Source organism: Vigna radiata, unplaced genomic scaffold (genome assembly GCF_000741045.1).
Source record: "Vigna radiata var. radiata cultivar VC1973A unplaced genomic scaffold, Vradiata_ver6 scaffold_335, whole genome shotgun sequence".
NCBI classification, from domain to species: domain Eukaryota; kingdom Viridiplantae; phylum Streptophyta; class Magnoliopsida; order Fabales; family Fabaceae; genus Vigna; species Vigna radiata.
In genome coordinates, this window is record NW_014541821.1 from 164143 (window position 1) to 236231 (window position 72089).

Below are 72089 nucleotides of genomic sequence, written 5' to 3' on the forward strand. Positions count from 1 at the left end.
CTTTTGATGAGAGTGATAGGAAGTGGATTCAATTTTTAAGGCTTGAGGAAAGGAGACATGATGCCCTTTCTGTAAGGCTTGAGGGAAGCATAAATAGTGGTTGATCTAATGGTGAGCTACTATTACTAAGTTGTGTGCAAAAGTTACAAATCAGTTACTAGCATTGAGTTCATTGGTGGTTGTATAAATTGTGATGATGACATATTTTGTGTGATTTGTGAAATAATCGGTGTAATTATATGACTTTGTGAGGCATTGTGACTGTGTAAGGTTTGGGTGATTTGTTATATTATGATGGATGTGTATGTTCTTATAATATTTGAATGAATATATATTAACTTACCTTAATGTTTTTCACCTATAATTATTGTTTTATACAGAAGGCTTAAAGTATGAGAAATATGTACAACACTAAGAATAATGGTTAATATTGAAAGACATTTAAAAAATTTCTAATCTTAGATTTTTTTTTTCTTTTTAATAAATTTCATAGTTGTAAAACAATATTTTTTTGTTGAGATTTCCAATAAAATATAAATTAGATTTTATTTTAAATTATATAATTTGTGTTAATTATAAATTTTATTAAAGGAAAAATTAGGATATCCATAAAATATATATTTACCTCCAATTTGAAAAAATAAATAAGTATTGAAAAATTATTACTTATTTTTCCTGTAATGATAAATTTAATTTTTTTTAGACACTTACTAAAAAAAATAAACTTACCGATCTCAACTCATTTATTTTATTTTATAAGAAATCATCATCTGAATCAAAATGCATGTGGGTTTTAAAGAGAGGTTGGAGTAAAAGATTAAAATAAGATTTAAAATTTTAGGAAAAGCAAAAAATTATTTAAAACTTTAAAAATATGAAGAAAACTAATGCATGTGGGTTTGAATAAGAAAAGCTATTTTCTTTCTTGAGGTGAGAGAAAGAATCCCTTAGATCCTGCGTTTTGTCCAAACATGTCTGTATCCTCTGAACCGGTTCATACACTGAACCGGATCGGGATTCAAATGGTGACGTGTCCCTTGTTAGTGGGTGAATGGATGCGGTGTGGTAGGGTCCATGCTGAGCTTTGGTCAATGGTCAACATGCTTTTATTAAGATTGCATGGTTTTGTGTGCACTTGACCGAAAGGTGAGTGAAATGACACTTAGATCCTTCGTTCGTACTTAGTCGAAAGTATGTATTCTATTTAGTTTACATTTTAAATAAGATATTTATTTTGAAATATATCATATTTATCTCCTTAAACCATTATAAAATCATTTTTATTTTCAAACAATTTTGGATTATTGTTATGAGTGATTTGTTGAACATATGATAACACTTTGTCATCCTCTCTTTGTCCCTATGAAATAACTATTACCATTCAATGCAAAGACCCTTAACATTTGTTACAATAAATAAATAACTAATTCTTGCTTCATTAATTCCTTTGCAAATGTAAAATAAACAAAACAAAAATTATAATATTTAAAAAAAAGCAGGGAAAATAGTATATTATTCCGTATGCTTTTTTAAAACAATTGAATTTCTGTGAAGGATTTTACTTTTATTTGAATATTTTTTGGAATTTTTCAATTTAACTTTGATTACATTTTATTATTTGGTACCTTTACTCTTTATTTAACATCGTATTACTTTATACATAAACGTTTGGAAAATAAAAGGAAAATGTTATTTTCTAATCAAATTAAGAGTTTACTTTAATAATAAGAAAAATTTATTAATGATTACGAAAATAACTAATCTTGTTATTTGGCAAATAAGTTATCAAGAGTAATTCTTTTAAAGTTTTTGTGTTGTATAATTATAATATTATTCAATTATATTATTATAAAAAAAATTAGATACATATAATATTTAGATGAAATTAAATATTATTTGAAATGTAATACCTATATCTATTTAGAATATTGCATATATTTCTTTCTCTTTTTCAAATATCTTTTATTAATCATTACTTAAAGTTTGTTTATAAAAAAATATAAAAAATAATTACTAGTTGTGACACTGATAATAACTTTTTTAGCTAAGTTTGGTCAAAACTAGAAGAGAAGTTATGGTGATGATGAGAAGGAACAATAGGTGCGAAATTTGGTGAGTTAGGAGGAGAAGGCTCATGGCCTTGGTGATTGGATGATGATGATAGGATGATGTTTGATAGTGCTCTAAGAGAGGTCATGTCATTTTATAAGAAGGTGGTTGGAGGAGACCACATGCGATTCTCTGACCTTTGTTGATCTAAGATGAGTAGTATGGTATAAAAGTGATAGCATAACATTACTCAAATTCAAAGGTAATGACAAGAGTGGGTGATGTCTCTATTTATAAGCTAAGGGTGTCTTCAATTTGTTAAAACAAAACCTAAAAACTCAAATTCGGATAGCTTGGAGAACAAGGTGAAAAATCCTCTCCATTAGGAGGAGGATATGTGGCAAAAATCCTCTCCAATAGGAGGGCATGTGATCACTATTATAGAAAATCCTCTCTAGTGTGATCATGACACATGGCCACACACATAGGTAGGACACTCCACTCACTTGCTCACCAAGTTAGATAGAAAGACTTTGACCCCTTGGTCAAACTAGCTTTTCAACGTCCACTTGGATCAACATTGGGCCTTAGCCCTTTATTGACTTAAGTGGTCAAAAACCCTATTCTACTTGACCCAAAATAAATCCTATGCTACTAGACCCATTATACAAAGACCAAATAAAATCTAAACTACTTGGCCCAAAAATACAAGGCCCAAAATTATGCCCACTCTAGAAGCTTCATGATGGCCCAAGATGGCCTAAGAGAGAGAGTCTAGGCCTATCTTCCGCAGATGACTTCAACTCTTCTTGAAGGTGCTTGGTCATGTTTAAGGGGTATGTCATCATTCTTTGCCTCTTGAAAATGATTTGTTCTCAAATCTTTAAGTTGGCATATGGCAACATCCTCTTCTTCTTGGAGATATTTTTTCTTTTCTTCCCCTAGGGTAAAATACCCTTCTACTTACAACACAAGATAGTACAAGTGTACGTTGAATAAGTATATGAAGAATGTAGCTCCCAAGGATTATACACCTTCGATCAAATGAATGATCAATGTCTTGATTTTTGGAAGCATTTTCTTTGAAGCTCTTGTTTGTCTTGTGTTGAATATACGTGCTTTTAGAACGACTTCCCATTCCAACACAAGGTTTTATTTGGTCTTGTCTTTCCATGCTTCTTAAGGAAGACCTCTTTTGTTTTTCCACACAAGCCTTTAGCCCTTAACATAATGACTTTTATGTTGAGGCTTCTTTAGACTTGTGTTGTTTTTCTTGACACTTAGATAATTGATTGTTAGAAGTTTATTTTTTTTTATTTTAATCGTTTTCTTTTTCTATTTTTTTCTCATTTGTTCTTCATCCTCTTCCACTTGAGAAGGTATGAGGGAATGAAGTACACCCTTTTTTTTATTATGAGTGATGGTTATATCATTGGTATGACCATTATGTATGGATTCTTTGTCAAATAATGAAGGCCTTCACAACAAAATATGGTCAGTATCCATAGGTACTATATCACATAACACAATATTCTCATAATTGCCTATGGATAGCTTAACCATCACTTGTTGATTAACTATCATTTTCTCATCATCATTAATCCTTTGAAGTTGGTAAGGTTGAGAATAGGGTAAGATAGTTAATGCTAATTTCTCAACCAACTTAGTGCTACAACAATTGCAACATGATCTACTATCCACAATAAGAGAACATGTATTTTCTAAAACTTTACATCTTGTGTGAAAGATGTTCTCTTTTTGTGTTAGTTCTTGAGAACAAGGTTAATTGTGGAGAACTCTTCTTATCATAAGAAGTTGTCCTTTGCAAGGATGAACATCTTCTTTCTTGATTGTGCCTCTTTCCTACTTCTCACTATCATTATCCTCATCTTGGCTATTATACACACCATTATCCCTTAAGATCATGGTCCTTTTGATGGGACACTGTGGATGCAATGTGACCCTTACCAAGACACTAGTGTGCGTGTGAGATGATGTTCCCACCCTTGGTCTTTCTTTTTCTTTCTCTTCTTTATTATCTTTTCTTTTCCCTAGATTCCTAGAGGGTTCCTCTTTTACCTCTTGCTAGCCCTCCCTCTTGTAGTATTTCTTAGTATTAAAGGTAAAGTGGAGAACTTTCAAACCTTTTCTTAAGAGTTGTTGCTATACCTTTATACAAATTTGTACCGAGTCATTTAAGTTTTGGTAGGGTACTAATTGCACCCTATCTTTAATCTCAAGATTGAGACCACTAAGAAACCTAGAGATGGTTCCTCTCTATTTCCCTCCCTCATCAGCTCCATTCTTTGCCTATACTTTTCAACACTCATGTCTCTTTATTAAAGCCTTTGGAGTTTGTCCATTAGCTTCCTATGATAGTAGGAAGGGATGTGCCTTCTTCTCATGGAACTTTTCAAGTAATTCCATTAGGTAACTCGAGAGGGAAATTAAAGAGTTTTCTCTCTCTCACAAGGGAAGTCCACCAATACATGGCATTCCCTTGGAAACTTAAGGTGGCTAGGGTGACTTTCCTCTCTTCTATTATTTGATGGCATTCAAAAAATTGTTCAACTTTCATCTCCCAATCTAGATATGCCTCAACATCTTCTTTCCCATGAAAATAGGGGAGTTCCATCCTAATATCTTTTGGAGGATGTTCTCTTTGACGCTTTCTTCTTGCCACTCTATGTGAAGGAGGATGATAATATTGATTGACAATCCTACTATACTACTCAAAGCGTGTGCTTGGTGTTGGAATTTTTGAACTTTTTTTTAGAGACTCCTACTTACTTTTTCTTATTTCCTCTTGAACTCTCAGTTATTTTTTTAAGAATCCTAAGTTCTTCTTCTAATGAATCAAGATATTTTTCCCTTTTAACTTTTTCTTTTTCCTTTTGGAGGGTTTCTTGCTTTTGTAAGATTTTTAGTGATTTTAGTTCCTTGGAAAAATGTGTTAGACTTGGTTAGACCTCTTCACTAGAATCACTACCAATTTAGTAAGAAAGAGTCCTAGACATTCTTAAAGTTTTCAAAAAAAGATTCTAGGCACAAACAAATTACTTAATATTTCAAAAGAAGTTCCTTAAGTGACTTAAGGAGGCAAAAAAGACTGAAGTTCACTTCTAGGAAAGGGAGGTGAATCATAATTGATTGCTTAAAAAACAACCCTTTTCTAGCCAAAATTACCTTAAGTTATCATGCACCAAACTTCTCAAAGAGAACTAGAATTCAAATAAAAGTAGAAACACTAAGCGACAAACAATTAAGGAAAACAATTAAACTAAAGTATACAACCTAATGGTAAAGTTTGAAGGAACTTTGTATCTTTCAAACTTACCAACTAAAAACGAAATTTACTATGTTCTAAACTTACCAAAGACTCCACCAAGACAACCAAACAAGGTCGAAACTTACAAGGAAGAAAAATAAGTTACAACTAAAAGAAAATACATACAAAAATAGGTTCCTCCTAAGTTTTTCTCTCACTTTCTTCTTGTTTCCTTGCAAGACCTCAAGATCCCAATAGGTCTCCACCACCTAGGATGCTACCTTAAGATGTTGGATCACCACAAAAAGAGAACCTACAACATAAAGATAACACCAAAACCAAAAGTAGATTCCAAGAAAAAGCAAGAAAAGGTCTCAAACAAACAAGGCTTTCAAAAGGAATTGTATATGAAAAAACTAAAAAAACCAAAGAACACAAGTAAGAAATTAAATGTAAGAAAAGAAAGGCTAAACACACAAAAGAGATTACAAACACTATAATAGATGCACAAAACCAAAAATTACTAAAATGGGAATTGGTACTTCTTGTCTTTGGCAAGCTATGAGCAAATAGGGCACTAAGGCCACTCTTTTAACATCATTGGCCAAGAATTAAGTTGTCGAATAGAGCCACAAAATGCATAAAAAAAAAGGTAAAAATGCAAATAAAAAATTTACCAAACAAACTAGTGATAATGGTCAAATGCACATAACTTTTAGTAATTTTTATAGGCTTTCTTGATATTTCTTTTGTAACCTTTGCTTATAAGCTTTTAGCATTTCTTTTTTTAGTGTAAAACAAAACCACTACATACCCAAAACAGAAAAGATCAAGAACTATAAAATAGAAGAAATTATACTAGAATAAAAAAATAGAGTATGAAACTCAAAAAGGAAAAATGGAATTTTTTTTTTAAGAACTTGTTAATGATCTAATGAAAAGTATGAACTCAAAACTGTAAAGAAAAGGCACTCAAGTGTTTGTATATGGTGATTTTTGAAATCCAAGTAACACATTTTTTGAGATATTTGCAAGTTCAAAGTAGGAGAAAATGACATAAAATGGACTACATATGATTTTAGACAACATGGATAGATTTAAAAAGCAAAATGATCAAAACATATGATATGATTGAATGGAAAATATGAAGAAAAGACTCAACAAAAGCTGAAAACATGATATCCAACACATTTAGGAACATTTATAAGGCACAAAACAGTAGCCAAAACTACCAAAATAGAACCTGAAAAACATTGATGATAACATGCTCACAACTCTAACCTTTGCTTCCTATTTTACTCATAACTTTCTTCTCAGAATTCTAAATGAGATGATTCTTTTTTGTTGGAAATTAGACTCAAAGGGATTTAATTTGACTATAGACACATATTTTTTGGACCTCTAAGATAGATGCAGTTTAATTTTGAAAATTATCAACATTTACTGGAAGTAAGGGATGTTGATTTGGACCATTCTAAGATAGATGCAACAAGACAAGGTTAGGAAAACATAAGGGAAAACAAAAAATAACCTAAACTCTGATTACCAAATGATAGCAACCTTCTTAGCTAGGTTAGGGAAAAGCTATAAGAGAAGCTATGGTGATGGTGAGATGGAACAAGAGGTGTAGAATTTTATGGGTTAGGAGGAGAAGACTCATGAACTTGGCGCTTGGATGGTGATGGAGTGGTGTTTGATGGTGCTCTAAGAGAGGTTAAGCCAACTCTAGAGGAAGGTGACTAGAAGAGACTACGTGGGATGCTTTAGCCTTTGGTGACCTAAGATGAGTAGTATGACACAAAAATTGTTGTGTAACATTACTTAAATTCAAAGGTAATTAAAAGAATGAGAGATATCTCTATTTATAGGTTAAGGGTATCTCCAATTTGTAGAAAAAAAACCTAAAAACTAAAACTTGGCTAGTTTGGAGAACAAGGTGGAAAATTCTCTCCATTAGAAAGAGGTCATGTGACCACTACCTATGGGAAATCCTCTCCAATGTGATCATAACGCATGATCACACACATAGGTGGGTCGCCCCACTCACTTGCTCACCAAGTTAGGTTGAAAAACTTTGACCCCTTGATCAAACTAGTTCTTGGACATCCACTTGGGTCAATATTAGGCCTTATCCCTTTGTTGACTTAAGTAGTAAAAAACACTATTCTACTTGGCCCAAAATATAAGGTCCAAAATTATTTATACTCTAGAAGCTTCATGATGGTTTAAGATGACTCAAGAGAGAGAAAGTCTAAGTCGGTCTTCCACAAATGACTTTAACTCTTCTTGAAAGTGTTTGACTATGGATAGGAGGTATGTCATTAGAAACATAGTATAAAAAAAACTTACTAGTTACTAGTTAAAAAAAATACTAAGTTATAATAAAATTTCTCACTATAGGTTCATTATAGTTTAATGAAACGTATTAATATTCTTAAAATTAATCAATGTCGTACATTGTTAAAATTATTTTTCTAAGATCAATTAAATTTTATAAAATCGTTTTTGTATTTGTTGGTGTCTATATATATCTCTAAATATTTAATTTTATAAGACATATATTAGAGTACTTAAAAAGATAATATGACGTTTAAATTAATATTTACGGGAGACTTGGTTATACAAACACATTATATATATATATAATACAAGCTAACATTTTGAGATTTTTATTTATGAGCTTTTCATGAACAAAACAATAGGAGATACTCAAAGATCATCTAATTATAGTCTTAGTGTTGTTTAATCATCCCGTCACCTAATTTCATGATTAGTTGTCAACTCTCAAAGTCATCACTAAGTTTCTATTGGTTTAGTCGAGATATTGATGGGTATGTTACCGGGATAATTAAGAATGCCAAGACCATATTGACTATACAATATTATTCCAATATGTATCTTAAAAAAAAGAAAAAGTTAATTCGTTATCAAGTTATATTCATACTATCCAACATAAAAATACTTATTAAATACTCATTAGATAATGTAATAATTTTTAAATTTTTATGAAAAAATATAATTGTATTTTACTAAAATAATATTTAATTATTGATGGAAAATATTCTTATTATATACAATAACAAAATAATAATAACAAAACTATCTCCTAACCTAATAAAAGATAAATAAATACCTAATAAATTTCAACAATTATTTGAAAAGAGTAAGCAGGCCAAAAATAAAAAAAATTATAAAAAAAAGAAAGACAAACATAAAATCATTGAGATTTGTTTTACTGAATATATTGTGTATTATTAGGGTAAAATTCTAATTATATTAAAGATCAATTAATTATAATTTAATAAATTTTATTTATTTTTAGGTTTAATACCTCCATTGGTCCTCTGTTTTGTCAACTAATCTCATTTTGGTCCTCAAGTTTGCAACAGTCTCAATTTAGTCACAATTTTTGAAAAAAATGCACACATTATAATTTTATTTATTTTTTATTAAGGTAAAATTCTAATTATATTAAAGATCAATTAATTATAATTTAATAAATTTTATTTATTTTTAGGTTTAATATCTCCATTGGTCCTCTGTTTTGTCAACTAATCTCATTTTGGTCCTCAAGTTTGCAACAGTCTCAATTTAGTCACAATTTTTGAAAAAAATGCACACATTGTATCCCATCCGTTAAGTGGTAGCAGATGACGTTAAGTGTTGTCCACGTGTTGGAGTGAGAATGTGGTGAGGTGTTATTTTTTTTTACGTGGCTTAAGAAATTGAGATTTAAGGATAAATGAGATCAGACCTCTGAAAATTGGGAATTAGGGATTCAAAATTGAGGTTGGGGATTTCTTCAAGTGGTTCCGAGAGGAAGCCAAAGACAATCACCCATTTCATTGTTGGAGAAGACGAGGACAATCCAGGCTACTGGTGACGCCAATAGAGGTAAGGTATGTCGTTTTCGTTGTCCTATACCTTTTAAGAGCATGTGCGATATTTGGGGTTTTCTGTGTTTGTAAGTCGTGATGATGATTTATGGTCCCATTTTGCATGCTGGGTGGTTATATTGTAGTTTAGAGTGTGTGGTCTCATTTTGCATGTTTGAATTGTTTATTCAGTGTAGTGGTCCCCTGCCTATTAGTGATGGGTTAGTGGGGATGTAAGTTTGTTCCATGTCCCTCTGTCGGTGTCGGTGTCGGTGTTAGTGTATATTTAGTGAGTGAGTGCCCCACTTAGCTATCACTGAAATAGATATAATATTTGTCTCCCCCCAATGTACAGGTTATAAAAGAAAGTTTGATAATGGATGAGGAACGAATTAAGATTGTGGTCCACCATAGTGGACAATTTTTGACTAATGATAATGGTGTCTTTAAATTTGATGGAGAGATAGCAGAATGGAATTGTGATGCAGACTTGTTGAGCTATTTTGGCATAGTTGCCTCAGTCAAAGAATTAGGTCATATGGACATCAAAGAATTATGGTATGGTTTAGGAGGTCAGTCTGTGCACCTAGATAGGTTAGAGTTATTAACTGATGACAAGGGTGCCATGCATATGTTGAACATTGCTAGGTTAAATGACGAAGTCCATTTGTATGTGGTTCATAATATGGTGGAACCACAAATAATTGAATTCATTGATTGGGTTGGTGGTGAAGAGGGTTATGGTGTGGATGTTGAAGTGCATACTGAAGGTGATGGCCAAGAGGGTGGTGAGGTCCAGGTTGAGGGTGTTGAGGTCCAAGTTGTGGGTGGTGAGGTACAGGTTGAGGCTGGTGAGGTCCAGGTTGAGGATGTTGAAGTTCAGGTTGAAACTGCTGAGGTCCACGTTGAGGATGTTGAGGTCCAGGTTGAGGCTGCTGATGTCCAGGTTGAGGATGTTGAGGTCCAGGTTGAGGATGCCGATGTGGATGAGGTTCGGGATGGTGAGGTCCAGGGTGAGGTCCATCATGTAAAGGAACCTGAGGTGCATGAGGTTGATGATTTTGAGGTAGAAGATTTAGGAGAGGATGATGATGTAGAGGATAGTGAGGGTGACGAGTTACATGAGAATGAGAGTGAGGCAGAGAGTGAGGAGGAAGATTTACATGATGTCAGCGTGCAGTGTGACATTGGGTACTCTAAAGGAAATGTTAGAGAAGAACATTCCAGTCGAGTGCTTGAGTCTTCTGAATCTTCTGACAATGAGAACAATATGCATGTTGTCTGTGGGTTGTCTGACAATGAGTGGCTGTCAAAGGAGCTGATCAGTGATGTAGAGGACAGTGAGGGTGAGGAGGATGGTGGGTCCAGTAAGAGTAAGACAACCTTTCCAACTTTTAGTATGCCAAGAAGTTTGAATGGTTATAAATGGGAGATAGGAACTTTTTTCGCTGAGAAAAACGAATTCATGGATGTTATTCGGACTTATGCACTTAGTAATGGAAGAAACCTGAAATTTATAAAGAATGACAAGAAAATGATTTGTGTGAAGTGCTTGGGTGGAAAAGGAAAATGTAATTGGTATTCCTATTGTGCCTTTAGGATTGATGTCAATGCATGACAACTTAGAAAAGTGGTTGATACTCACAGCTGTAGTAGGGATTTCAATGTCAAGTTGATGACTTCTAAGTGATTGAGTGAAAGGATGGAGAAATCTGTGAGAGAGAACCCAACTATGAAGGTGATGGACATTAGAGATAAAGTGACTAGGAAATGGAATGTAGGATATAAAGAAATATGGCTTTTAGGGCAAGAGCCATGACAAAAGATAAAATTGAAGGATCATTCCATGAACAATATAGAAGACTTTATGATTATGGGCATGAGCTCCTGAAAACAAATCCAGGTTCAACAGTTCAAATTAAAGTGGATAACATTAATGGTGAGGTGATTTTCCAAAGATTTTATGCATGCTTAAAGGCATGCAAGGATAACTTTGTGAGTTGTAGACCTATTGTTGGCTTGGATGGATGTTTTCTGAAAACCAAGTATGGAGGGGAGTTATTAACAACAGTTGGAAGAGATGGAAATGAGCAAATGCTGCCCATAGCATATGCTGTGGTTGAGGTTGAAAACAAAGAGAGTTGGACTTGGTTCTTGGAGCTGCTAATTGAGGACCTTGGTGGGAAAGATGTGTGTGCAGGAATTACATTTATTTCAGACCAACAAAAGGTCAGTGAATGATCAATTTCTTGTACATTTAAATTAATATCTTCATTACACAATATGTAACTCAATATGTTGAACATGGCAGGGTCTTTTGGCAGCTTTTCAAGATCTTTTACCAGGGGTAGAACAAAGGTTTTGTGTTAGGCATCTCTATTCAAATTTTAGAAAAACATTTCCAGGAAAAAACCTTAAATGTCTCATGTGGAGGGCAGCAATAGCCACACATCCACAACAATGGGAAGCCGAGATGAGGAATATTAAAGTCATCAATGTTGAGGCTTTTAAATACTTGCTTTCCATTCCACCTAGGTATGTTTCTGAATTCTTAATTTTATTTGTTATAGTCATAGTTCATTTTTGTATACTTCAGAACTTAATTTTATTTTATTTCTTAATTTTATGACAAGTTTTGGTCACGATCTAGATTCACCCCTAGATCACAATGTGACACTCTTGTCAACAACATGTCTGAAGCCTTTAATAGTGTGCTAGTAGATAGTAGGTCTAAGCCTATTATTAGCATGTTAGAAGACATTAGGGTATACATTATGAAGAGATGGGGTGCCAACAAGACAAAGATGACACAATATCATGCTTCAATCTGCCCTAAGGTTTGGAACAAATTTCAGAAGGAGTCTTCGTTAGGAAGATATTGGTTACCAAGGTTAGTTTTATAAACTGTCTCACTACATGATTTTAGGCATTTATCTTGATTTGTTATAAGTTCTGTGATGTAAATTCTATGTTACATACAGGTGGTCAAGAGAGAAATTATTTGAAGTTATACATATTTCAGAATTTGGCCACCAATTTGTTGTCAATGTGGACACCATGGACTGCACATGTAGAAAATGGGAAATTACTGGCATTCCTTGTACGCATGCCATAACATTAATGAAATTTCTGAACATCAATGCAAAAGATTACATAAGCCACTAGTTTAGAAAGTCCACTTATGAAGAGACTTACAACACCAAAATTTACCTTATCAATGGTCAACATATCTGGGAGGTTACACCCTATTCAAATATATTACCACCAAAGAAGAAGACAATGCCAGGAAGGCCCAAAAAGAAACAAAGATTGGAGGAGTGGGAGTTGAAGAAGAATGATAGTGAGTTAAGAAAGGGTGGGCAGAGAAAAAAAGGTGGTATATGTAACGAGCTTGGTCACAACAAGAAAGGTGTCCACAAAGACCTACTGCCTAATCTGCTTCTGAACAAACACAAGGCACCCAAGGTCCACCAATAGATGTTCCACTTACCCAAGAATCCATTGTGATTGGTACTGAAAGTGGTCGTCCTCAACAACCAGACCCCACTGTGAATGATGAATGATGACTGCTATTAGGATGAAAGTGTTGTTCAATGATGAATGATGAAAGTGTTGTTGACCTTCTTTATATTTTGAACTCTAACATTTTGGATGTAATCATCTTATCATTTTGGATGTAATGATATTAGGATATTATTTTGGATGTAATCATACTTGGATTTAATTATCTTTGGATATCATTTTGGATGTAATATTGATGACAACATTGGATTTACCTTGCTTATGATGTAATTTGTCATATATATTGGATATCAGTTTGGATATGAATTGGATATTAGTTTCGATATTTATTGGATATCATTTGTGTTCACCATGTCATTTTGGTAGCTATGAAGATTGATAACAGTTTTGCCCTGATAACAGTTCAGTTTGCTGGTACATTGATAACAGTTCAGTTTGATAAATTGGCTTAAAATTGCTGCTAAAGAGCAACTGTACCACTCATATTTTGATAAAATACTATTTAGCCTTTGGTGGTAGCTTGTACAAGTCAGGTTTCATAAATAAAAGTTGCTCCACACATAAAATTTTGATTTAAGTTCAGTTTCATTCCTCTGATGAAAATTGGTTGCTAAATTGGCTTAAAATTGGTGTTAAAGAGCAACTGTACCACTCATATTTTGATAAAATACTATTTAGCCTTTGGTGGTAGCTTGTACAAGTCAGGTTTCATAAATAAAAGTTGCTCCACACATAAAATTTTGATTTAAGTTCAGTTTCATTCCTCTGATGAAAATTGGTTGCTAAATTGGCTTAAAATTGGTGTTAAAGAGCAACTGTACCACTGATATTTTGATTTCATACAATTTAGCCTTTGCTGGTAGCTTGTACAAGTCATGTTTCATAAAGAAAACTTGCTCCAAACATAAAGTTTTGATTTATAACACTTTTCTGCAAATTGGCCATTCAAATCACCATTTTATTTCTGATATAAGCCATGATGCATACAACATAAGCCATGAAAAGCTTCATACCACATTACTGAAATCAAAAAACCACTGAAATCAAAACATCCCCACTAATACAAGTTTCACCCAACTTTCAACAACAGTGACACTAAAATTACATTGAAAATAAAGTTCAGAAACAACATCCCCACTAAGATTTTAAACCACTGTTCCAACCTAAGTAAGGTTTTCTCCATAGAAGCCATTCTCATCTTTTCACGATAACTTTCTTCCATACTCATCAAACCCACTTCTTCACCTCGTGCAGTAGCACTCCTTTCTTCTACCACTCCTTCATTTCCTTCTTCAAAGCACCACTTAAAGAAGTTGCACCCAACCAATTCGTCACTCCCACCCTGTTCAAGAACAACACAAAGTCCTTCGTCAAAACCCAAAATTTAGGGCAACCCAAAAGATTAATGGTTATGGAAAACTCACCTTGAAGTTAGGGCAACCCCAAAATTTTTCCCCCTGTTCTTAGGTGTTCTGGCAATTTGAAACACTGCATTCTGACCACAGAAGCATGTTGATTTTGCACCCAACCTCTTCACACTCCCAGTACTGTGTTGCATGGATGAACCCAAACATTTACAAGAGGTTGATGAACGAGACATATCCTTAGGAGCACCTCAAGAACACAATGCTTGACTACAACTCTTCTTACCCAAGATGATTGAAAGACCTCTTCTTCCCCAACTCGACAATTAAGTAAGGATGAGAGGGGATTCCCTTATTCTTAGGGTTTGCCCTTAAATCTTAGAGCTTCGTCATCCACCAAAGGCATTCCATTTTATTTCACAATGACACGTGGTAAAAACAAAAATTACAACTCATCAACACTTAATGTCGTCTGCTACCACTTAACGGATGGGATACAATATGTGCATTTTTAAAAAAATTGTGACTAAATTGAGACTATTGCAAACTTGAGGACCAAAATGAGATTAGTTGACAAAACAGAGGACCAATGAAGGTATTAAGCCTTATTTTTATTAAAAAAATTAATCCTTAACCACATTTCAATATATTTAGGATTTAGTTTTTTTAGTATTTTTTGTATAAGTAAAACTTTAAATATGATTAAGAGAATAACGTTTACCGAATATATTATTTATATGCATTTTTTAAGACAAACTTGTATCTAATATCATAAATATTATTTGTAATTACATTTAAAATTTCGCATTTGTAGTATACATTGTTTTAGTATATACAACAATCTTATATAGCTTAAATATTGATGTTGAAGATAATTTAATACAATAATTGAATCTAATAATACAAAACATTGATTCAATATACAAAAATAAAAACAAGATTTTAAAATCAAATATTGTTAAAAAAATGGAAATGATGATTTTATTTTAAATTTTAATTAAAATATTATACATGGTTAAACCTGCAATATCCTCGAAAATGATATTTTATAAGTGATGGTAGTTTAAAAATAGTAACACTCGGTTAAATTAATATTAGATGGTTTATTTATAAATAGTTTTGTTATAAATGAGTTTCATTATTTTAAAATGTATCATCTCTCTAAAAACCACTTTTCTTGAGTTTTATACCTTCTCTCTAAGATTTCTAACTCCTGAGTCATCTCTTTGATGATCAGGAGGTGTCTAATCGACCACGGTGACGAGGTCTATATTCCTATCCGATTGGTTTCTACAATAGAGCAGGTGTTTCTAGAAATTCCTTGTGCGAGAAGTAATCGAGGTGCTCTTAGAGCTTTGTATTGTCGGTGTAAGGTAAGGGAAACTAATTTTATTTGATTTTGTTTTTAGGCAAGTTATAATTAATGTTTGTATGGTGAAATATTGATTGAATGGAGAAAATGCATTGAATTGAGAAATATAATATGTTGAGTAGTTTGTATAGGTTGTGTGTTGATGTGAATTCTGATGAATGATGAGGTGAAATATGATTTTTGATGTAAATGTGGTGTGTGATGAATTTGAGATACTAAATTGGATGAAATATGAGTTGTCAAACTGTCATAAGTCCTTGTTTTGTAGTCAGCGAAAGAAATAAGTAGTTTTTAAGATTAGAAAGGGAGGTTTTGAGGGGTGAGTTTGGGAAAGAGAGGCTGAAGTGAGAAAACAATTGTCTAGGAGCTGTCATGAGATAATTTGAGACTTGTTAGAAGTGTTTTGTGAGTAAAATCTATCATGTAGAAAAGAGGTGGTTCATAGTTGAAATTTTGAAGTGTTTTTGGTGTAAAAAAGGGATTTTGAGTATGGAGATTTTGAAACATTGAGTGTACACTATTTTGGGTAGTTAGAGGTCTGTTATTAGACCTAGTAGGACTTGTCTAAGGTTTTATATGGTGAGAAGTTGAAACATAAGTGATGTGAGTAATTTGAGGTGTTGGGGTGTGCTATTTAGTGTATTTAGACCTGGTTATGCAATTAATGGACTGCTATGAGAGGTTAGTTTCTGATGTGAAAATTCCATTACTCATAGAAAAATCCACAATCTGATTGTGCACTTCTCTGTTTTCAATTTCGCACTTCCTAAAGTAAATCCACAAGTTGTGGAAAAAGACACAACTCAATCATGGAACTTGCTAGTTTACAATTTTTTTTTTCTCTCGAGACAAATCCACAGGTTTTGGAACTCTCTAGTTTCAACTCTGCATCTTGGACATCAATTCTTTCCAATTTATGATTTTAACACTTAGAAACACCAATCTACAAGAAAAACACAAAACCAAATCTATGATTTGAAACAAAGATAATGCATGATGAAATCATTCAATTAATGTAATTACGTATGAAAATGGTCTAAACTAAGATATGGATGTAATTACATTTTATTCACACATCAACCACCCTATGTGTTTCCATGTTCATGTTTTAAGTTATTTATGATAACTTACTGGGTTGTTTATTGTACTTTGATGCATGATCAGTAATGTTATATGTTGGCATTCAACGTGAAAGTGTATGAACATATGTATGATTTCAAATGGTTTTCAAGGTTGGTAAAGAGAGTTCCAAGGAGGAACTTCTCAATGGTGGGTTCAAGTATTGTAAGTATGAATATAGGAAGCTCAGCCTTGGAGTTCATCTTGACATTCTAATGATCATTCATTCTTAAGTAGAGAGGGGTGGGGCATGTCGTGAGAATAGCAGAAGGTCCTAGTTTAGGGGCTTTACCTTGGCCTAAGGTGATTGATAACAAACAAACCTTGTGTGGTAGCTTGTGTGGGCCAACTGTTTCACCACAACAAGTGTACGAACTGCCATAGCTCGATATTAATACTAATCTAGATAGTTAATAAAAAGGGTTGTCATGCATAAAATGTTTGGTTGGTTTGGAATGATATATGTATCTTGTGACTATTGTTGATATAACAAGTTTTTACACAATAACGGAAAAGGAATTTCCTATTATATGGAATATTGTGAAAGAACTCAATATATCACGTGTAAAAACTATAAATACTTTAAACTATATCTAAATTCAACTTTTTTGAAATTATTTAAATCTAAAAAATTATTTTTGTTACACAAATCAAAGAAATGTCTTAAAGACTAATAATGTGTCCAAAAACCAAAGAAAGAGGAATAAATAAAATTGCAACAACTCACATATTCGATTCCTCATAAATAAAATTACAAGAAAACGTTAACCTCAATCATTGTGATTAACACATAAAGGATCAAATGAATTTTATTCCGTGCATATGTTTTACTCATTGTTAACTTCTCCTTACATAATAATAATAAGGTAATGGGAAAATCTAAAATCTTCTAAAAAAATTGAATATTTAAATGAGTATATTTGATAGCTAATATAGTATATAGCTATAGTTTAATTAGCTTTTCACAATTAGGTATTAATGTTAATGATGGTTGGTTTCTTTCCTCATTGTAAATGTTGTTCCCTTAAGAACATAATTACTTAAGTCATAATCATTCAAAAGCAATTTCCTTAAGCGATGATGATTAATGGGTGAGATAATAGCTTTTATAATAATGTTTGATTTGCTTGTACAAATTTATCGTCTTTGCTTCTAACTTTGAAAACTTTAAATGGAAATAAGATACCACTTTATCAAATTTGATTCTTCTCCTATCAATTGCTTTTAGTCAAGTGCTCATGATTCGTGAATCAAACTGCAAACAAAGAAATATATATTTCTCTTTTGGTTTTAATTATTAGGCGTGGATTAGGATTATTAGGATGAGTCAATTCTAGTTGTCTATAATACGCGCTTTTAACTTGATTTGGATGCATTTGAATTTGAAAATAAACTTATAATATACTTCGGTGAACATTGTGAATACCTATAAAAAAATACATTTTAAAAATATAATGATTTAATATTAAAACGTTTTAATATAAGGAATTTTGTTAAGAAAAATCTTTCTATAAATTACTTTTTTTTATATATTTATCTTATTTATTTATAAGATTTCTTTTTTTTACTTGTTTGATTGAAGAACTGAGAAAATTCTTATGGCGAACTTTTCAATTTAAACTAACTAGTTTCTCTATTAATATAAATTGAGTTTCAATCATTTTTTTTAGGCTTTGTTCTTTTGAGGTGATTTGGAGGAGATGATTTGAGTGGATTTGAGTAAATTTGAAGGTAATTTTTTTGTTGTTTTTTTGAATGGATTTGGAGATAATTGAAGGTGGATTTGGAAGTAAAGTTTGTGAGAATTAGTATAAAATTTGATTGATGTGACAAATAATTTTTTTTTAATTGGTATAAATTGAAGATTACCAAAATGTTCCTAGTTATTAATGTAATATAAAATAATAATTGTTAATGTTATATTTAATCGTAAAAGTTTTTATAAAGAGTAAAAAATTACATTAATTATTAAAATTAATTTTAAAAATGTAAAAAAAAATTATAATTTAGTAAAATGAAATTATTTTTAAATTTAATATTTTTTGTAATATTATATATAATTGTAAAAATTATTATAAGAAAAAAGAAAATTAAAATTAATTTTTAAGATGAAAATAAATTTTATTATTATTATTATTGACATGTGGGACCCACTTTCATGGAAAAGTAAGAAACAAAAGGGAGTATCTCGATCAACAACTGAAGCCAAGTATAGAGCAATGACGTCACTAACATGTGAACTTATATGGGTGAAACAATTCCTTCAAGAGCTTAAATTCTGTGACATCCATACTTTGAAGATGTTTGCGACAATCAAGCTGCTTTCCACATTGTATCAAATCCAGTTTTTCACAAGAGGACTAAACATATAGAAATTGATTGTCATTTTGTTCGTGAAAAGTTATCGACTAAAAAAATATGTACCGAGTTTATTGGGTCAAACGATCAACTTGCAGATGTATTGACCAAGTTTATTTATTCCAAGCTTGATACATACAAGTTGTACGCTCCAGCTTGAGGGAGAGTGTTAGGATATTTATCATGATGATATTGTGTCTAGGGTTACTCTAATTATCACGATTATATTGTGTCTAAGGTTACTCTAATTATCATGATTATATTGTGCTTAGATATATACTCTTGTATCAATTTATTCTTATAAATAAAAGATTATGAAAGGGATCAATCAAACCTTCTAAAATTATTTTAAGTTTAATTCTTAACTAACGCTTATATATATATATATATATATATATATATATATATATATATTTTAGATAATTTATTTTATTTTATTGTCTTATGATGTCTTATGTTATCAGTTCTATGCTGTAAAAATTATATGTTATAACTAATTTTTGGAGAATAATTATTTTTAAAATAAATTTGAAATATATCATTCTAAATTAAAATTTTATAAATTTATGATTAATAATTTCATTATTTAAAATAATTTTGAATTTTACTTAAAAAATAATTAGGACATTTTATATAATTTTTTCTATTCTATCCATTATATATATATATACTTTTTATAAAATTTGGAATATATTTGATTTAATATTATTTTTTGAATTAATGTATACAACCATTTTTATGTTGGATTTTTGTTATGAAATGTCAAACATGAAATCTTTTTTATCAACCTTTATTAGATTTTTTTTTTTCTTTTCGATGTCAATAAAGAGAAATTTTAGTTATTACCAAACCTAAAAGTCAATACAACAATTTCTTCAAATAATTTTTAAAACATAATTTCAATCAACTGAAATACATACACACGGTTTATAGTTTATATAAAAGATAGATATTATGAACTAATTAAATGTAAACAAATTCTTTGACAAAGAAATTTTAAAGATGATTATAAATCTACTAAGATAGCATGAAATAATATTTTTAAACTATTAAATAATTTAATATAGAAATATTTTTTTATATTTATTGATTAATATTCCATCTAAACATTAAAATTAAAATTTAATAACTTGAATTGTTTAACCCATATAAAATATTTAAAAAGTAAACTATTTAAAAGAAAGCAAATTTTTTAAATCATTTTGCAAAGGAAAAAATGTACCCATAATTGTTTGACATGTTATATAAACAGTTTTTAATCCTTAAAATATATAAAATGAAATTGTTGAATGTTGCCCGGAGAAAAAATTTATCAGAGAAAGCAGAAAACGTGTTTGAAGAATTTTTTAATAGAACTTTGCTTACGAAAATGATCAAGTTTTGTAACATACTACCGAAAATGCATTATTTTTATTATACCACTCAACGAAATTTTCTACAAAGCATTTCTTATGGAGAATTCGACATGTGGACATTGTGAACATGTTCATATTTTTATATTTTTAAAATTTCAATTTAAAATCACAATAACCAAAGGTCTATGTTTTTCTTTTTCTATTCCATTAGACGATATTTTGTTCGTGAATTTAGACATAAAATTTTCATTGAGAAAGATACATTACGTAATAAATATTATTTATTTTTAATCATGATTAAATATAAGAAAATACTTAATTTTTTTCACTTGGTTGAGAATATTCTTGCCTTTACTCCGTATTTTATATTTATAGAACATAATTTATTCATTTATGACTTCATGAAGGATTCAGAATAATTAAAAATTAGAAAACGTATTCATGTGGCTGTGAATTTAAATTTGATTAATGTAATGAAAATATCGAAGAAACAATAAAAACAAAGCAAGTGAATTCCATAAGGATATATATATATATATTATCATTTTCTTTTATTTTTATTTATTATATTTTTTATCGAGGAAATACCAAAGCGTTCTGGTCATTTCACAACTCTCACATTAAATTCCATTGCGAGAGAAAAGAAAAAAAGAAGAGTACGTGTCCCAAAAAATATTGGAAACCCACATTTTTTTTTTCTAAGAAAAGACGAAAAAAAGAAAAGGACCTGCTCCAACAATGAGATGCTATATAGGTGCATAAGTTGAGTTTTATTGAGATTGAGAAAGAATGGTTTTTTAATCCATGGATGATAAATAAGTTTAAACAATTGTTAAAATTAAATTAAGTTTCTATGTTTTGTAAATAAAATTTTTCAAAGTATCAATCTTTTCAAAATTGTTATCATAATTTTGTACAATCATTACAAGAATTAATAATTATAGCATACACAATATATATGATTAAAAATGGAATAAAAATCTTTTAAATTATGAATGCTCATATAAGAATAAAGATAAGGAAAGGTTTATTTATTTATTTATTTAAAAAAAAAATGAAAGGTGATAACATTACAACCACAGCTGAGAAACCCATAAGGGAAGGAAAAGAAAGAAAAGTAGAAAACTACACTCTTGAGGTCCATTCTCAATTTTATTATATATTTTTTTGTGTAGATGAAGATCAAGAGAAGGTGTTGTTGTGAGTTGTGTTGTTTTGTGTTGTTATGGTACCTTCCTTCAACCACATACCCTCTCTCCCTCTACCACCCATTTTCATCTTTCTCTCTCTTCTTTTTCTCATCTTCTCAATCTCATCACCACCATCTTAATCTCCTCCAAACTTCAATCCCTCAAAACATCACCCTTTAGGCATTAACCCAAAGGACCCTTTTCTTGAGAAACATTTCACCCTCCAAAGAAAGGTCAAAGGCTGCAACTTTTCTCTATCAATCTCGCATTTTTCGTCGTTTATAGGCCGGTTTCGGTTTCTGGGTTGTCTTGCAATTCCAAAAAGATTCGAACTTTCAACATGGGTGGTGACAACGCCGGGGAATCCGGTTCAAGGCCGGTTTTTTTCAAAGAACAGAAATACCGCGGCGTCCGGAAGAGACCGTGGGGCCGGTTCGCCGCCGAAATCAGAGACCCTTTGAAGAAAGCGAGGGTGTGGCTCGGAACCTTCGACTCAGCCGAGGATGCGGCGCGTGCGTACGACGCGGCGGCGAGAACCCTCCGGGGACCCAAGGCGAAGACCAACTTTCCACTCCCTCCGCCGTTCTATCACCCCGATCCGTTCACTGACCATCGGTATTTCGCAGGCCCTGGCGAGCCCTTTCACGATCACCGGCAGCCCACCTCCAGCGGCATGAGCAGTACCGTCGAGTCATTCAGCGGCCCACGCGCCGCCGCCACAACGGCGAACCCCGTGGCCGTCCCCCGCAGGTACCCGCGAACGCCGCCGGTAGTCCCCGAGGACTGCCGCAGCGACTGCGACTCTTCGTCCTCCGTCGTGGAAGATGGCGACGGCGACAACGCTGCGTCGTCGTTTCGGCGAGAACCGTTGCCGTTTGATCTCAACGTTTTACCGTTGGAGGATTCCGACGCGGCAAACGGTGGCGTGGATAATGATATGTTCTGCACCGTTCTTTGTCTCTGATGATGATGTATTGGTTCGTCGAAGGAATTATTAATTTTTTTCTTCTCTTTATTGATTTTTTTTTTATCTTTCTCTTTTTCCCCTCTTTTTTTACTATGCGGAGAAAAATGAAAAAGAAAAAGAAAATTATGATTGATGATCAGTTATGAAGATTATGGTAATATGATCTTAATTTCTGTGAGAGTAAATATTCAAGATATTTTTTTTTTCTATATTTCTTCCCTTTTAATTTATTTTTTTGTTTTATATTATCTAATGGGTATGGGTGATGAGAAGCCAAAGAAAGAAGTGGTAGGAGAGATAATTTACGCTGTTGGTATGGTGTGTCTCTAAGTATAAATCGAGTTAAGAACAAAATTTAGTTTTCATTGATGATCAATGATCTTTCATTACATTTAGAGGATTAATTTCTATTTAAGGCTTGAATCCTTTTGCCCATGTTGAGTTTTACTATTGAATGCAATTGATAGTTAATCCAATGCATTTTGGATCAATTGAATTTGAAAGATCTGTTTTTTATTTTTTATTTGGAAGAGGGTGTTTTAAAGAGCAACCATTGTTTCTCCAAATTTATGTACGACTTAAATGGGTGGACAATGTAGGCAGGTGACGAAATAAGCTGTTTTTAGGGTTCTAAGGCATAGGTTTTTTCCATAACCTGATTTAGGGTTAGGGTTCTATGGCAAAGAAAGATATTGGGAAGAAAAACTGTTAGGTGAGAGAGGTAGATGGTGATAATTTCTTGTTTCTTTTTCTTACTGTGGGAGCAATGGCGATTTGAAAAAGAACAATCATGGTGCCTTCTACAACACTCAAAGATGTTTGGCAGGGTGGGTAATTTGGATTTTGGACGGTGAATGATTAGAAAGAGAGAGAGAGAGATGCTCTCTCTTTTTCTGGATTTTTAATAACTTGTAATGATAAAATTTACATATTAGTGTATTTTATGAGACAACATAAAAAAAAATGAAAAACTCAGTAGACTATTGAAACCAATTAGAATAATTTAGCAATTGAAAAACTTTTGTTGTCTCTTTCCCAAAGTACATGAAATGGAACTTTCAAGGTAGCCTTCACTAACCCTAACATATACATGGTTGACGAACCATTCGGGCATTCTCACCTTGGTGCACCTCACTTTGCCACTAGTTGTCTTGTTTGGGTTGTCTAGTTGTCTAGCACACCTACAAACATTATCCAAATGTGCTAAAATTGAGCACAATGAATTGCCATATGACTTCTTGTGGTTGAATGATGACCAATAATGTAATGTGGTTTATTGCTCTTCTGCTTTCTCAATCTACACTTGTGCAAATTAAGTTTGTGAGATTTTCTTTCTTCCTTTTGAACATAAAAATAATAAGAAACCCAAAAAGAATATTTTTATGAAGCCCATAATATTCCTTTGTTTAAATGCTTTGTGATTGTATGGCCACTAGTGTTTTGCTCTAATCTACTTTGGCAATAAAAGAAAGTGGTAAAAAATTGGTGAAAATCTTTTCATTTAATCTAATTATTGTATAACATGCACATTGTATAGCTAGTTTATGCAAAGAAAAAGGTTTTTATTCTCATCGGATTATTTGAATCAAAAGGTTGGGAATCAATCAGTCACAATCTTAGATTAATTAGTGGTCTCAATCTTGATCATTAAGTATGAGTTTGAATTTGATAGGGTTGTTATTTTTTTTTTCTTTTGAATTTTGATACATGTTCTACTTGGGGTGCATCCCAACATCTAACTCTTGTAACTTATTTTTAAAAAATTGTAAGAAGTTTTTGGTTGTGATTAGGGTTTGGTGATAGTAAAGTTGGGGTTGGACCACTTAGATAATTTTGTGTTGGTGTATTAGTTAGGAAGCTTGGGGAGGGGTGAAGGGAGTGTGGTCACAAAAATGGTAAATGTGTTTGTGATCATGTCATGGGCTCCATAAGCATTTATTGTAAGAAGCAACACAAAATGTGGGTCTAGAAACATGCACCACACAGTATATTGACCCTTGTTACTCAAAAAGTGAAACATGAATTCTTCAAGGGTGACCATGTGTTGGACCAAATAAAAAGTGGACAGGGTCAGCCTGCAATAAAATTAATGAACAAATAAATAAAAAGGAGTTTAATAAGGGGCGGAAGAAGAACGGAGAAAAAGAGAGAAATAGAAAAGACCAAGTGAGACTATTGCAATGACCTTTATCCTTGGTAAATAAATATCATACTAATAAGGCATGCTTTCTCATACAAATATTTTGATACACATTGAAAGGAAAAGAATAAGGCAACATGTGTTTTTGTGTTTTGGTGATGATACAATGGTTTCATATATCAAGTCTCAATATCACAACAACTACACCAATTGGAGCGAACATATTTGTTTTGGTTATGGATTGAGTTAAACTATTTACTATATGTCATGTATGTCTTGAAAGTTTGAATACTTATCTTTATTTTATCGTCTGTGTTTTAGTTATTGATTTAGTCAAATTTGAAAGTTATAGATAAGTGAAAGTTGTAGGTAAGAGATGTTGTAAAAATTGACAATAAAATATTTTCTAAAACGTTTTGATCACTGTTCTTAAGGACTTATCTGCAGTATATTGGACAAGTTTTCTAGAACATAACAAGAATTTCTCAAAATTTCTAAGGATCTTAAAATTAACAAGGATATCTAAAAAGAAAATAAAATAAACCCAAAATATTTTTAGAAAAGAAAAGAAAAAGAATGAAACTAAGAGAAGAGAGAATGAGAGAGTAATGATATCTGATGATGATTTTGGAGTGAATGAAGTGCTCTATTTAGAGAGCTAGGGAACTAGACCCATGATCCAAAACATCCAAAATATCTACTATTAAAAATGATTTCTAATAAAATAAGAGAACGTTGAAACCAAAATCTAAACATTGGCAGTGTGCATTTTAGGAAATATCTTTAAGCAAAACGTTGGAAGCACATTGTACCCTTCTATCACGTTGGAAGCACATTGTACCCTTCTATCACGTTGGAAGCATACGAAGCTTGCGGTCCAATCTCAAAAATTCATCTGCAAATTTTGGAACAAATCTTTTGCAATATTATATTAAAAAATAATAACAATCTTTCACATATTGCAAAAGATAAGAAATAATGATTGAAAGAAAGAAAAGAAGAAAAATCCTAGGTTTTATAAGTTGTAATGCATTAGAACTAGTATAACAAGCTATGTGAACCAGTCCTAGATCGAGAAACTTAACACAAAGTGTAGTTGGTATAACAAACTATATGAACCAAAGACACTTGAGTGTATTAGAGGTTTATCAATCACAATACACCTCCACAATCCTTGTTGTTATCACTGTTATGCGCTTACTAGGCCATGCGCATGCCCGATATTCATGAGTGCTCTAGAGATCATGTCATGATCTCAAGCAAGCGGTCCCACTTGATACTCATATAGGTGATTTCATCAAGTGTATACTACAAATCATGCACCACCCATAAGGGATATGAAGATCATTAAAAACTTTGATTAATTACAAAGTTTAACCCTCAATATTGTAGTCTCTATCACTTTCATACACACCATAGGAATGGACATATTTGATCTAAAATCAAATTAGTGCTATCAGAACTAACAAGTGACTTGTTTTTTACCCATATGAACCTTATTCGTGGGATCTCTAATCACAAAGTTTGGGTTATCATCACTTGTTTGTTTGCCAATGGCTTAAGTCTCATTCCCCTCGATGTTTCTAAGATCATATTTCTTTCCAAGGGTTTTGTCAAAGGATCTGCTAGATTCCGTTCTGACTTCACATAGTCAATGGAAATAATTGCATTCTTTAGCCGCTGTTTCACCAAATTGTGTCTCAATTGTATATGTCTATTCTTTCCATTGTAATTCTTGTTTTTAGCTATAGTTATTGCTGATTGGCAATCACAATGTATTGACACCGATGAGGTTGGTTTCATTCCAAGTTGAATGTTTGCTAAGAAGTTTTTGTTAGCATGAAGATGAAGTTTTGATGATGTCTAAATCAAGTTAAGAGAAATCAAGATTCATGAAGATGTTATGAAGACTTGTATTGCGATGAAAACTTTTGTAATATATGTAGTTCAATGTCTAAGACATAAATTTTCAGTGGTTTTGTTTCCTTGTACTTTCATATTATATAATTGATGCCCAGAGTCAATATGCATTATTTTAATCGATTAAAACTAGTATTAATCTATTAAAATGAGTAAAAGCTGAAAACATAAACTTTCTCCGATTTAATAGATTAAAATAACTTTTAATATATTAGTTAATCGATTAAAATACTTTTTAATCGATTAAGGTGACCGTTGGAGTTTTCTAGCCGTTAAAACTAGTCGTTGTACTCATTTTAATTATTTAACAATAATATTAATCGATTAAAAGCGTTAAATGGTTAGAAACGAAGAACGAAAGAGTATTTGCTCTTCCCTTGTGCTCTAGAACTCAGAAATCATTGTGAATTATGTGTTCTTGTTTAGCTTGAGAAACTCTCGTTTGTGGAGCTGGTGAAGTGCTGCTATGGTGATAAAGGAATAACCGCTTTATCCTTGGTGTATCTGAGGAAGTGTTTGGAAGAGGTTCATCCTTCGTGAAGTATTCGGTCGGAGGATGTGATTCATCCTTTATGAAGACTCAAAAGAGGTGCAAGTTCACCTTTTGTGGTATCAAGAGTGGTGGTTTCTAAACTTTTACAAATTGTTTCTTTGTGATTATAATTTTTTATTGTTTTGTGATTAGTGAACTATTTATCTTGATTTGAGATAAGCGACTGGACGTAGGATTAGTAAGATCCGAACCAGAATAAAATCATCTGTGCAAATTTCTCTCAACCTTACTCTTGTTATTTATTTTTATTATCCACCTAGTAAGTAAAATTTAGTAGAATTTAAAAGGGACATTTTATCATTAAAACCAATTCACCCCCCTCTTGGTTTGTTTTCCAACGCTAACCATTCTGTTGCAGCCGCTTTGACAATTGACATCAGAGCTCGATTTGATAGTTATTCAAATGGCATGATCATATCAAATTTTTGTAGAGGGTGCTTCTATCAATAAGCCACCTTTATTCGTAGGTGAAAATTATGCATTCTGGAAGGTTAAAATGCAAATATTTATTGAGTCTATTGATTTTGATATTTGGGAAGTTATTGCGTTTGGTCTGTCTGTTCCTATTGACAATATGCAGGAACCAAAGCCCTGTGTTCAGTGGACTGCTGAAGAAAAGAAAAGGCTTTAAAATGATGTGAAAGCCCATAACATCATTTCATCTGCTTTAACTATTGAGGAGTTTTACAGGATCTCTGTTTGTAAAACCGCCCAAGAGATGTGGGAAGTGCTGAGAATGAACCATGAAGGTACAAATCACATAAAGAGAGCGAGAAAGAATACCTTGATCCAAGAATACGAAATGTTCAGAATGAAGCAAGGAGAAACAATATCAGACGTTTAGAAACGCTTCACCAACATTGTTAATCATCTCATTGGACTAGGTAAGTCTTTCGAAAATGATGAACTTCATATAAAAATTTTGAAATCTTTAGACATGTCGTGGTAGCCAAAAGCGACTGCAATTTCTAGGCACAAAACCTTAACACAATGACTATGGTGGCATTGTTTGGAAAGTTGAGAGAGCATGAACTTGGCCTTGGAAGACTAGATGAAGAAGAAGCAGAAACTAAGAAGAAAAGGAATCTAGCCTTAAAATTTGAGGTAGAAAGGAGCAAGAACAAAATAGAAAATGAAGACTCAGAAGATGAAGAAAATTTGAGACTCATGATAAAAAGGCTCAATAAGTTCATGAAATCAAAAGACAAAGGAAGATTCAAATACGAAAAGAAAAAAAGAATCAAGGATCTTCCTCAAACTATAGATGTTATGGTTATGGAGAAAGGGGGCACTTAAAAGTTGATTGCACAAATCAAAAGAAGGGTGAAGAAATAAAAGAAAAGAAGTTCTTCAAGAAAAAGAAAGCCTACATCGCATGTGACGATGACAATGAAACAATTTCTGACTTGAGTGAAGAAGCAAACATTTGTTTAGTGGCGGACGACGACACTGGAAGCCAAGTAAGTACATCTAGCAATTCTGATAATTATAGTCAATATAGTGAAAGTGAATTGCATGAAATTTATGGTGCTTTTATAGTAGAATCTAAAAAATTAGATAAATCTCATAAGAAATTGAAAAAGGATTTCAAAGAATTAAAACTAAATTTTGAAAATATTCTTGAAATAAAAATTTAAAATTAAATTTTGAAAATATTTTTGAAGAAAATAAAGATTTGAAAAATAAAGTTTTATTTTTTGAAAAGGGTAAATTTACTAGCAGTGATAAATGTGCATCTTGCAAAAATTTTAAGAAACTATTATAACACACAACCTTAGGAGAATGTAGTAAAAATAATGAAAATAAGGTTGTTAAAAACAAGTATGTTCCTAAAATTAAAAATAAACATAATAGAATCCGCAGAACGTAGGTAGAAAAAAGAACAACTTATAGGAACACAAATGTTGTATCATGCTTTTATTGGATGAAAAATGGTCATACTTCAAATAAATGTAAAATTAAACATTATGGTGTTCCAAGTGGTAGATATGTTTGGGTTGTAAAATGATTTCTATTTTTCAATCTAACACCCAAAGGACCCATACAAAGTAGTTGGGTACCTAATGTTTATCATTTAAGAATTTTTTTTAAATATTTTTTAATATTGGAAAACAAAATTTAAGAAAATTTTATTTCAAGGTCAATGAATCTATTTTTTTTAATATTCTCTAACAAGTGGTTTTATGCTTAGTTTTCCCTTGTTTTGGCAGGATTTATCAGGAGTTTGATGAAGGAAGTGAAGGAAGAGAAGTGTTGGATGCAAAAGAAGGTGGAAAATTGAAGAAAAAAAGAATCGCAGCCACCGCTGGGCGGTGTGACCTTCAATGCATTCTCTGCAACGCATTTAAGGGGCACCGCCAAGGGGTGAGATAAGAATCGCACATACCGTCGGGCGGTGCAATCCACTGCCTGGCGGTGGACTCTTCAGTGGAATCTTTGGAGGACGCTCAAGCGGTAGTGCTGAGGGGTGATACCAAGTGTCGTGCTTACTGTCGGGCGGTGCAACTTACCGTCGGGCGGTGTACTTATGGGCCTGGGCTAAATTTCAGTTATTTTTCTGAGTTATAAATAGATTTGCATGAACCAGAGCATCTATCTTTTGACAGAAAGGATGCAGAAACACTCTTTTCACCCCTTAGAGGCGGATTTTGGATGCGGGAGCTCCAATCTAGCAAATCTAGGGTTTGTCTTTCCATATTTTCCATTCAATTCATCTAGTTTCACCATGATTATGGTGAACTAAACTCCTTTGTTGTTGGGGAACGATGTAATCCTATTTGAAACTCTCTTATATTGAAATTCTTACTTCATTCATATGCTTTGTTTATCAATTGTTTGAGCTTTTCCTTCATTATATTTGCATGCTTTGTTTAAGACATTATTCAATAGCATAATCTTTTATTCTTTCTATATGGACACGTATAGTTAGGTCTAGACATGAGGGAATTTTCTTGATAGCAATATTACCTAGACATAGGAATATGAGGATCGATTGCCTTAAACTTTTGTACGAATTATGTAATGCATGAATAATTGCTAGGGNGACTAGACATAGTAAACTAGTAATTAGGAGTAGACTCTATTTATCAAGATATTGATAGTAGGGGATCTTAGAAAGTAGCATGAACATTGATAACAAAGTCGAATTTAGTAAGAATAGTAGATATTTGAGAGTGGATTAGGATGAAACCGTAAACCCCAACAACACCATTCATCCATATCGTTCAATTGTCAATTGATCAATTTTCACATGCATGTTTATTTTCCGTTTTGCATTTAAAACCCAAATTTTCGTTTATTCAAGTCTTATGATTTCAAAACATCACACGAATGTTTAGGTCTAAGAGTCATTTGGGAAACGATACTCGGACTTACCGTTTTATTTGATACGATATGGTACACTTGTCAGAGTGTTAACACTTCCATATGACACATGATCATCGAAGTTGAAAAATAATATAAAGAAAGAACAAGCTAGTATCATTCTAAAGGTATCTATCACACACTTGTAAAAGTAAAAAAATTCACACCACCACACACTTTCACCTTTCGTCTATTTATCTAACGAATATTATTCAAAATTTTATTTAGTTGAATCGCTCATACCTTAATAACATAATCTATTGTCTAATATATATCTTAATCCAAACTAACCACCTCTCATGTCATCAAACATTGACATCACATCAATACAAACATTTGACTCTATTTCCAAAAGACTTGTGCATTGAACTAGCCTAAAAGATTTTTACACTTGTCATATTGCTTTCACTCACACAAAGTTATATCTCAAGAAATTAAGTCCTCCTCATATCATAGGGTAAATTCCTTATGACCTATGATTCTTTTTCATATCTTATACTATAGGAACCTTCATTGATTCTCACCATTTAATATTTTCTTCTATATGAATACATTTTCATAGAACCAAGATAATGTTTGTCGAAATCTCCCTTTAATGCATAACCTACAACCTCTCAACATAATTTTTTTCCATGAAAGTAACTATACTTATAGTAGAGATAACAACGGAGCGAGATGAGAAAGTATTTTACTTTCCCATACCTAATTGGTAACGACTATACATGTACCTATACTTGCTTTCTTACTATTTCAATAATAATTAATTAAATTTTTATAAAAATTATGACAAAAGAAATATAATGTTATCAAATATTTAATGTCAAAAGGACTTATTCTTGTTTCTTGAATATTAAATATTTAAAAAGAAATTTTAACTGTATCAATTTTAAATTAGAATATGAAATAAAATTTCATGAGAACCTAAACATTTATTATATTTGCAAACACTAATGAAATAAAGTTAATAAAATTTTTAAAAAATTATAAAAAGAAAACTAATATTTAAGTTTAAAAATGTTTTAAATGTCTTTTCGCTTTTATTCTTTAACTTATAATGACATCTCTTCTTTTATAAACTAATAAAATTTATAATACACTAATTGAATGAAATCGTAAAAATTATGAGAATGAATTAGAAAATAAAAATAATTATATAAAAGGTATCAAAATAATATTCTATAGGATAAAAATAAACAACAAATTAAAATATTAAAAAGAAGTAAAAATGATCAAATACATTCTTAGAAACAATTCGATACAGGATTGAATTTAATCGCATAAAGAAAAATAAATATATAATTAATGGTATGCTAAGATGAAAAATATCCTAGAAATTTAAGAAAACCTTTTAGATATTAAACTAATGGAACCGTTGATAGATAATGAAAATTATTTTAGCAAAACAAAAAAATTATTCAAAAGAAACAAATATTAAGAATAAGAAAATAAACAAGATAAGTTTTTATGTTACTTAATAAAAATGAAAGTTATTAAACACTTAAGTTGAGAGTTAAATTCTCACATGAAACAAATAAACAATAAAAAGAATATTAAAATAAGTAGAAATATTCAAATTTGAGATATAAAAACTATTTAATTAACATACATCATTTAAACTTGATTATAGAAAGGTTGTGATAAGGACATTATCTTGGAAATATGAAACGAATAAGAGAGAAAAAAAAATTTAATGAAAAAAATACTTATAATAAATTATGAGTATTTTAATAATTTAAACAACGATGATAATGGATATTAAGATGAAAAGGATGTATATGTGTACATATTCATCTCCATCTCTATATCCTATTAAAAAAATCTACTCATGTAACATCTTATTTTAATAGTATAAAACTACTAAAATATTACGTTACAGATGTGATAATAGAACCACTTAGATAAAAACAAACCTACAAGAAGACAATAGATCTATCTCTGTAGATCCATCTACCAACTCATCTGCTTTATTCTCACCTTTCGTTAGAACGACTGAAAAGAGACTGTTTCCCTAAGCTTACACAATTTAGGTGATCATCACAAAGTAGAAAAACAACACACAACAAACAACACAAAAATAAGGGTAAACTAGTGGTAAAATAATTTATCATAATAAAATAACATTACGACATGTTTTACACTTCACACGATATAAACATTCATCATAAACATGCAACAGACTTAGACTTGACCATTAGGATACGCAATGAATGTCGAGCTATAACATGTTCTGCCCTTTGTTGGGTGGAACAACTAACAACTATCAAAGCTACCACACAAGGTTAGTCTTTTAACATGCCCTTTGCCAGATGGAGAAAGGACCCCAAGCTAGGACCATATTGTGTAGGCACTTGTGTGGTGGAATAACTAACAATCATCAAAGTTACAATACAAGGTTAGTCTGTACCGCGTCTTAGGCCATATTGGAAGCACCTAAACTAAGACCTCCTACTACTCTTACCACATGATTCATCACTCTCTACTTGAACATGGATGGTCATTAGAGTGTCGGGATAACCCATCAGAATTGAGCTTCTTACATTCATACTAACAACACTTGAAACCACACCAAGAAGTCCCACCTTTGAAACTTATATCACCACTTTGAAACCATCAATAAGAATTTCACCTTAGAAACTCTTTTCAACCATACTTCAAATACATACATAACTTCATGCATAAAATCTCATAAACTTTCTCATTGATATTACTAAACAAACATTACATTACCATATCAATTTTTATCCATAAGAAAACAAATAAAGTATAAAATAAAAGACATCAATTTTCATACAGGACCCCTTAACCAAAAACTAAATTTTTAAGTTTTGTTTTTTCTTTTTTTAGGAGATAATCGATTATCACACCTGATAATCGATTATTGCCAAAATGATTTATGCCAAAATGACTTTTGGATGACAATAAATTTTAGAAAGTAGGTTTTAATGCCTAACTCAACCCCACAAAATCGGCTTGTAAGGTGAGGTTTGCACCTCACTTATATATTATAAATTGGTCTTATTTCTAGTCGATGTGGGACTTCCAACACACCCCCTTCATGCCGAGGTATATAGACATCTCGTGCGTGATAGTAGAAATTAGGTGGTCCAATAGCAGGTGGAACAATATGTGGAACATTGATATTTCTTGTTTCTTGGGCATTTCTATTCCACCTGTTGTCGTGCTGCTACTGGACTCAAGCAAGCCTCTAGACAATGGAATTACAAGTTGACAACTACTTTACTTTCTTTGGACTACATGCAATCAAAATCAGATCATTCACTTTTTGTCAAAAGTGATTATGCTCATATCACCATCTTACTTGTTTATGTAGATGATATAGTTTTGACAGGTGATGACATCAAGGAAATCCAAACTATGAAGGCTCTATTGAATGAAAAGTTCAAAATTAAAGACCTAGGCCAACTCAAGTATTTTCTGGGCTTAGAAATTGCAAGATCTCAACAGGGCATTAATTTGTCACAAAGGAAGTATGCTTTAGAGTTGCTAGAAGATGTAGGATTGTTGGGATGTCAACCTGTTTGTACTCCCATACAACCAAACACAAAATTCTCCAAGGCATAAGAGAAACCTTATTCAGATGTGCAAGCCTATAGAAGACTTCTTGGTAGGTTATTATATCTAACCAACACAAGACTAGATTTATGTTTTGCTGTTAGTAGTCTCGGTCAATTTCTTTCCAGTCCTTTGGAAGATCACTATGCAACAACAATAAGGATCTTGAGATATATCAAGAACAATCCAGGACAAGGGTTATTCTTTCCCTCCAACACAGAATATACTCTCAAGGCTTTTAGTGATTATGATTGGGCTGCTTGCCCTAACACTAGAAGGTCTGTAACTGGTTGTAATGTGTTCTATGGTGCATCCTTAATTAGCTGGAAATCCAAGAAGCAAGGTAATATATCTAGATCATCAACCGAAGCAGAATATAGAGCCTTAGCTTCCATAACATGTGAAATTCAATGGATTTTGTATTGGCTCCATGATTTGAAACAACCTCTACCACAACTAGTTCTTCTATTTTGTGACAATCAATCTGCTATACAAATTGCACATAATCCAACCATGCATGAGAGGACAAAGCATATTGAAATTGATTGTCATCTCATAAGAGATAAAGTTCAAGCTGATGTAATTAAGCTCCTGCCCATTTCTACTTCAGCTTAACTTGCAGACATTCATACTAAAGCTTTGCATCCTGCACAATTTCAATATTTGTGTTCCAAGCTGAGCATTAAGGATATATATGTTGCAGCTTAGGGGGGATATTGGATTTAATTTATTTTTCGTTCATATCTGTGCATTTATGTTCATATATTTATATTCTGCTTTTATATTTATATTCCGTTTTTATATTGCTTTAAAAAACTATATATATCAATTGTATTATCTCCTTATTATTGAATAAGATTCATAATTTTCATCATTTCTTTTCATATAACAATAATGGATTGTCATATGTGATAATCGATCATCCTTATCAGTTTTTGACAACAACCTTGATTTTTATGGTTTTGGTGCATCTTAAACATATCCAAATGATCAATTTAGAATCTATAACACTAATTTTGATATGAAAACATGTTATAGATGAAAATAGAGTACTACATTGCTCATTTGGTTAGGAATTAGATGTACTTAACCAATTCAACAACTCAAAAGTGCCTAAACTCAATTCTATCACTTGCAACACTCAATATCAGTAATTTAACAACATGGACAAGTCTTAATATACTAGATAACATACCCTAATACCTCAGTTTACTCACAACCTTTATGTTTAAAGATTTCACTTGGTAAAACTTAAAAATTGAACTAAAATTAGCCAGAGGACTCAACCTATCATACAATTAACACTTCTACACTAGATTTTACTCATTTAAATGTCTAGACAAGTCATAATAGGTCTCATAACAGACTCCCAACTTTACAAAACAATTTCTACCCCTTACCTCACAATCTCACTACTCAAAACCCCAATTTTACACTAAAAACACTTCCAAAACCCCATAATGAACTACCTCTAATTCCATATCAGATTTCAATTGAATAATCCCTTTAGCAAGTCTCAAATAACCTCATCAAGTCCCATAATAGTTGTTCTCTCACACCAACTCCTGCTTCTCAAACTCACCTATCAAAACCCCCTTTTTAGACTTAAAAACCCAAGTAATTGACTCTTCTTCAATCCAAATACTTTAAATCAAATTTTCATTAATCATAAAACTTATCACACACAATCATGATAGCAACAACATTGCAAACACACCACATCAAGCATTCAACGTCATAGAATCATTTATCGTCGTTTGAACAAAAGGAGTATTAGCAACAACCTAGTTATTTCACTGAAATCATCTTATCATATAGAGATACTAAATTCAAACCACACACGTAATCTAAAACAAGGTCTAGCTTTCCTTACCTCACAACAAAACTAAAGAGCTCTAAAAACGTTGAATCCTTACTTACAGTACAAGGAACTCTAAAAACACCTACACAACACCAAATTGGAAGCAAAAAAAGTCCTTAAGACCTCTGATCAACAGGAAATTAGGAAAATACATTAAGCATGGTCTCAATTAAGAACAAAAAGAGAAAAATGAGCCGAAACTTACTTGCTCTATTGAAGAAACTGGTCGAGTAGAAACGTAGACCTCATTGCCATGGTCGATTAGGTACCTTCTGATCGTCAAAGAGATGACTCAAGAGTTAGAACTCTTAGAGCGAAGGTACAAGACTCTAGAAAAGTGGTTTCTAGAAAGATAGTAGTTTTAAAATAATGAAACTCGTTTATAACAAAATTATTTATAAACAAACCATTTAATATTAAAATAACCGAGTCTCACTATTTTTAAACACCCACCACTAGTGCAAAAACGTTGTTTAACGTCACCCATAAGACGTCGGTTAGCGTGTAATCCGACGTATAGGAGCGGACAGTGGCATTATCGTAAATAGCCTGGTAAACTAGACGTCGGTTTTATCCAAAAACAAACGTCTACTAAATTCAAGACGTCAACACCGAGCACCCCGACGTCTACTGGGCTGCATTTAATGCTTTTCACCTAATTCTCAGGCGCTTAGACGTCACGTAGTCCAAATCCGACGTCTAAGGCATGTCTGAAAGGTGGGAAAGACAAAAAATCTTCAATTTTGACGTCGGCGTTTCGGGCTACGCGACGTCTATAATACTTGTAATGATTATGTTTACAAAACTCGAGGGCCTGCGACGTCGGCTATTTAGGGCCCCGACGTGTATGTTATCATAGACGTCGGTGGCCCATACCAACAGTCGTGAACATCCCTGACAGGATATCAAACGTCAATCGGTTCAGCTTCCTAGACGTCGGTTCCCCCAGACAGAAATCGACGTCTAATGGGTATTCAAAAAGTCAGTTTTAAATGTTCACTTGGACGTCACATTAGTATGAAAACCGACGTCTATAGACGTCGGTTTCTGGAGAATAACCGACGCCCAATTCCATTTTAAATACACCGCAACTCTTCGCGGCATTCAGTTTCTGATATCGATCGTCTTCCTCTTCTTCTTTTTCTCTTGTCACACCTCTTCTTTTTCTCTCTTGCTTCCCAGGTGCGTGGTTTTTTTTTTTTTTTTTTTATGCTTACAGTTTAAACTTTATTTAGTCTTTCATCTATTATCTTGTGGTTGAACTGATTAAAATTTGCTTTCTTTGTGTTGTGTTTTAGTACAGTTTTGATCCTCTCTTTGCGTAACATAGTACAACATTCTCCTTTTGCTGGTTTCCTCACAAGAAGAGTGGCAATCTTTTGAGTTTTCTATGGCTTCTCGACCCAAAATGGAACTTGGGTCCTTGTCTAGTTCTCGTGTCACCGTAATTTTTTTCTTTTGCGGTTGAATAATGGGAAGTAGTCATGGACCAAGGTTCGGTTTTGGTTTGAAATGTCATAGAAGATTCAAAAGACGCAAGCTTTTTTTGTGGGGAAACTAGCGAGAGGAGAGTGTTGCCCTATGCTACCGAAAGTCTGGATCAAAACTGCACTAAAACACAATGCCTTTGCTAGACATCAGTTAGTGCCAGGTCCGACGTCTATAAGGAACATAGACGTCAGTTAGTGTCATTTTAAACCTCTATATATTCATGTAAACGTCGATTTTATGCATAGGTGGACGTCTATATAGAGAAATTAGACGTCGGTGTGGGTATAAGTAGACGTCTATATGGATGTCGGTGTATGTCGTTAACCGACGTTTATATTGACGTCAGTTAAGAGGATTTCCGACATCCCATGGACGTCACCCTTATAGACATCTATTGTATAAGTGACGTTAAAAGTCTAAATTAACCAACGTTAAACAAAATTTCTCCACTAGTGCACCACTTTTAAAATACCTAAATACCTGAGATTTTACAACTCATCTAATCAATACGAAATGAAAGGGATTTAAACAATACTCATAAAATTGTATTTATTTATTAGTATATATATATATATATATATATATATATATATATATATATATATATATATATATATATGAATATATATTCTTGCACCCCATCAATTTAGCTTAAAGGATATTTTAGGTTTACATCCTCTANCTATATATTCATGTAAACGTCGATTTTATGCATAGGTGGACGTCTATATAGAGAAATTAGACGTCGGTGTGGGTATAAGTAGACGTCTATATGGATGTCGGTGTATGTCGTTAACCGACGTTTATATTGACGTCAGTTAAGAGGATTTCCGACATCCCATGGACGTCACCCTTATAGACATCTATTGTATAAGTGACGTTAAAAGTCTAAATTAACCAACGTTAAACAAAATTTCTCCACTAGTGCACCACTTTTAAAATACCTAAATACCTGAGATTTTACAACTCATCTAATCAATACGAAATGAAAGGGATTTAAACAATACTCATAAAATTGTATATATATATATATATATATATATATATATATATATATATATATATATATATATATATATATATATATATATGAATAAAGAAATGTGAAATTAATAAAAATAGCTTAAAGGATATTTTAGGTTTACATCCTCTAAATTTATTCTACATCAGGAAAATATTTACTGAAAATCTTGTCTTCTCTATTTTTTTTTTTATAATGGATCCCAGAGAAAATTTATAGAAAATGATTTATTTTTACACAAAATTTTGATACTAATTTAATTATTTGAAAAATTATAAATTTTATCTAAAATGAATAAGAGTTTTATTTTTTATTAAAATATTGTTGATTTAATAAAAATAAAAATATGTTGAATGACTAATTTTAATTCGTGTAGTCTAGGATTTTTGTTGTTCATATTAATGAATTTAATGTATTTATTTATATTTTCACTATTATTTTTATTATTTAAAGTACGTTAATATTAAGAAGGTAATGATCTCTCTTACACAGATTGTGTAAGTTTCGTCATTCGTCCATTTAATAATTTCTCTGACCAAAAAAGAAAAAAACTTAATCCTCTGAACAAAGTTAATATTTATGGACTCATTTACCTGAGTCTTGCTTTTAGAAAACATATTTAAATTGAAGTTTAAACAAAGACTAATGGAAAAATATTGTATGAATTTAATCTTTATTTTGCAATCAATAAATGTTAAATTTAGATATCATAAAGCTAAAAAATTATATATTGTAAAAATTGAAGGATCACATCCATGAATTTGAAAGTACGAGAAAAAAAATTACAGAGCCAAAAATATATTTTCCCCTTAATTATATAAATATTTTATATAATAAGAACTATATAAAACTATACATTTTTAATATATGATATATACTAAGAGCAATTTGTGTTCCATTATAATAAGAGCGTGAATAACGTGGTTGCATTTGGGTGTGGCAATGGGTAGCGAAGAAGAGAGGGTTCTTGAGAACCAACTCGAACTTCAATTGCAAGAGCAAAGGGATTCTCTCTCTGCTATCGATCAAGCTCTCCTCTCTGATCCAACCAACCCTGAGCTTCTCGCGGTACCACTCTCTCTCTCTCTCTCTTGATTAATCATCAAAAGTTAATTTTTTTCAATAATCCTTGACAATTTCTGTCCCTCTTCGATTTCCCATTCCTTAATCACGTTGGAATTTAAGGATTTTGCTTTATTTTCTGATTTTTAGGTCGAGGGTTGTTTGCTTCTGTTAAAGATTGAATCCTTCTGTGAACAAGTGGGAATGAAATGGGGTTTCTGTATTGTTTTTAATTAAATTTACTAGATATCTTACATGTATATTTGCAATGGTAAATGGTATTGTTGTTTGAGGTTACTTTTACTGGTTTGTAGAAATTGGTATTGTAGTTGGCAAAAATGGCGGAATGTTGAAGTTTGGGATATGTGCTGTTTTGAACATATGTAGACTTGTGACTCCTAAAATTTCAATGGCTGTGGTATTAATTAAATATATTGCTGTCTCAGACCTTCATTTTCAAGTTGTGCACAGATAGAGATAATCATGCTGAGTTCATTGATGTTTTGTGTTAAATGGATTGGTGTGCTGTGTAATGTTTGCTACATTGGTCATATGTAATTCAATTAGAGCAGAGAGTCTTTATTGTTATACTTAAAACCCAAGTAACAGGAATAGGGTACTCAGACCGAAGTTTGATGGGGGACACCTTGTTTAGGCATTTCTTGTTCGTTGAGGTGAATGCCGCCGTTGTCTTTGGTGGACCTTTCTGGTATAGATTAGGTTCTCCTGTATTGCGTTTTTGATTAATGACGGTAACTGAAGAAAAAAGAATACTCTTTGACCAGAAGGCTAAATGATATTAACTGTATAATACCCAAAATTTTACTGCTAAAGAGAGCAATACAGTCAGGATGTTGCAATAACTAGTTGTTGATGCTTTAGACTCTTAGCAGGTGGAAGATAGGTATTCTGTACATATTACCTGTGTTACATTTGAGCAATACTATACTGCATACACTCCAATCTTGTTTGTTATTTAAGATCTGTTGATCTGCATCATTGTAATAAAAAAATAGTTATTCTAGTGGAACATTGTCCTGTCCCGAGCTAGTGTCCATACGATTGTTGCCAAGGTTGTCAGACTTGTGTCTCTTATATTGGATCCATCTACCTGACCGGGTTTGGTTTGAGAATGTTTTTTTGTTTTGCACTTTGGTTCTTTCCTATCTCAAGAAGTCCGTGTAGGAAACAACTTTGTTTTGTGCTTTCAGCTTTTTCCTATATAAATGTTAGAAAACAGGAAACAGAATGAAAATACTTTTCCATTATTACCATTGATGTAACCTTATATTCTAAACTATATATAAAATTACACCAATAGGCCATAGTGAATTCACAATCCTAACCAGCATTTAAGCATGTTCTGTTTCAAAATTAATAATAGATGTCATTTTATATAATGTTTGGGGCTTCTAGTAAATTACAAGTGAGGAATGACAGCACCAAATCATAGCAGAGAAATTGAGATAACAACCTGCATAGTCAGACTGAGGGGAAGTTGTGTCAATCGTCACAGTTGCATAGCGCCATAGCTTGGCCAAGGTTGCATTCTGTAGGAGAGTCATAATGACTAGAAGAAAGATTATTTCAATTAGGTAAGGTAAAATTAAGTTTGACCTCAGTTGACTGGGTGCGTGTCTACTGGGCTGTTTTTTTGCCCCCCATTTGTTGGAACTTTGAGATGACTGAAAACACGTGATAGCAGCATATTGACATGTTAGCAAGCAGTTCACTTCTGATAGCAGCATATTGACAGAGCATATGTCTAGTATGAACTTATTGCCGTGTATGTGCTGGTTAGGTTTCTGCTATAACAGATTTACATTCAGTTATGCAACCGTATTTTGTTTGAAGTAGTTACTGTAACCATATATTTGTTGGTTTGTCAGAGACTTCTGTTTCAGTATGTTATAAATATGAGTCTCCAAGTTTAGAAACTCAGTATCAATGTATTGTCTTTTCAGATCAGATAAATTATCTCTCTATCTCTGTCAAATTTTTCTGCAAATTGTGTAATTGTGTTCTACCTGGGACCAGGGTCCCAGAATCTGGTGTAACACATTGAAATGTACGATTCTATGACCTGGGCATGATTTTGACCACAATCAATCTAATATTTGAGGCTAGTTTTATAATTAAATCTCTTAGAATTTCTTTGATATCACAGGTTCATGAGGAGCTTGTCCAGGCAATTAAGGATGCAGAAGAAGGACTTTTTCACCTAAAACGTGCTCGATTGTTACAGGAAGCGGATGCAGTTCTGCATAACACTAATATTTTTGCTGAAGAGGAGAAAGTGGAACTCCTTGATCCCAGAGATGTTGAACCAGAACCTTTGGAGGGAAAAAGTCATTCTGTTGGATCTAAATGTAGATTCCGTCACATAGATGGGCGCTGGTACAATGGTCAAGTGGTGCAGTTGGATAATTCAGTGGCAAAAGTTTCATTCCTTACACCTACGTCTGAGAATATGCTGGTATGTAAGATTATACTGTGCCAAGTATTCCTACGTTTTCTGTTGGTGACATGGTATTCTTATGGTTTTAACTCGTATAGTTTCTCTTCCCTTTATGTTTCTTCGACTATAACTAATTATGAGAAAATAACGGAGTTTTTATGTAACTACAGCTGTCAAATCTGGGATTGAATTCAATTAAAAATTTAGAAAGTCGGCATCAAAGGTGTCGTGGGCGTTAAACTATATTTTCAACTTTCCTTGGATCTGTATAGTAGTAGAAAATAAAAGAAAAACAAATGATAATGTTTACTGTCTTCAATACCTCTTAAGTCTTGATATCCCCACACCATGAATGTGATTATAGCTGCATGTTGTCATAGTTTAAGCTGAAGTTTTCAATAAATACCTATGAATTGTTTGATCCTTACACAATGTACATCTGATAACATGTGAGTTTATGAACTTGAATAATGAAACCAACGACACAGAAAAATCAGATAATTGATGAATTTTCTATTAAATGGATATCCCTATATTATTTTTATCATAATGCTAGGATTTTTGCCTCTATATTTTGTTTTAATTTTCTTTTCTGTACTTTGTAACATCCCATTTTAATAGTATAAAACTACCAAAATGAAACGTAACATAAATGTTAAAAGAACAACTAGGTAAAACAAACCTTCCACAAAGAAGAGATTTACTTCTATAGATCCATCTAACTACACCTCTACTTCATTCTCACCCCTCACTGGAGCAACTTTAAAGACTGTCTCCCTATGTTCACACCATTTAAGTGATCATTGCAAAAGAGAAAACAATACATAACTGACAACACAAAAGCAAGAGTAAGCTAGATACAAGAAAAGTCATATATTATTTATAACATAGCATACATGAATCATACACACACACACACACACATATATATATATATATATATATATATATAACATACATTAACCCAAACATCTTAACATGCAATGACCTAAACTGACCATCCGAACATAGAATGAATGCCCGGGTTGTGCACTTGTTGTGGCCACTACTGCTTTGCAAAACTCTTGCCAATTGGGTTTCACCCTACCACACATCACAAGATTAGTCCTCAAACACCCTTTTGCCAAATGGAGAAAGGTCCCTCAGGCTCAGACTTCTTGCTACACTCACCACATGCGTCAAACCTCTTTATTTGAGAATGTATGACCATTAAAGTGTTAGGATAACACCCAATACTGAGCTACCTGCATCTAGACTAACAACACTTGAAACTTCCACTGAGAAGTTCCTCCTTGGAACTCTCTTCCATACCTTTGAAACCATTGATATCACTTCACCTTTACAGGGAATCCATTTGAAACCATATACATATAAACTTTCATTTTTACATTGCATACAAACATATATAAGATTGATTATACTTTAAAGGACCATAAACAACCCTAACAAGTCATAAAAAATCACATGATAACACAATTTATTCATGGAATCTTGATACTCACACTTAGGCAAGAAAAATAGATTTGAAACCCTCACCAACAGCTCCAGAAGGGTCCAAAACACCCAAAAAAAAAAACATCCAAAACGGACACCCGAAACCCCAAATTTGAGATCCCGAAAACTGAAAAAAACCAGAAACTGCTGAGTGGCGCTCAGTGCCCCAAAAGGGGCGCCTAGGCGCTAGACCCCTGGAACAGGGGTGCTCAGGGGAGTTCTTCTCACAAAAATGATGCCCAGGAGCCCCTTAGAGGGCGCCCAATGCTGCATCAGGTTTTAAAATTCACCTATATGGAATTTGGTGACCCTCTACACAAGTTTAAATGATTCTTAAACACTATTATTAGGCACTGAGAAACATCTAAAAACAGACCTCTAACTTGAATTGACCACTCCAAACCCAAATTGACCTATGAAAACCCAAATTCACTCCTATAAGCTACCCAAAATCAAATCTACACTTTTAACCCCATATCAATTTCGCAACTGCATAACCAGGTCAAAATACACTTGCTAGTACACCCCAACACCTCATATTGCTCATAGTCACTCTGTTTCAAGATCTCACCCTTCAAAACCTCAAATTGGGCCAAAATCCTCTAAGAACTCACCCTGAGATGACACCAATTGTCCTATACCAGATATTTCTCATTTAACAGCCTAGACAAGTCCTAATGGGTCTTATAACACACTCCCAACTATCCAAAATAGTCAACACCTCTTACTTCCAATTCTCACTTCTCAAAACCCACCCTTTTTCCACTAAAACACTTCAAAACTTCAACAATGAACCCCAATCTTTGCTCCTCGTCAGTTTTCAACCATTTAACTCTTCCAACAAGTCCCAATTAACTACATAACAGTGCTAGACCAGTTGCCATCTCACTCCAATACCAAGTTCTCAATTCCACTCACCAAAACCTCTCTTCTAAGCTTGAAACTCAAGTAATTCACTCTCAATTACTCCAACCACGTTAAGATCACCATTAAAACCACAATGCAACCTCCAAACACATAATTATAACTGTAAAACAATCTAAACATAAACATTCAAACATCAAACCACCTTGGATCATCATTTAAACTCAAACATCACTAGCACAACCAATACAAATACATGCAATTCGTTTTATAATACATAGATATATTAAATTAGGATCAACACAATAATCTAAAACAAGTTCTAGCTTCTCTTACCTTGCAATAAACTCTCCAACCCAAAGATACGTTTCGTCGATTGCTTGAAACGCAAGGAATCTCTAGACGAACCTATGAAACACCAAATTGAAAACGAACAGAGTTGTAGAACTCTAGATAAACCAAGAATGACTAGGAGAAGCATGATTACACATGTACAAGATTATTCTAAAAACAGATTAGGAACGAGAGAGGAAAAAGGAGTCGAAACTTACTTACTCTATTCTTGAAGTTGATCGGCTAGATTTGTAGACCTTGACGCCATGATCGTCTAGACATCTCCTGATCGTCAAAGAGATGACACAAGAGTCAGAACTCTTAGAGAGAAGGTAGAGAACTCTAGAAAAGTGGTTTCTAGAGAGATGGTATGTTTTAAAATAATGAAATTCGTTTATAATAAAGCTATTTATAAATAACCCATTTAGTATTAAAATAACCGAGTCTCACTATTTTTTAAACTACCACCACTTCTAAAATATCATTTTATGGGATTTTACGTACTTGGTATTTCTTATCCTCAATCATATCTTTGTACTGAAATCTCTGTCCAATGTACCGAAACTTTTATGATAAAAAGAAACCATATTCCTAAGATTCATATCATAACATATTTCAATTGAACTGCTATGTGGAGTTGTGGACAATTGTTCTTAATTTGATTTTGATGTCAGGAGAGTTTAGGCTCTTCTCTTCATATTTAAATTTATTTATTAGCAACCCTTTTCTACATATTGTTTATATCATACGCGAGTGTTGCGTTAAAGGTAGATTGGTGGTCATCTTGACACAGCCGAACACAGTCCGAGACAGGATGTTTCAAATTTTTTTCTTGAGATTTGAAAACTTAACTGCAATATTTAAGAAAATATCATTTTAATCGAATGATTTACAATTTGTATTAGATGTGATATGTTATACATCTTAATAAATATTAGATAATTGATACAACATCCATTTAAAATGAACTCACTTATTAAACAAATTATATTTCCAAACAAGTTTCATACAATAATCTTTCTATAACGAATGAAACTATTTTGTTTGAGGTTTCTATCACAGTCAATGAGAGAGTCCTAGCTAGTTTACATTGGAAGTTACAAAACCCTTTTAACGTGACATATTCCCATCTCTTTCTGTCTTACTTTCATAAATCTCGCCATCTTAGTTGCAAGCCATCTTAAGGGTTTCAAGTATCCTCAACTACCATTGCCTTATATGATGTAAATCAAGAAAGGTCATTCAGATTGAACATTATATGAAGAAATTTTGAGTGAAGTGAAGGAATATGAAATTGCTACTCATGTGAAGAAGTTTTCTTTAACATTGTTATTCCGCAGAACTATAGGTTCAGATTATTCAATAAAATCAATTGTTTTTCATGTCATTTGACTAATACTAGAACACCAAAGTGCAGATGTGCAAGTTCTTTTTACAACAACGATGTCGATTTGGTAGTAACTGTCGCCTATCACATGGTAAGCTGCTGAGCAAATTGAACAAAATTGTGTAGAGGTGAAATCACATAGACCTCTTTTTAATTTACTGTCACTAAAATTTAGTTCCACTTGAACTTTTAAGTGTAAATATTCAGTGAACATTTTTGAGTCAAAGTCCTATTAACATTTGGTTCGGTAGTTCATATTTTTAAATTAGGGATCTGGGTTTTAATTACTTGTGTAGTCACATAATTAGGCAATCGGTATAAGATTTTTTTTTTTTAAATTGATTTTTACATTATGACGCTTTTCCATAAAGATATATCAGTCTTCATGACATCTTAATATATGTAGTTGGCTTGTGTACTTTCACCAAGAGGAAGCTATTATATTTATTTCAACCTACAACTACATTCATTAGACGTTCTTTGTGTTTATCGATTTTTCTCTTTTTGGATGAAAAAAATAACAAGCATTTCGTGCTTTAATATTTATGTAAGCTATGTGAAATTATTCATACTTCACTCATTGAATAATTTCGAAATACTTTACCAAGTTTCTTGGAGCATGCTTTAAGGCACGATAACATAGTAACATTAGGGGATCGGGCCAAGAAAGTTTTGCTAATCCAATTGATTAATTTTTTAGCTTTTATTGAATTTGAAGGGTTAGAATTTCTGTAATTTATGTTTGGATGCTGACACTCCTGCAAAGCCTTATTTTTACTGTTAGCTTTTAAATTAAATTACGTTGATACCCCTAAAATTTGATTAAATTACATTTGTACCCTCTGTTTTTAACTCTCTTATTAGGGGATGTAAGTGTAATGTTTTTTCATTTCTAGAAAATAAGTGGTTTGTGTAGAACTTTTAAAAAATTGGGATCCCAGTGTAGTCTGTGAAAATATCGGAGGTGTCATTGTAATTTACTCTAGTTTTTATTGTTTCAGCTGATGACCTTTTATATTCGACAAGCCTGTTTTGTTAAATATGTATGATAACTCATGTTCTGTCTACATCTGCAGGAGTTGATGTTCACTTGTCCGCTCTTAAGAAATTTGTCCCTACAATCTGGAAGCAATCCCTTGTCGGGTCAAGCATATGGGCAGTCTCAACTGCAAATTCAGGCACTTGGAGAGAAGCCGAACTCGAATCCTGGGATGAAAAGGCTGGAGTTGGACAAGTTGTTTTCCGGGATGATGGGAGTACTGTGAAACTTGGTGCAGAACAAATGACATTGTCTGAGCATGCAGAAGTGAGTGACTCAGAGAGTGATTCCAGCATACAGCAATCTGGGTCCAGTGACTATGAGGAGGATGAGGAATCACAAGGTTTAGGATTTCTGGAGAGTACCAACCTACAGAGAGGAGTTCAAACTGAAACTGCAACATTTGCCACTTGGGAAAACCACACCAGAGGCATAGCTTCCAAAATGATGGCTAATATGGGGTACAGAGAAGGAATGGGTTTGGGTGTAACGGGTCAGGGAATGCTGGACCCTATACCAGTGAAGATGCTACCACCAAAGCAATCCTTGGATCATGCTCTTGAGTCTCATAGAAGGGAAGAGAATGAAGACAAGGAATTGAAGAAGAAACGGAGCCGAGGTGGCAAGAGAAAACGTGAGAAGAAATTTGCAGAAGCAAATCGTGCAGCAAAAGAGGAAGAGGAGTCAACATCAGATGTCTTTGCATTGATAAACAATCAGCTGGCAATGCACAGTGAGGCTTTTGGTGGTGGATCAACGAAGAAGCAACAAAGTAAAGGTTCCGAGGAAGGTAAAAAGGTAGATAGACGAGCACTGGTTGCTTATGAGGAAGAGGTGAAGGATTTGAAGATGAAGGTTGAAAAGCTTGAGCAAATTGTGAATGTCAATAAGAAAGAGAAGGCTGTGTATGAGGCTGCGATGAGAAAACTAAATGAAACCCGCAAAGCCTTGGCTGATGCCGAAGCAGTTCATGCCTCTGCCTCAAATGCAGTTGTTAGCAAAGAAAAAGAGAAAAGATGGCTCAAGTTTTAGTTAGGGGTCAATAGTCAGCTGTGTTTATGTTGATTACCTAAAAGTGAAGAGAAAAAGGAAAGGAGGATCAAAATGTGTTATCACAACCAACATATTAGTACATTGCAGTTTCATATGCAACCTTGTACATTGTTGTGCGATTATTCAATTGCATGATGTGTGCATGCATTTCTCATCTGGTCCTTGTGTCTTGAATTCTTTTACATGCCTTGTTTAGAAGCTTAAGAGGTTGGTAGGTCATAAAATAACATTAAAAATCACAGAAATAGTATTTCGTATCATATAAAATAAGGATCACTGCAAATTTGAATTACTCTTATTTTAACCTTACTATTGGGGTCGTTCCTCAAAGCCTCTGTTGGTATTTTTGTTATCCAAAGCAATCTGTGTTCAAATATCAACTAAGCTGTTTCAATTCGGGTAAGATTGGTAAGATCACCATGGTGTTCTTTTTAAAGGTATGATAATATAATCGGAAGGCAACAAGAGCATGTGAATTCACTACCAATGGGGTCAAATGTTCTTTTGATGCACTGTGTGTGGAATCACTTGCACAAAATTATCCAAGTGAATTCCAAAATTTCAAACCAAAAGTTTGAATGTTTGAAGGCAGTGAGTGCTTCGGTGCTGATATCAAGTCGAGTTTGGACATGGCCATATGATGGAGCTGATGCCAAATTCTCTGCAACCCTCACCAAACTCTTGCATGCAATTCCGAAGGAAAAATTATATTCTTTTAATTACTTGGTATATTGTTTTAAGTACTAGGTTTCTAGAAGAGAAGAAAGGAAAGAAGAAAAGGGATAGATGGTGATGTAGCTTATGTTTATGATGGAAAACGCCCCACAACTTCTAAGTTCACCTCTCTCCCTTTGTTTTAAAACCTAAAGTTCTAGGCCACCAAAGTCCAAGTTTATTTCATTTACTACTCCTACCTTTTAATTTATATTTGCCTTATTTGATTTGGTTAATTATTTTTTTAACTTTTAGTAAAAATTAAAATTAGTTTCTTCGAAACTTTAGACTAATAGTCTTTGTTCAAAACATTGAACTAATTTAGTTTCTCATTTTTAGAACGGCATGAATTTAGTTATTTTAACCAAATTTTGTTTAGTTTATTTGAGATTTCAAATGTGTTTCTCAACAAACATTGAAGAAAAAATGCATGATACATTATAAACAACTCAAATGCTATCATGAAAGATATTTGAAACGTCAAATAAACTTAAAAAAATTTGGTTAAAGAAACAAATCCACACATTTCTAAAGTTAGGGAACTAAATTGGGTCAAAGTTTCAAGAAGAACTAATTCCAATTTTCACTTAAAGTTAAGGGACCAAAAAGAACATTTATACAATTTAGTGTAAAACATACATAATAATTATATCCTCAATTCAAATAAGAAATTAAACAGATTTATAACACTTAGACTTGACCATCCAAATATATGTAGTGATCTAAGACTATGCAAGTTTTTGCACTTGTAATGGTGGAACAACTGATCCACCCCAAGCTATCACACAAGGCTAATCCGTCTATCACCTATTGTTAAAGAACACCAAACCATAGACTAGAACCTCCTGCTACTCTTCACCATATAACTCATCTTTCTCTACTTGAGATTGGATAGTTATTGGAGTGTCAAAATAACTTTCAAGTTTGGTTCCTTACATCAATACATTACATTATTGAGCATCACCATAGAATCTAATCATGAGATGCATGGAATTATGTCAAACACATAATTGTTGAAATACCAACAAGAAGTCTCCCCACAAGGTCCATGAAATCATGCCAAGTATCAATATCATACCATCTTATTCATCAACCATAAATATCCATGTTCACAAACCATAAACATCTATTTACTCAAATTAATTAAGTATAAAAGATTTATAAACTAACGAAGGCGAAATAAGGAATCCAAAGTAAATAAAACAATTAACAACTTAGAAACAAAGCGCCTAACGAAAATTTCCTTTTTTTTTAAGATAATTGATTGTGTCACCTGATAATCAATTATTCTAGAGATTTTTGAAAAAAAGATGAAATTTTGACTGAAATAATCGATTATCAGGTAAGATAATTGATTATTTTTGTCAATTTTTAACAAAACCTGATTTTTTGATTTGGTTGCACCTAAGATCTATCCAAATAATCAAAATGATATCCTTGACACTACAAATGATTTAAGAACATGTTTATATCCAAGATTGAATACCATTTTGCTTATTTGACCAGAATTAAGATGCATTAGTCAAAATCACACTTCAAAACTTAATATATCAAACTTTACAAGTTATGCGTCATATTTTGGTGCATAAAGTGGCTAAACAAGTCTTAAGACACCTAAGGACAGGCTACAAACACCAAGCTTACACCTACATTAAACCCTTTAGAATTTCACCTATCAAGACCCTCTTTTTAACCAATTTCATAGCTTTTTATACCCATGTATATATATGACAACATATCAAACACACCACAAACCATATTTTTGTGAACTAAATAAATGACTACACAAGTTTTAAATGGCTCAAGAATAGACCATAGACATCCATTTTCTCTCTAAAACAACTCCTTTAGAATTTGACCTGTCAAAAACTCTATTTTTTAGACAAAAACCAACTATAACCCTATCATTCCATCACATTACAATTCAACAGCAAATACCAACTTATTATGACATCAATCCCACCAATTGAAACAACCTAAAACCAATGCATTCAACAAGCAACAATTGTAGATCCTTTCAATGAGACAACAAACCTTAAAAATAGAGTTCACATCAATAACTTCACATAACAAATTTATTAATTTCAAACCAAATCAAGCATGCAACTTAGTATATTCAATCATCAGCAAAAAAAGGAGTAGTTAGCTTCTTTTATCTTACAGAGAACCGAACTGCTCTATGAGCGTTAAGATGACTCCACCAGCTCAAGAAACTCTATTTGCACCTATGACTCATAGAAACATGATCAGGTATATCGTTATAACTACTGATAATCAAAGAGTCTTATAGAAGACTCAGATGACACATGCAAAAAACACTAAGACTCGCATGCAAAGGAAACGAGACCGACCAAAGAAAAAAAATAGAAACTAACTTACTTTTTAGAGAAAATGATTGACAAGACTTGAAGATATCGCCCGTATGATCACTCAGGTCTCTAATATTCAAACAGATGAATGCATGAGAAGAATTCCTAGAAAAAAGTCAAAAAAACTCTAAAAAGGTGGTTTTTAGAGAAATTATATGTTTTAAGATAATAAAAATCGTTTATAAGAAAACTATTTTTATTAAAGCCATTTAATATTAAAATAATCCAATCGTATTATTTTTCAACTATTACCATTTTTAAAATATCATTTTCTAAGTCTTTATACTCTGCTTAGATATTATGTAATGACGATGAAATCTTTTTCAAAATAAATTCTAAAATTTTTCAAATTTATCAATTTATTAGAGGATATAATTAAGCCTTAAAAAATTATATTTATACATCTTTTGTTTTTTAATTTATTAAAACTCTATAATATATTTTATATACTAATTTTATGATTTATTTATAATATTTAAAATTTAAAATTCATCTTAAGATTAAATAAAACAAGGAAAATTTCTTTAACTTTTTTCTAGTTTTTTAAATTATTTATTATTTTGGTCTTTATATTTTCTTTCATCTGTCCTCATTATTTTGACATTTTATTCTTTGGATTTTGTCAATGGTATCCTCTCATTAAATGTGGTTAAGATACGACTATTTGTAACATTGGAACTAAAAGAAAAAAAAATGAATTAACAGTTTTATAAATAAAAATAAAAATAAAATATATATAAAAAATTTGTATAAAGTTAGTTATTTTTTTTTTCTTTTTTATAAGTAACTTAGAAAAAAAAATCTCAAAAACTGTTTTCTCTAATAATGAAACTATGGTCATGGACATTGATGGTCTTTGCTCCTTGGATGTTTGCAAAATGCAAACAAAAACAAACCTTCGACTCACGCAACCTTGAATTGACCTATGGACCACCATTCTCACAACATCACCACAAAAACTCTAACTTAGTGTTCACTCTACATTTTAGATCAAAATTTTCGTTATTTATAATTTAGTCTTGTTAAGTTTTGTTAAAAATATTTAAAATTTCGTATATTTTTTAACCAAGTTGATTGTTATTTAATTTCTTCATTAAATGAGGTAGTTGTTTTCATGTTGCTTATATAGATTTATGGATTAAAACAATATGAGGTTATGCACTTAATATAAAATATTATAGTTACAGTAAAATAATAGTAAGTTTCAATTGTTTTTGTTGAAAACATATATTAGTACATCAACAATGATAATTATAATTCTAACCGTCACACAAACTGTAGTGATAGTAATAAAAGGGATCACATGTTGGGTTTAGGGATTGCAACGGGTCGGGTACGGATACGGATAGTGCCTACTCGCAACCCGATTCAATAAAAAAAAAATCACCCGTTATTCGACCCGTTACTTCCTTAAAAAATAACTGAGGATATTTTAAAACTCGCAGATATCCGTGGATACCCGCAAATATTTAAAAAAAAATATATTTTTATAAATTATTAAAATAAAATTTAAATAGAATTACAAAAAAAAATATAAAATATAATTAAAATTTAATTTTTGTTTCAGTTGAATTGGTCTGAGGGTCAGTCGTCATTCTTTGCTTTGTTCTCTTTTGAGCTTCAATCCTTCCTGAGAATGTCATCCACTCCGATGAATTGTTGATGTGCAGAAGATACTCTGACGCCAAGATATAAAAAAACTCTAAATATTATTACGATAGAAGAGGAAGATTGTACCTAGACATCAATTGTATATTTATGTACCTAGACATCAATTGTATATTTATAGAGCCTGTGGTTGGCAAGCCCGATTATGGAGTATATTTTTAGGCAATCAAATCCAATAATCAATGTATATTTTGTAAAGAGTAACACACTTTAACCTAAAATCAAACCCAATAATCAATAATCAATACCGTGTATTTTGTAAGGAATAAGATAATCTGACCTATTAATACTTGTTAATTGTCCATAAATGACAATTAATTCCGATCGGTATACTTCATATAGTACAATTTTAATTAAATTTATCCTTGTAAAATATAAATTAATGCTAATTTTAATTAGATTTAACTTAATAAAATAAAAATTAAATTTTTATTTTTATTTTTTGTTGGTAACGGATATCCGCGGGTACGGATAGTATAATACCCGCACCCGACCCGTTTATAAGCGGGTTATAAAATACTTGCTATCCGCAGGTTTTGGGTAGTAAATATCCGCAGGTGTCAACTATCCGTCGCGGATTTTATCCGCGATATCCGCGGACGCGGAGCTTTTTGCCATCCCTAGTTGGATCGAGCACGTATAGTGTTTATCTGCAATCTAGAAATAAAAAATTCACCCATTACTCTATTCATTACATACACGGATATTTGCTTAAAAAATATATACAAATATTCGTCGATACCTGTGGATACCCGCAAATATTTAAAACAATATATTTTTATAAATTATTAAAATAAAATTTAAATAAAATTACAAAAAAATGTATAAAATATAATATAAATTAAATTAAATATAAATTAAATTAAATATAAATTAAAATTTAATTTTAATTAAATTTAACCTTATAAAATATAAATTCATTTTAATTTTAATTAAATTTAACTTAATAAAATATAAATTAAATATTTATTTTTATTTTTTGCGAATAGTGAATATTCGCAGGTACAGATAATATAATACCTGCACGCGATCCATTTATAAGCGGGTATTAAAATGTCCGCTACCCTTTACCTATAACCTATGGATAGTAAATATCTGCAGTTACCAACTATTCGTCACGAATTTTATCAAAAATATATCCATTAGTACGGATTTTTTGCCATCTCTTGTAATAATCTTTTAGTCATTTTAGGTAAAAAAAAAACATGACAATTTCAATGAAAATCATAAAAGTTTATTAGATGATAATATCATTTTTAATAAAAATTTAATTGAAGATTTTAATTTTTTTACTAAAATACATTTACAAGAAATGTTTTAAAATATATATACATTATATCATTACCTTAAATTTGACATTATTTTAAAATTTACTTTTCCTGCATATATTACACATTAGTTGGGTTTGGTGTGATAAGATGGAGATTAATGATTTGCATGATGATTATATATGGGTTTGCATAACAGATTGATGATGTCTTTGCTCTTAAGGAGTGAATATGTTCAAATAGGAAAAAAGTTGACAGAGATAGGTTGTTACGAATTTATAATTTGCTTACTCTTTGGATAAGGTCAATCCTATCATAATATTTTAAAAAAAACCTGTTTTTTATTTGGTTAAGGATAGGAACTTAAATAATTTAAATTGGATCATGTAAATAAATATAAATAATATACTTGTTACTATTATATTAGATTTTATCATATTTTAGGATTATATATTCATTATTCAAAATTTAATGATGATTGACAAAAAAATATTATACGAAATAAATAAATAGATTAGACTCAAATTGAATTTTAATAACTATTTAATACAAATAATTTAATTACTTAAAAGGTTAATAATTTAATTCAACCTTTTATCAGTTCTGATAAAAAAGAAGAACATATTAATATATCACTAGAGTTTCGTTCATTATTAGAATATAAAGTTTCTACATTACTTTTACATATTCTACATTAATTATTTTGATCATTGTACTATCAATAATTTACATATAAAATGAAAATTTTATATTAAATATAAATAAAAAAGTTAATTAATATTTAAAAAAATATAAAGTCTTAATATATTAGTTGAAAATGTTTTCATTTTTATGAGTTTCTCTAATCTATTTGCTTTAAAAAGATATTGATATTAAAACTCCGTTAAGGTATGGGAAAATACATTGTTCGGAAATATTAGTATTAAACAAGAAATTTTATATTAATTGTCTTTGTAATCAAAGTGGAAAAAGTAAATTGTACTTCTCTTATAACTCATACAATATTTCTTTTTCTACATTTATTATAGAAATGATAATGATATTTAGACAACATTTTTTTGACAATATTTGAACATTGATTACGTGTTAATTTGTGATTGGTCAAAAATTACTCCAAAATAATGTTTATGATTATTATTATTGATTGTCATGTAATCAATGTTCAAATGTTGTCAAAAAATATTGTCTAAATATCATTATCCTTACATAAATCACTTATGTATAAAATTTTATCTCAATATTTACTATTTTACTTGTCATTACAAATATTTGTTTCTCTAAATTATATCATATTGACAATAAGTGAATTCATGTGAGAATCTATAAAATGACAATAGTAGTGATAATTTTTATAAAAAAAAACACTAATATTTTGATAACAAAATATTTAAGTTATAATTTAATATCTGATGTTTTTTTTTTTTTATAAAATCATTATCTCTAAAATCTCTTTTACAAGATCTCTTTACATTCTCTCTTAATTTGTGACACCAATCTTCATTTGATTAATAATCAAGTATCGTAGAATTACTTTTGGTGAGAAGCTCTACGAAATCAATCGATCAAAGAGTTAAACAAAGTAAGTTCTTGTTTTTATCCATTTTAGATGTTTTAGGTATTGAATTACACGTGAGCTCTAGGACAGACATGTGACTTAAGACTACTCTTAGTGAATATTTGTTGCTTTATGATCATGATGTCTTGTTTTGATATGAAATTGGAGTTTTTATTTGGTTATTTAGGTAATCTTGAGGTTATAGAGCTTTAGAGAGCTGTTGTGTGAAAAAAGGTGTTTGTCTCCAGCGAGGAAAACTAATTATAATTATTAGTTGTTGATTTCATTTTTTATTTGGATGTGCATTGAATTATGAGTGAAATGTTTGATTTTGTTAATTGTGTTGAGATTCTTGATAAGGAGAGCATTGGTTTAGCTGAACCTACAATCTCAGAGTTTCTTGTTTTTGATGATGACAACACATAATTAATAATACATGTGTATTATGTGTTACATGTTCATTGCTTTCATGATTATGATTATATGAGAACATGTTTGTGTTGTTTCTATGATGATGATTGCATTTCACTATGTTAGATATGAGATTTTATCTGCGAATGTGTATGACAAATGGTTTTGAATAGAAAAACCACATGCACTTTTGTTGAACTTAATTGTGTGTCAAAACAACAATTTTAAGTCGACTTCATTATGAAGTAAGTTGATTAAAACTTGTGTCTTTGCACAGTTTTTCAAGGTGTGCTGTGAGATTTTTTGAAGAGAAAGTTTTTCAAAACTATGCATTATACTGTTACAAAGACGATTATATACGCAAGGCATTCGACTAAGTCTGTTATGTTTTGAAATTCTATTAATGCGTGACTTAAAATGTCTAACGATTATATTTTTAATTTGGTTGACCAATCATTAAATGAGAATCAACTACATTAATTGCGTAATCAATTAATTGCTTTGACTGCTACTAACTGATATAACTGTTTTGTTCATTCGACTGCATTAATAGCTAAGTCCACTTAAGAGCGTCATAATTGTGAAAAACTATAAATTGACGCGAATTTGAATTATGTAAGAAGCTTTGTGATTCTAACGATTTTTGTGATATCTTTCAGATTAGTGCTCTCTTACAGAACGTGGAAAAGCTCCAAGAATCAAAGAAGAAGATCGTGGTGTTCATCTTAACAAGATTGTTGTGCTTTGAAAGTCTGAACCATCTGCACTTTGAGGTGTCTGCTGCGTGATCAGGATTATCAATCTATTAAAGATTTGCTTATTTCCCTGTTGTGATTACAGGAAGAAGGACGTGCTGCATTATTGACTTTGAGGGGTTGCTCAAAGGGTGAAGACATGAGGAGAGTGGATTCTTGCTGCTGGTCTTTTTGTTGTATGCCTATATTTTGATTAGAGGGTTAGAGAGGCGTTTTATATTTTTGACGTGTGGTCGATATAAAAGCCTTACTATAAAAACCTTGATCATTATAGTGCATTTGCTTCATGTGATTGGAAGGACACTAGATGTAGGCAAGTTGGCCGAACTAGTATAAAAACCAATGTTTGATTTCTCTGATCCCTACACTTTTACTTTCAAGTCGACTTCAAAAAATCTTTTTCCTTGCGTTTCGAGAAAGTTTTTAAAGGCATCAACTTTGTGAAAAAGATTTGAAAAATACTCTGATTTTAAGTTTCACCAATTCACCTCCCATCTTGCTGTGAAAAACTATAAGCCATACTATTTTAACAAATTGGTATGTTGATTTGTTGTTGGTTGATGGAATGAAATATATTGTCTAGCCTTTAGCTTCTTGAAGTCATGAATTGTGTCTCAAGAGATTGAATTGTAATATGTGATTGAGAAATTTGTTGTTTCTTGCTAAGACTTGAGATTGTAGTATGAAATTAATTGATTGTTGATGTGTTGGAAGCATAAGTTAAACTATTTGTATGGATTACATTATCAAACTGTAGAATATTAGTTTTTGCGTTATGCAAACTAGTTGGGCGAGGGTATGCATTGTTAAACAACGCCAAAGTCAGAAAATTCACTAACTTAGTAGTTGTTGAGTAAGGATATTCTCGTTGGGTGATTTTAAAGTAAGAGAACTCACTTACTTGGTTGTCGTTAGGTTCTATCCAGCACCACTAGACAATAATTTGAAATTCTAAAAATTTTTGGCAATTGAGCAAGTTTGACCTTGTTGGGCAAGTTATCAAGTAATTTGCTCCAGTGGTAGATTTGTTTAAAGAGATACCCAATCGTTAAAAGAGTAGACTGTTGACTGCAAAACCAACGACAAGTGCACCGGTCGCAGTGTAGCAAATGATAAATATCGTTCTCTCCCAAGGGACTTGTGCAACACATGACAATTCTTCCTTTTATAACTTAATTAGACATCAAAGTGCACAAAACAACACAAGAAACTCTTTTTGGTATTTTATCAAACAATTGTTGTGCAAGGAATTTAACATAGTGTATTTACAATTTGTCAAGAGTAGAATTCCTCCATTTCATTCTCATGCATTCACAAACATCTCAATTCCATCCAATAGGTATTCAATTTCAGTTCTAGGTTCAAATCATATTTCTCAATACATCAAGAACAAAAATTCATGCATGGGTGATCAATCCAAAGCAAGCATTAAACATAGAAATTGAACACCGACATGAATCAGAAAAGCATATATCATTAACATCACAAAATACATCAAAATTCCATATTTTACAACTAATCTCAACAAATAGGAAAAACCCTCCATGGTGGAGAACTTAGGGTTCTACACAATTGAAGAGATAGGGAAGAAATTGGAACCAAAGAGAAGATGCATAGCCTTTCCCAAGGTTTTTGGCAACTGCTCCATGCTCCATTTGCGCCTCCCCTTCACAATTCCATCTCCAATTCGTGACCCATCTTCTTCCTCAATCCAAAAGGGACAAAATCCCCATTGATGAAGCTTGAAAACCCAAGAGGAGTGGAGAGCTTCCCAACACCCCAAACAGCCTCCAAAGGCCTCTTCTAATTTCTCTAGGTGAAGAATGAAGTGTAGGAGGAGAAAAATGCTCAAAAAATCGCGAGACCCATGTTTAAATAATCCATTTTGACACATCAGCACCGTCCGCGCTCAGCCCCCTTCCTGGGGCGCCCGGGTGCAAGAGTTGCGCGAAGACTGGCGCTCAGCCCCCTTCTTGGGGGGCTTGGGCCTGATTTTTCTGCACTACATCTTTTTCTCTTTTTCTGCAGATCTGCTTGCTCCAAAGGCGTTCAGCATGGGTATTTGCTTCAAATTGATATTTTATTGTCCCAAAACATGTTCTCTTGAGTTCTTGCTTGTTTTTCTCCACTAGGATTGCTTCCTATTAATTTATTTCACACACTCAAATAAAGAGATTAGAGGTAAAAACAAACATATACTAAATAAAACATAAGAAAACTAGAAAACACACTAAACTTGAGGATAAAACAAGGTAAAATCTATGAAGGAGTTGATTTATTCACAAAATATATACACAAAAACATGTAAAATCAACCGTTATCATATATCTCTAGGGGTTGCTCATTGAGTAAGTGTGTGATCTCATTGAACAAGTTTGTTAAATTTCAGAAACATTATATGTGAAGGAATTTAATAGGAAATTAATTATGAGAGTAAGGATGTAAGTACTAAAAGGTGAAGCTAATAGAATATGTGAATGTATGACTGAAATGTTAGGAATTATTTACATGTCAATATTCATCTTAAAAAGTAAGAATGTGACTATTTATTTTAATGTTGCATTGGTTAGGTACACTTGCTTTAAAACTATCTTTAAACTCTATTAGAATCACAAACTCATATAAAGAATGAGGTCTAGGTGGTGAAAAATGAAGGAGGTTCCTAAAGCTAGTTAAAAAGTTCATGGATCCTTTTTCCATTACGTTATAGAGGACTTACCCTGTCATGAGGAAAGGGGGACCAAGTACAACTACTGGTTTGTAATACTCGAGGATTTCAATTTTTGGTGATAAGTGAAAGCTTTTGGAGTCCGAGTCAATGCATAAATTCAGATAATTGAGTCTATACTTAACTTTTATGTATATATGTTTGTTTGAGTAAGCATACGTTAGTTGAAATTGAAATTTGTGATTTTGTGTTCTATTTGATTTGATGTTTATATAAAACTTTAATTTATGTTAAGATTTTTCAAAGTTATTATTAGCTTACCCCTTTTTGTATTTTGTTGTTTGTGTTTCTTTCCAATAATTGACAATGTGGCATGAGCAAATACTGTTGTTGGTGATTGAGAGTCTACACCATAGGAGATGTGATTTTATATATAGGGTTTTCAAATATAGTTTTGGTGTATAAATATTTCTTAGATATGTATTTATAATAATGTAGTTTGATGTGCATATTTTGGAAAACTTTTATAGTGAATGTTGGAGCTGTAAGACCCCTTTCAAGATTCCACGTGTAGCTTATAAAACTTCCATTGAAGTTAAGAAAAACATAACTCTGATACCATCACAAAAAAGTTGTATAAATTGAAATAACTAGAAAACACTAGAATGGGGGTTGAATAATGTTGTGGAAACTTTTTACCAAAAGGTCGTTTAATAACTTTGTTAAAGAGTAAACGGTCTACATAAGTTATCAGATGCTTGATTTGTAATGTATTGTCTAAACCGTAAATTCAGGGATAAAATATTTTTCAACCGTTTTAGTAAAGCTACTGCAATGTTTTAAGAAAAACAAATATTAATGAAAATGACGTCTTATGAAAAGCGTGTTTATCAATAATTAACTTTGAAAGCAAGCAACTGTAGTATTTGAAAATAATATGTTTTACAAAAATGAAGCAATAAACACACAATTGTGCTATACTGATTCACTTAACTAAGCTACGCCCAGTTCCCTTCTAAGAACTCTTAGAGGGTTCCACTCGGGTTCCACTCGGGTTCCACTCATGTTTTCATTAGTCAATATTGGTAACACCTGTTACGTTGAATATAACTGAGTATCACTACCTCTTGGTTGTGAAATATTTTTCACCACTCCTGGTATTCCTAGACAATCTTGGTATCTTCTTGATACCTACTTAGTTGAGTTTCACACACTCTTGATTTCCATTAGACAATATTAGTATGAACTTGATACGATGTCTAGAATTAAGTTTCACCCACTCCCACTTTCCACTAGACAATCTTGGTATCAACTTGATATGTTGCCTGGTAATCATTTAACTCAACTGAGTTAATCAACAAGTGTTTGAATTCTCTTCAAAATGTGTAATCAATCAGATTGTTTACAAGTCTTAGATGATTTCTCTCACAAAGAGGATGTGTTTATAATACAATTCTATCTAATAAACTTTGTAGAATTTTCTATCTGCTTACAATTGTAAGCTTATGATTCTATGAGAGTCAGAGTTTTTGTTCCTTCTTTAGTGTTTGCTTTGCTTCTCAAATGGTATCTTTCGTGTTCGTGTGCCTATTATTTTGATCTTATCTTCAAGGATCTTCAATTTATACATGAGAAAATATCTGTCAGATTGTGCTTTTTTCCACCTTTAAATCTTGATAGCCTTATTGTAGGTAGTAGCCGTAAGTTGAAGTCAATTTGTCAAAGCAGACATTCTTTTTCAGTACTTTATCAAAAGTAGGTTGTGCAAACTTGTTGATAAGGGGAGATTTGTCTCTTTATATCTTTGTTTTTTTATGATGAATGGTTAAAAGATTAATAATGGTTTCTTGTACAATGAAATGGCATAACAATTGTTTATATCTTTAACATATGTGTGCTAGATGATTGAATCCATTAATGTTGAATTATTCAAGTATAAAATAGATGAAAAATATCTTTTCTGGTATAAGTAATCGATTAAAAAAGTTATATAATCTGTTAGACTTTGCCAGATCACTTAGAAATCTAACAGGGACAAACTGCCCTGTTATAATCGATTACACAAGTTACATAACCGATTAAAATAGAGACCAAGCAATAATATGTTATATAAGTGAGATAATCCGTTAAGGATGCAAAATGGATTACTAATATGGCTAAGTATGGAAATAATCAATTACATAAGTTTGATAATTGATTAAAACAGAGAGAATAGTTTAATCCATTACATAATTATCATAATTTGTTAAGATTGTTAAATGAATCAATAATACATTTAAGTGTTTAAATAAGCAATTACAAACATAGGATAATCGATTAAAACAGAGAGGAAAGCATAACAAATTACATAAATAAAATAATTGATTATGCTACGACAATATTTGAAAATTTTATATATATGTGTCTTGAAACCTGTTTCCATAACGTTAACATTTTCAAATACTGACAAATCTTCTGAGTTTGTGAACAGGTGCTCTAAAAGACACGTTCGTGGAGGAATTAAAGCTTTCTTGGTAATCAAACAACAAGGATTCATTCAAGGCAACTTCATTGGTTATGATTAATTCTGCACTTTAAAGAGTGTGTTCAAGATCACGTTTTTGAAATAATATGTACCGTGTACCTGTGCGGGGTTAGCCAGGTTTAAGAGTTGGGATTGCTCTTGGTATTTGTTAGAGATTGAGTGTGTTCATCTCTTGTGTTGCTATTTTGATTGAGTGGTGAGAGGAGTTCATTGAGAGGGTTATTTCTATATTCTTGTATACTCAATCATTATAGTGGATTCTCTTCAACTAAGTTTGTTGAAGGAGGACTAGATGTAGGCTTGTGATAGTCGAACCAATATAGATTGTTTGTGTGTTGATCTTTCTCTACTCTTTCTCTAATTGTTTGATTCATTATTCTTTGTTTATTGATTTTAAGAAGCCAATAACTCATAAAGATTTCAAAAAGATAATTAAAAAGGTTAATCCAATTCTTCCCCGCATCTCGGCCCGAGATATGATGCCTTTTTATTTCTTATAATTGGCACCAGAGTTGGGAATTTGAAAGTTATTCGAATTTTAATTGATTGTGTTCACAGCCTGATCGATTATATTGATCTTGATGGACAATATATCTCAATCCTTTGGAGAATGTACATCTACAAATAAACCACCACTATTTGTAGGTGAGAATTATCCCTTTTGGAAGATTGGAATGAAAATCTTCTTGGAATCAGTAAACAAAGGAGTATGGGTTGCCGTGATAAATGACCCCTTTGAACCAACCAAAGTTGACAATGGAAAAACCAAGGTTAAAGATTATTCTGAATGGATTGCTGATGAAAATAGAAGAGATCATTAGAGCCAAGAACATTATTTCTTTTGCACTTACTATTGATGAGTTTTATAGAATTTTCATGTGTGCAATGACTTAGGAAATGTGGGATGTCTTGGAGGTGACTCATGAAGGCATCGATGAAGTGAAGAGAGCAAGGAAAAATTCTTTGATCCAAGAATACGAAATTTTCAGAATGTAAAGTGGTTAGAGAATGTATGACATGCAAAAGAGGTTTACTAACATTGTAAACCATGCTTTTGCTCTTGGGAAGACATTTGATAAAAAAGAGATAAATATCAAGATTTTGAAGAGCTTGAATAGAAGTTGGCAACCAAAGGTCACTGCCATATCTGAATCAAGAGATTTGACTATAATGAACATGACCACTCTATTTGGAAAATTGAGAAAAACATGAGATTGAAATTGGTAGATTGAAAGAAGAGGAAGAAGGAGAACAAAAACATACAATTGCTCGTAAGGCAGCAAGCAAAACAGGCTTAAGAAGACATATTGAAGAAAATGATTATGAAACTGAAAAATAAGATCTTGTAGCAATGAATTTTATGGTAAAATAAGTTCTCTAAATTCATGGAGTTCAAAAATAAAACCAATTCTGATTTTGCAGGTAATACAACAACAAATAGGAGGAAAGGAAAAGCTATTGCTGCTCCAACATGCTATGAATGTGGTAAAGTTGGATACATCAAGCTTGATTGTCCAATAAGAAAAATGAACAAAAGATGGAGGATAAAAGCAACCAAGATAACAAGAATCACGAGAAGAAAAAGGCTTACAGAGCTTGGGAAGATTGTGCTTCAAGTTCTCCATCAAGTGATTTAGATGAGAGTCTTGAAGAGGAAACAAATTTGTGCTTGATGACAGGTTCAATTTCTTCTGAAAGCAGTTCTAGCAATTCTCCATCAACATGTTTCCTAAATATTTTCTTTAATCATTTAGATCTCCCAACTCTTTTTCATAAGAAGCCTTTTCATTCAACGATATTGTTTTCATAAAGGTAATCACTAGTGCATAAAAGGCTTTAGACGTATGTTATTTTGGGCTTTTAACGTCACTTCCACAACCAACGTCTATATGGGTGACGTTAATGGGACATCGAAATTCCAAATAATCGACGTTTATTTTAGACGTCGGTTCATGCTATCCCCGATGTCTAAGGCCATTATATAGATGTCGAACTAGGCCTCAACCGACGTCTAATGGCACTATATAGACGTCGGCCTATGCCATAACCGACGTCTACGGGAATATATAGAGGTCAAACATCTCACTAACTGACGTCTATGGTCACTATAGACGTCTGACATAGCACTAACCGACGTCTAAGATAGCCATTTTGTTTTAGTGCAGTTTTGATCCCGTCTTTCGATAGCCTAGTAGCACACTCTCCCTTCGCTAGCTTCCCCACCAAAAAAGCTTGGTTCTTTTGCATCTCTTATGACATTTCAACCCAAAACAGAACCTGGGTCCATGCCTAGTTCCCATTCAACTGCAAAAGGAAAAAATTACGGTGACACGAACTAGACAAGGACCCAAGTTCCATTTTGGGCCGAAACACCATAAAACATCCAAAAGACGCCGCTTTTCTTGTGAGAAAGCTAGCAATGGGAGAATGTGGTACTACGATACCCAAAGAGAGATCAAAACTGCACTAAAACACATTGAAAACAAATTTTAACCGGTTATTAGATGATAACCGATCAAGACACCAATTTAATCGGATAAAACAAAGTTTAAACGGTTGAAATAAAAAAAAACACGCACCTATAATGCAATACCGCGAGAGAGAGAAAAGGAGAGGAGAAAGAAGATTGTGCCCGTAACTACAAGAGAGAGAAAAGGAGAGGAGGAAGAAGATGATGTGTGCATAACTGTGAGTACACGGTTTATTTAAGATGAATTTATGCGTCGGTCATCATACCAACCGACGTCTATAGACGTCGGCTACCTCACTAATCTGATGTCCAAGAGACTTTTCACCTGCCTTTTTCAGGCCATTTAGACGTTGGATGCAGGAGGAGTTGACGTCTAAAGCTCTGAACAAAGTGACTTTTCAGTAACCGGTCAGTCCAGTAGACGACGGGGACCTGGGGGGCCGACGTCTATGCACTTATAGACGTCGATCCTGATCAAAGGGATGTCTATTTACCTACGGGGTACATGAATCGCATTAATTGCTGCCATATAGACGTCGACTGCCTGACTAAACCGACGTCCAAGAAACTATTCAACTGCCTTTTCAGGCCATTTAGACGTCGGACGATGGGGCGCTGAGATCCAAAATGATGAACGAAGTGACTTTTTAATAACCGGTCAGTCTAGTAGACATCGGTCCTGTACCAAGTGACGCCTACGTGCCTGCGAGGTAGGTGAATTGCATTAATTGCAGCAAGATAGACGTCTAGCCCCCCGTAACCAACGTCTATATAGTAGAAATAGACTAACTTCTCACCTACCTGCCAGGCCCATGGATGTCTGTTTAGGGTGAAACTGACGTCTACACTATTATAGACGTCGGTCGGGCCACAAACCGACGTCTATATGGCCAACTTATTTACGAAAATGCCACCGGTCATTCATATACGTCTCGCCACTTCATAACCGACGTCTAAGGGGTAACGTTAAACAACGATTCTACATTAGTGAATACTTTGTTAAATGCTCATTTTGTTTACTGCCATTTGTTAAAATTCAAAACATGAAAACGTTAGACGGTCTAGTCTTATAGATGGAATTTTCTTAACATAAATAAAATCTTTATTTAAAATTGCAAACTAAAACGAGGCTAAGCGTAAAACTCATAATTTAGTTTAAAACCCCATAATATAGAGTTTTAAACCATTACATCAAAAGAAAAATATTGTCTTAAATGTCTTTAAAAAATCCCTCATAAGATTTTCCCACGCGTCTCCTCACTTTTCACAACACCAAGAATATTTGTAATATTATCTGCTTTCGTATAACACATAAGTTACACGATTATCTCACAAACACACATAAAGCACGGGTGAGCCTACAAAACATCGTAAAAAATATACAATAATCACACCTACCCATTTCACTCAACCATCTGAGATTAACAAAGAGTTCACACAACAAACATGCCACATGATCAACATCACATCAACCATAAGCCATATCGTAGACACACCATCTCCAAGAGATGCCAAACAAAAGGTCACTCCCAATGAATCTAGCTCTTACTCTGCTTGCTCAACAAAGACTTACAATCAAAACAATCTCAAAAACACAACAGATGTTTTTTCCACATAACGTGTCATTTACTCTGTCTGCTCACCAAAACCTTACAGTCAGAGTCACCTTGCCTGCTCAATAAAGTCTTACAATCAATGTCATCCTACTTGCTTAACATCAGGGCTAGTTTCGCCTACTTTCCAAAAGTCTTACGAGTAAAAACTCTACCTACTCACCAAAGCCTTATGAACAGAGCATTATACTAAACTCAAGCCAAAGTCTAATAGGCAAAACTCAATTTTCCCTTTTCTCTGGCTCACCAAAGCCCTCTAGAAAAAAGGGAAACATCCCGACTTTACAATTACGAAAGTAAAACATAACACACAAACATGCTCACAACATCCACTAAACAAACAATAGGGTTGCAGCTCGACTAACAAGAGCAACAAATCGACCAACATGCCTAGAGGTCGAAAAACACAACAACTACAACTTGACATCACTATTCACAACTCGACCAACCTCCACATGAGCTCAATAAATAACTCAAAGAGCTCGTCAACCCCCACCAACAGCTTGGCTAGGGTTTAAAACCCAGAAAACGACCTCAAGAACATCCAAAATCGAGCTCTAGAACCTTAAATTTGATGTCCCGAATAACTCAGACAAGAGCTCGGCCAACACAGCTCGACAACTCCAAAACCTTAGCCTGATACCCTAGCTCGAACAACCCAGTTTGACACCTCAGCTCAGCACACCAACCCGATCAACCCAACCTGGCACCCAACCCGACACCCTAGCCGACACCTCAGCCCAGCCACGAAGACTGAAAAAACCCAGCCACAGAGCTCGACTATGCTTCTATACTGCTCGACCATGCTTTTGCACATCCCAGACACCATTAAACAACTCAGATTCACCTAGTATAGTATGCAAAGATCGTTAAACAACTCAGGAAAAAAAAAACTTTAGAAATAAAAAATTGATATAAGTTAAACCATAAACTACCATACTGCAAACCATGAACCTAGCTCGTTAAACCCAACTTAATGCAACTAAGCAGTTTTAACCTACATAAAAGCATTGTGAAAGTATTTAAAACTTAGTTCCAAGACTACAAAATTATAGATTCAATCTTAACAACACGAACATTCTCTCAACAACACCAATTAACGTTTATCAGCTTAGTTTTTCAAAAGAAACCAGAAACAAGTCTATATATGAAGTGTGGTATAAAAAAAAAATCATATCCTTAAGGTAATAAGGATTTACCTTATCATATAAAGAAGACTTAGTCCTGAGATGAGACTTTATGTGAGTGAGAAATCATATAACAGGTGTAGAATTTATAAATCTATTTAATTCACCACTCTTCTAGAAGTTTATTCCAATTTTTTGATTTAATTTGAATTGATTGATGGTTGTGATGTGAAAAAAATAGAAATTTTTAAACACTTGAATTATAAGTTATTCTTTTCTTTTAAAATATGATAACTTATCCTGTTTGTTGGTTGTGTTATTATCAACTATTATAATCATGTGTTACATGACAATAGATAATGTTGCAAGTGAGAATACTGACGAGTAAGAGACTCAACGTTTCATTGTATAAATACATTTAATTCCTTCTAATAATATAATATATATATTTTAAAACATTTATTCAAAATATATATATATATATATATATATATATATATATATATATATATATATATATACACACACACACGAATCTGTTTAATATAGGTCAATGAAAAAATGTTGAGATGTGTAAAATATTAGTAGTAATATAACTCCTAAATAGCATCATTACATTATTTACTTTATTTATATCAATAATTTCATTTTTAATACTTTATTAATTTATTTATAACTCCTAAATAGCATCATTACATTATTTTTTATATTTGTTTGTTATTTGGTGTTTCTTATTTTTAATTTTAAAATCATAGTTTTGTACAATATCAAACAAGTCCGATTACAACACTGATATCTTTATTTATAAAAATATTCGTAAACTATCAATTTATAAGATTAATCACATGTCCATGAGAATGATTTGTGAGGATGAAGTGTTTCCAAAATAAGAAACATTTTTTCCACAAATAAATATTGGATTGCATTTTTCTTTTGAAGTACATTCATCCAAACAATATCCCTAATAAAATTTGTTAAACAGAAACTAAACAACTTTTAAAAAATACATAAGTTAAACTCGTGTAATATATTCTCATACCATGTACTTTTATTATTATTTTTATTAAATATTTACTGCCTCGAAATTTAATTAGTAAGTTTGTAAAAGCTTACTTTTTGTAACTAGCAAAGATAATTCTATAAGTTTTAATTTCCTATTTCGTGAGTTTCAATTGATACACTACAATTGAAGATATTTTTCATAATGTTTACTTGAATGTAAAAATGTCATAAAATACAAGACTATAAGTTTCTAAAATAGAAAAAATTATTTTATTTTTATTTTTATAATCATTTATGTGATACAATCCAAACAAAAAAAAGTCTAATAAAACTGAAAATACTTTTAGAAATGTTTTAACATCAATTTAGGTCCATATATATTTAGGTTAGAGAGGTGATCACGCCACAATCAATGGCATACATAGATGCTTCCAATAATCTATTTGTTTGCTTTTCATATTCTTCAAAACTTTCATTAGTTGTTGATTGATAGCAAGTTTTTTAGCCATGAACATCAATTCTTAGAAGTTTCTTTGGGATCGAGAGCTAAGTATGAGGAATAATAAAAAACATTATAATTAATGGGTCCCTTCTATAAATAAAAAAGGTAAATAACTAACTCAATATCTAGGTTAAATTGCACTTTTTTTTCCCTTCATCATTTTCTTTGTTTCTAATTTTAAGTAGTAAACCTTTAAAAATGTTGCAAATCCTATCTAGGTTTTTTTTTTTTTTTTTGTCTAGGGTTTTGCAATGAGTGTAGGATTGATAACTATATAACATAATATTTAAAATATAACTCATTAATAGTGATAATTAAAAGTCCCACAATATTAATTAAAAGTATTTATTTTAAACAGAAACATGAGAGAAAAGTAAAATCCACAGTATAAAAAAACAAGGGAAGAGAAAGTATGTCAAACCTAAAAAATTAAAATCAAAGGTAAAAGTAAAGTAATAAGTTAAAGAGTTAAAGTTTTGATTAAACAATCAGCTTCTCATTCCTTCAATCAATCTATTTCAATGTGAATGTGAAGTTTTTGTGTAGATTCCAGCTTTCTTCCACTACTCCAATAAGATGTATATATTATGGTCAACATCCAAACAAGTCACATCAATAATATTATAATAATAATAATAATAATAATAATAATAATATAACTGTTTGAAGAGATTGTGGTTAATTTGCAGTATTTTTGAAAGATGGTGGTAATTATGTTTATGGTGGTCCACAAGCAAGAAAGATTCCAATAATATATAGGTAGCACAAAGCATACCCTACTCATCAGAACACCATGTCTGGTAGTTGCTGGCCAGTCACACATTATGGAGTAGATAATGACAACTATGACACTACTCTTACAAACCCTCACCATCCATTAATTTTTAATTACAACAAAAATATATATTTACTCTGCAAAAAAATAATTAAAATGCTTCAAACTTTCATTTTTGTAATATAAAATTTGAATTGTAGTATTGATGACATTTTAATAATATGAATTTGTCAAATTATATTCCGAAGTACTATCTTTGAGACATTTTGATTTAGTTTCTTCATTGACTTAGGCTGTATTATTATGGACCTAATAACCTAGAGTGACTTTTTTATATTATTAACTTTTTTTTTTAATTCGGCATTGTGAAAATGTTTCTCCTTGTTGTTTTGAATTTAGTTTTATTTTAATGCCTATTTTGTAAACTTTTTATTAAATATTACGTTAATCCTGGTGGTGGACGACAATTAATTATGTAAAATATTTCCATTTCAAAAATATGAAAGGTGACATATAGATGATGATGGAATAACATTTTCTGATTTTTAAAAAAATAAAATTATTAAAATACAGTATATTATAATAACAGTATTATTATTATTAAAGCAAAATCACTCTATGCATACTATATATGAAATGGACTTGGCACCAACGAGATTGTATTTAGTGGAAGAACTTTAGCTAGAGTTAAGAAGTAAACTAGATTCTTTAAATTGTGTTTATCTTAAAAATAATCTTCAAATTTTGATGACCAACATATCAAAAGTTTATTTTTAGTATGCGTCTTGTTAAACCTCAAAAAGTTGTTCTTTATCAATTTTCTGAAACACAATTATCAAATAATGCACAGTAAATATTAAAAAAATAAATGAAAATGTGTTCATCCAACGGTGACAATGACATGATGCATATCACTGATTTCATAGTGTGAATCCAACAATAACTAATTCATTATCAAACAAATTGAGAGGAGGCTGAAAGTTATTTTTATGTTTGCTTAACAAATATATAAAAGACATGTTGTTGTTGGAAGTCCCACGTCGACTAGAGATAAGACCAATTTATAATATATAAGTAGAGTGCAGACCACACCTTACAAACCAGTTTTGTGGGGTTGAGTTAGATCTAAAACCCACTTCTAACAGTTGTATTATGTTTTAGGGAATAACAATCACATTATATATTGTGCCAAAAAAAATTAAAATTTATAAGAGGATATGTTATTTGATTAATCAAAACTCAAGAAATTAAAATGGCTTAAAGAGAGAAAATAAAGTCAAGAGCTTTTTAAATTAGTCAATATCAATATATAATTCTTAATTCATCTTATACATTTGAATTAACTTTTTCTTAAACACCTTTATAATACAAAAAGAAAAAAAAAAAGTTAAAATGAATTTATTATGAATAAAAGTTAACTTTTAAAAGTAAATTAATTTGTTGAACTTTTGTATAATTTATGTGGAAATAATGTTGAATTTTTCTCTTATAGTTATTTGTTTAAAATAATCAAAGTGGTTGTCATTGATTATTTGAATGATTTTAGTGAATGAGAAATCATAGTAGATTTTAGGTTTCAATTATCTTTATTTATGTTATTTTTCAAATTAAGGTGTTTGTTGTTATGTTTGAGAATAAATCTAAGAAACATGAGTAATAACATATTTGATTTTTTGTTCTAAAATTTTTCAATATTCAAACTAGGGAGGGTAGAGTGGTTTCATTTATTGTGCAACTAAATGTTGTCCTCGTTTAGCTACATGTACTAGTATATTTTTAGTGGAAGTCAGAATAAATATGTGGTTTGTTTTTTAACCTTTCTAGGTTTGTAAACTTCTATTTATATTAAGTTTATGAAGTTCCTTTATCATTTGACACACGCTTGAAAAGAGAGTTTTCAAAATCTTTGGTTAAATAATTGTTCTATTTTAGTTTTTCATGGTCTCTTAGATCAATTAGTAGTTTCTTGGCACCTTAGATAAGGATGACACGAAATACTTACATTTTTGTAAATATATACATTTTAAAATTTCTCATATTTTTTGTATAAAAAATAATTGTGCCGATAAATTAACTAAATTTACTTTTATTCATAGAAAACCATATAAATAGTTTAATATTTTATTTTTCCGAATTCATTTACAATTTTTTTCATAATAAGTACAGTTTTTCTAGGTCTCATATAAAATGGGTTTGGTATAGTCTCTCATACTGTAATCATTGTTTTTTTTTTCCTGTTTTTTTTATTAAATTTTGATATAAAGGTGGTATTAATATAGTTCCGATGTCAAAGTTTATACTAATATTTACCATGAGCTTTTTTATGATTTTTTTATAATTTTTATTTTTAATTTATATATTAGCTAATTTTAATATCTAAAGAAACTACATTCCTCACTCTCAGATTATACTAAATAATACTCACTCGTTTAGTTTTATAATAGACATGCAGTTATAAAAGTTAAACTTTTAAATAGATAAAATTTGAATATAAATAAAAGTTTGATGTACATTCTTTAATTTATTCAAAATTTTATTTGTCTGAATTTATCTAAGTGTACAAAGATTTTTATAGTTTTCATGATATCATATTATAATTTTAATTAAATTCGATAAA

At 31.9% G+C, this 72089-nt stretch overlaps 3 protein-coding genes across 4 annotated transcripts; all 3 read left to right on the forward strand.

Annotated features, from left to right (window-relative positions):
- Positions 1–10986: 10986 nt before the first annotated feature.
- Positions 10987–12357, forward strand: LOC106778409. The gene is made up of 4 exons (XM_014666366.1): positions 10987–11421; positions 11504–11727; positions 11843–12082; positions 12174–12357. The coding sequence occupies exons 1-4, from the start codon at positions 10987–10989 to the stop codon at positions 12355–12357; spliced, it is 1083 nt and encodes a 360-aa protein (XP_014521852.1).
- Positions 12358–21460: 9103 nt separating this feature from the next.
- On the forward strand, positions 21461–22648 carry LOC106778412 (ethylene-responsive transcription factor 3). The gene has a single exon (XM_014666370.2). The coding sequence runs from the start codon at positions 21813–21815 to the stop codon at positions 22434–22436; it is 624 nt and encodes a 207-aa protein (XP_014521856.1). The 5' UTR covers positions 21461–21812; the 3' UTR covers positions 22437–22648.
- A 16615-nt stretch (positions 22649–39263) lies between these two features.
- Positions 39264–48205, forward strand: LOC106778420 (zinc finger CCCH domain-containing protein 22). 2 transcript variants are annotated; one of them, XM_014666377.2, is made up of 4 exons: positions 39264–39429; positions 41591–41899; positions 45990–46050; positions 47036–48205. In XM_014666377.2, exons 1-4 carry the CDS (start codon positions 39304–39306, stop codon positions 48028–48030), a joined length of 1491 nt encoding a protein of 496 aa, XP_014521863.1. In that variant the 5' UTR covers positions 39264–39303; the 3' UTR covers positions 48031–48205. The 2 variants fall into 2 exon arrangements, with proteins under 2 accessions (XP_014521863.1, XP_022631907.1); XM_022776186.1 differs by having other exon boundaries at positions 41669–41899.
- The last annotated feature ends 23884 nt before the right edge of the window (positions 48206–72089 follow it).

Coding starts and splice junctions, on each gene's coding strand:
- LOC106778409 (XM_014666366.1), top strand. CDS start 10,987: ATGGCTTTTAGGGCAAGAGCCATGACAAAAGATAAAATTGAAGGATCA. Junction 11,422..11,503: donor TTATTTCAGACCAACAAAAG/GTCAGTGAATGA, acceptor TGAACATGGCAG/GGTCTTTTGGCAGCTTTTCA. Junction 11,728..11,842: donor TTGCTTTCCATTCCACCTAG/GTATGTTTCTGA, acceptor GTCACGATCTAG/ATTCACCCCTAGATCACAAT.
- LOC106778420 (XM_014666377.2), top strand. CDS start 39,304: ATGGGTAGCGAAGAAGAGAGGGTTCTTGAGAACCAACTCGAACTTCAA. Junction 39,430..41,590: donor CCAACCCTGAGCTTCTCGCG/GTACCACTCTCT, acceptor TTGATATCACAG/GTTCATGAGGAGCTTGTCCA. Junction 46,051..47,035: donor TAACTGTCGCCTATCACATG/GTAAGCTGCTGA, acceptor CTACATCTGCAG/GAGTTGATGTTCACTTGTCC.
- LOC106778412 (XM_014666370.2), top strand. CDS start 21,813: ATGGGTGGTGACAACGCCGGGGAATCCGGTTCAAGGCCGGTTTTTTTC.